At 44.6% G+C, this 71,606-nt stretch overlaps 3 protein-coding genes, 1 long non-coding RNA gene and 1 pseudogene across 5 annotated transcripts in view; 1 reads left to right on the top strand and 4 right to left on the bottom strand.

Moving 5' to 3' along the window:
• The window catches only part of LOC115119022 (transmembrane emp24 domain-containing protein 9-like), a 5,599-nt gene extending 3,432 nt beyond the window's left edge, over positions 1–2,167 (bottom strand). The window contains exons 1-4 of the mRNA XM_029647756.2: positions 1,984–2,167; positions 1,309–1,409; positions 1,027–1,152; positions 710–856 (exon numbers count right to left, since the gene is read on the bottom strand). Of these exons, the coding sequence (XP_029503616.1) occupies positions 710–856; positions 1,027–1,152; positions 1,309–1,409; positions 1,984–2,131 (522 nt within the window). The 5' untranslated portion in view covers positions 2,132–2,167. The remainder of the gene's footprint in view (positions 1–709; positions 857–1,026; positions 1,153–1,308; positions 1,410–1,983) is intronic.
• A 315-nt stretch (positions 2,168–2,482) lies between these two features.
• LOC115119017 (vesicular integral-membrane protein VIP36-like) lies at positions 2,483–9,688 on the bottom strand. 2 transcript variants are annotated; one of them, XM_029647749.2, is made up of 8 exons: positions 9,353–9,688; positions 6,232–6,350; positions 5,936–6,053; positions 5,535–5,614; positions 4,613–4,774; positions 4,192–4,306; positions 3,607–3,726; positions 2,483–3,422 (listed from the first exon to the last, which is right to left on the bottom strand). In XM_029647749.2, exons 1-8 carry the CDS (start codon positions 9,510–9,512, stop codon positions 3,262–3,264), a joined length of 1,035 nt encoding a protein of 344 aa, XP_029503609.1. In that variant the 5' UTR covers positions 9,513–9,688; the 3' UTR covers positions 2,483–3,261. The 2 variants fall into 2 exon arrangements, with proteins under 2 accessions (XP_029503609.1, XP_029503608.1); XM_029647748.2 differs by lacking the exon at positions 5,535–5,614 and adding an exon at positions 5,666–5,748 and having other exon boundaries at positions 9,353–9,682.
• A 14,377-nt stretch (positions 9,689–24,065) lies between these two features.
• LOC115119019 (cyclin-J-like) lies at positions 24,066–57,664 on the bottom strand. Its single transcript, XM_029647752.2, has 6 exons — positions 57,397–57,664; positions 55,266–55,374; positions 48,802–49,012; positions 29,121–29,420; positions 27,819–27,978; positions 24,066–27,405 (listed from the first exon to the last, which is right to left on the bottom strand). Exons 2-6 carry the CDS (start codon positions 55,341–55,343, stop codon positions 26,868–26,870), a joined length of 1,287 nt encoding a protein of 428 aa, XP_029503612.1. The 5' UTR covers positions 55,344–55,374; positions 57,397–57,664; the 3' UTR covers positions 24,066–26,867.
• Positions 57,665–60,083: 2,419 nt separating this feature from the next.
• Positions 60,084–61,582, bottom strand: LOC135572122 (complement C1q tumor necrosis factor-related protein 2-like; annotated as a pseudogene).
• Positions 61,583–70,738: 9,156 nt separating this feature from the next.
• LOC135572258 (uncharacterized) overlaps positions 70,739–71,606 on the top strand; it is a 2,775-nt gene continuing 1,907 nt past the window's right edge. The window contains exons 1-2 of the long non-coding RNA XR_010464168.1: positions 70,739–71,188; positions 71,377–71,606. The exon at positions 71,377–71,606 is cut by the window's right edge and continues 611 nt beyond it. This is a non-coding gene — a long non-coding RNA (uncharacterized LOC135572258). The remainder of the gene's footprint in view (positions 71,189–71,376) is intronic.

Below are 71,606 nucleotides of genomic sequence, written 5' to 3'. Positions count from 1 at the left end.
CCTGCCCTCCAGGACACCTACACCACCTGATGTCACAGCAAGGCCATAAAGATCATCAAGGACAACAACCACCCAAGCCACTGCCTGTTCACCCCGCTATCATCCAGAAGGCGAGGTCAGTACAGATGCATCAAAGCTGGGACCGAGACACTGAAAAACAGCTTCTATCTCAAGGCCATCAGACTGTTAAACAGCCACCACTAACATTGAGTGGCTGCTGCCAACATAATGACTCAACTCCAGCCACTTTAATAATGGAAATTGATGTAAAAAATGTATCACTAGCCACTTTAAACAATGCCACTTAATATAATGTTTACATACCCTACATTACTCATCTCATATGTATATACTGTACTCCATACCATCTACTGCATCTTGCCTATGCCGTTCTATACCATCACTCATTCATATATCTTTATGTACATATTCTTTATCCCTTTACACTTGTGTGTATAAGGTAGTAGTTGTGGAATTGTTAGGTTAGATTACTCGTTGGTTATTACTGCATTGTCGGAACTAGAAGCACAAGCATTTCGCTACACTCGCATTAATATCTGCTAACCATGTGTATGTGACAAATACAATTTGATTTGTGTTAGGGTTTGGCCGGAGTAGGCTGCCATGGTAAAGAAGAATTTGTTCTTAACTGACTTGCCTAGTTAAATAAAGGTTAAATAAATAAAAAAACATTTAAAAATGTACTCACCCTCTGATAGTTCTGCTCCTTCTGGATCTGGTCCACCTGCTCCACCAGCTGTCTCACTCTCAGCTGCAGCTCTGTCAGCTTGTCTTTGGCTGCAATCTCTGCATAGTTATTGGTGTGCTCTCCCACTTGGATGTCCAGGTGAACTCTCTGAGGGTGGTTCACAGCAATTCAGAGGAGCATAAACATAGGTATTTTCAAAACACTTACATCCCCCCCGCCCCCATCCCATATTGTATCCTGCCATCAGCTTTTCTTATTGACCCACATTGTGAGTGCAATAGCCTTTTCCTCCACATTTGTCCCACTAATGTACTTACAAGCATTCCTCCAGCGAAGAGGGCAAACTTGGAGGAGTTGGAGTGAAGGCAGATCTGATGTTCTCCTGGGGTGTGAGAGGTGAAGGTGAATCTTCCCTCCGAGCCGTATTGACGAGACAGGATCACCTAGAGTCCAGATAAGAAAACACACAGAAAGCAACACTTTCTCAGTATAATTACTATTCAATTCAATGTAGCTTGGTTTTTAATTATTCTCACAGGCTTCTCTCAGAGAATAACATATGATGTGAATGATACTGGTTGCATAGTGTAGCATCCTACCTTCTCATCAGGGTCTTTCACCTCAACAAACATCCCCAGACCCTGTGTGGCAGGAAGGTACTCTTCTTTCTGTTTGTCGTACAATTGTGTACGATAGTTTCCTTAAAAAAGAGACAAAAATGTAATTGTTTACACATGCCAGCCAATGACTGCTTCTACCGGTCTTATCCTTACAAGTGCCTAGCTAGAGGGTAAACTGATAGGGTCAGGGTCGTTTCAGGACCTACAATATGGATGGTACGACAGTAAAATGTAGTTACACTAGATATGGTTTATATTTATTAAAAGTATCCACATCATGATAGTTGTAGCTAGTTGAGAACATCAATATGACAAGTGTCAGGTTTTTATTGTTAGATATAACTGCACTGTTGGAGCTAGAAACATGAGCATTTCGCACCTGCGATAACATCTGCAAATGTGTACGCCACTAATAAAATTGTATTTGATTTGTATAGCTAACGTTAGCTAGCTGGTTAACTTAGTTAGCTAACCTGCTCATGAATTTGAGAAGCTAGCTAGCCAAGTCTGTCAACAAGTCAACTGAAAAGTAAGTTTACAGACACATTTAATGTTGACTGGCTAGATTTCTAGCTAACTAACTAGGTTGCTGGTTAACGTTAGCTGACTTCCCGAGGCTAAATAGCATAGCAATCCCAAGATAACGTTACTGACCGATGATCATGGTTTCATCCGGAATTTCCTCTATGAAGCATTTCTTCTCAGTCTCCCCGATGTGAAAATACAGCGAGGAGACAAAGGTGTAATAAACGTTCAAAAGCAAAACTAACAACACACAAGACTGCATTTTGACTGCCACCATCTTCCAGGCGATGATAGACGAAGGATGTTGTGATCTGAGTCTGCGCGGACACCAATGCCACGTAACCTATCGCTTATCATCGTCCAATCAACACTCGAGTTAGACTTGTGGTTATGGTAGTTCTAAGTAATGTTCTTCCGGTTTCATGTTTATGCATATATTATTATTATTTTTTAAATCCGACACTAACAATGCGAATGAAAATAATTGACTGACTATGGTCTTCAATTTAGACATCATTTAGTTTAATCAGTAGTAGAGCTTCACTAGAAAAAGTGCAGGGCTAACGGGTACTGTCTGTCACACAAAATGATATGAAAGCTTTAGGACTACACATTAGAAGACACTGAGTTTAATCATTTGGGGAGACCAGTTTTATTGAGTCTTACAGGATAACGCAACACGGCCTTGTTCAGTTTGAATCATTCAATCACGGTAAAGGGACATTTCTACTCAAATAATCCATGTTTAAGCAGCCACCTCAAAAGGAAAGAAACACTTTATGCAGAATTGTTAAAAACACAATTCCCATGGATCTAATGTCAAATGTGATGCAATCTCACATGAGAGATTTGTAAAGCCCCCAAGGTAGGCCTTACCGAATGTAAATGTGCCCAAAATCCTTACCAACACCCATATTGAATTCAAAGTCAAAAGCAGTTAGAGATCAATGTAAAAAACTAAATGAAATCCTAAACATATTTAAAATCAGTCCAATCACTCAGAATCCAATGGTATAAAAAGATGAGGTGAAAATAAATCAACTTATACAGAAAATGTTGTGAAAGTAAATCTCATTTGAAAGTTATTTAACAAATCAGTGTTTTTACAGGTTGATCCAAATTCACAAGTATCCCCTGTACTGTGAAAACAAAAATAACAGGGGAAAGGGTGTGAATAAAAACAAAAACAAACTGCCTCCATCAAAAGGTCACTCATATACGTGGTAGTCATGGTTATTTCACAAACATTGGACGATACCATAAGTGACTAATCATCGCGGTGCTTCAGCAGATATAAACATTTGTACAATCTTTAGAAAATTCACTTTGGATGTGTTAATGAATCTGTATTTTTCACAACAGTTCATTTTCAAAATACCTCTCACATACAGAAATATGTTTTTCCTCTCAATAAAACCTCCTGTTTCGTTCCTGGCGCTTCTGAAAGACTACAGCCCCTACAACACCACAAACTACAATTCCCAGTAGAGCACATAGCAGAAGCAGGAAGACCTTCCAGCCAGTAAGAGGTGTGCTTCGGAAGTTACCAGTAGGATCATCAATGTTGTCTTTGAAAGAGAAAATTTAAAGAAGAATGATCATGGTTAACTCTTAATCTAACAAGTCTACTCACCTACCGTAGATGATTTATAGTAAGATGACAAATACTTAACGGTGGTCAAATGGAATACCATCTTTGTCTATTTGGTTAGAACAGAAATGGGTTTTCTTTATCGAATAAAATCTACCTACCTTTGGGGGACTTCAGCAGGCTGACGCTTGGCTCAATCTTGGTCCAGTCCAGACTGTCCTCATCAGGTGCGTGTTCCACCATCAGTTGATACATCTTCATAGAGATGATGTCATGGTTATCTGCAACATGAGAGTTGTGTTAGCATGAATCACCATAGACTTCAAATGTACAACGCCAGACTGTGAAATGACAAACAAATAATTGGTTCAATCTGTGTGTACTCTTCTGCACAGCAAGGTTTTTTTTTTTATAAGAATTTAATCAAGGTCAGGCATTATCTTTCTCAGCGTGCAGTTTTTAAATTTGTGTTCGAGACCTAAAAAGAAATGTGATCTACATCTTGAAAGAATCAGTCTCTATTTAATCCACCCTGACCCAACCTACCAGAGATCCACTGTAGCAATAATCAGTCTCCACAACCTGATCCAACCTACCAGAGATCCACTGTAGCAATAATCAGTCTCCACAACCTGACCCAACCTACCAGAGATCCACTGTAGCAATAATCAGTCTCCACAACCTGATCAAACCTACCAGAGATCCACTGTAGCAATAATCAGTCTCCACAACCTGACCCAACCTACCAGAGAGATCTCCTGTAGCAGCAGAAGCCCCAAAGTAGTACCCCGTGGGGAGGCGGACACCCCCGATGTCAATGCACTCTTTCCATTCATTCTTATCATCAATGTCAATCATCACCTGTAGAGATCAGAATGGCACAATTCAGCAATTGACATTATTTGAATAAAAATGTATCATGTCAATTACATAACTTATACTCTATAACATAAAAGAAGAAGAAAAAATGAAATTTATATAACACAAGAGGCCAGGTTCCCAGACAAAGATGAAGCGTAGTCCTGGACCAAAAAGCATGCTCCAAGAAGCATCTCTATTATGCATGCCGTTTAATACAGGACTAGGTTAAGCCTCATCTGTGTTTAGGATACCAGTCCAAGATGTCTAGACTATAGTAATTTATATCACTTAAAAAGGGATTCCTACCGTGAGTCTGCCCTTGGAGTAGCGAATGGCGAGGTAGGTGTCATGGTCTTTGTTCCTGATCTCAGAAGAGCAGCCTCCCAGTTCAGAGGTACGTCCATCATTCCCATGGTCATAGGGCAGAGAACCATTATTCACCATGGCAGAGATGTAGGGAAAGGAACGCTAGTGTAAAGCACAAGGGATGTCACAGAAAACAACAACAAAAAATATTCAATAAAGATAAGACATTGTGAATCAAATATTTGATCCTAGTGCTGACTCAGTTACCAATCAATCCATCTTACACTGTGATGCAAAAAAAAAATATATATTTTAAATTTGACCCCTTTTTCTCTCCAATTTCATGGTATCCAATTGTTTTTAGTAGCTACTATCTTGTCTCATCGCTTCAACTCCCGTACGGGCTCGGGAGAGACGAAGGTTGAAAGTCATGCGTCCTCCGATACACAACCCAAGCAAGCCGCACTGCTTCTTAACACAGCGCGCATCCAACCCGGAAGCCAGCCGCACCAATGTGTCGGAGGAAACACTGTGCACCTGGCAACCTTGGTTAGCGCGCACTGCGCCCGGCCCGCCACAGGAGTCGCTGGTGCGTGATGAGACACGGACATCCCTACCGACCAAGCCCTCCCTAACCCGGACGACGCTAGGCCAATTGTGCGTCGCCCCACGGACCTCCCGGTCGCGGCCGGACGCAAAATTATTTGTACATGTATTTCAAAATGTTTAATAAGCCGAATGCAGCATATTAAAGGAGATGATGATGATGCTACAAAAAGGTCCTTCTCGGAAAGAAACTAAAAAGCTTCATATGAAAAAAATAACAAAGAAACTCAAAAGAAAATACATCACATTAAAATCCTTCCATCACATTGACATGAAACGCAAGAGAATAATGATAAATGTAGCTGCGTCAACTCACGTCAGCCGCCTCATCGTTATGGTACGTGTCTATAAAAAGGGCGAGGCCGTGGAACTTAGCATTGCTGCCAAACACAGACCCTGCAAAGGGAAGAATCACGTCAAGTCAACCAGCCAGATCGCTGCACTTACATCCATCCCATGAAGATCATTGCGGAAGGTATCCACAAATAAAGCCAGGCCAACAAAATGATCTTGGTTTCCAAAGACTGGGCCTGAATGGAAGGCAAAGAGTTCGAGATATGATGAGCACATGACTGAGATTTAAAGTGATTACGGCAAATGCAACCCAGTGCTACCACATCACATAGACTAGTCTACCGATTTGATTGCCAAAGCTTTGTACTGGAATGAGGAAGTGATTGATGACAAAGATTCTATTTTGGCAAGATGATGTATTACCTGGATGAAGTCTCTCCTTCGTGTACCAGATGGCAATGCCGTCTCCATGGAGATTTTTCTTCCCCGACCCGTGGATCTTGTACTGCACGTGCATCTCCCAGTCTTTCAGATGAACAGGCTGCACAGAGAAAACACAATGACATTGGATCATCAATTCAACCATGAATTGGACCCATCTATTTAGTTTAAAATGTAGATATTCTCCAATCAAGCTATAATGGATTTGAGAGTGGACTGTATTTTCGGTGTGTAATGCCTAACAGAATACATTTCATAGAAGTTAGTTCCTTACTCACCACTGTGTTCCATATGGATCCCTGTTTACTTCTCTCATCAGGTGTCAGGCGCACATACGAGCTGGTGACTAGCGTGCTCCCCCAGAAGTCCCACTGACTGGATGGGCTGCTTCCAACACCTGTACAACATTTTGGTGAAGAATCAAGCAGGATTTTAGGGACACATGGGAGAAGAATGTGAAGAATTCCGTTGTTCATCAATTACTCATTGCCACCCCTTGCCCAGCTCTTAAGAACCCAAGGGGGCCCACAGCCGGTCCCATTCTTGGGTTCTCAGTTGATGGTATGGAGGACAGCTGGCTCCATGTGAACTACAACCCCGACGCTCTGTTTTAACATTTAGAAACATTATTAATCCTCACTAGTAATATAGTTTTGGAAACCTTTGAAACTTAACTTTCATATAAACAAGAAAAAATCTTTCAAATACAAAATTACTGTGCGCAGTTTAGCAAAAGACCATTCCCCTCACAAGTGGAATGGTCATTTGGCTCAATGTAATGGTCAATGGCTCAATGTAATGGTCAATGGCTCAATGTAATTAAGAGTTATGAATTAGCCAAGCAGACTAAACAGAGTTGAGTGGAGTTGGCTACCCCAAGCCTGGCCCAAGATGTACTGTTAAGGAGGAGCCTACCGTTACTCCTCAAGGTCCAAGGACCTTATCATTTATTTTACCTTTATTTAACTAGGCAAGTCAGTTAAGAACAAATTCTTATTTTCAATGACGGACTAGGAACGGTGGGTTAACTGCCCGTTCAGGGGCAGAACAACAGATTTGTACCTCGTCAGCTCGGGGATTCCATCTTGCAACCTTCCGGTTACTAGACCAACGCTCGAACCACTAGGCTACCCTGCCGCCCCATAAGACATCCTAATAGCAATATATAATATCCTAATAGTAATATATAATATCCTAATAGTAATATATGATATCCTAATAGTAATATATGATATCCCAATAGTAATATATGATATCCCAATAGTAATATATGATATCCTAATAGTAATATATAATCTCATCCTAATAGTAATATATAATATCCTAATAGTAATATATGATCTCATCCTAATAGTAATATATAATATCCTAATAGTAATATATGATCTCATCCTAATCGTAATATATGATCTCATCCTAATCGTAATATCCTAATAGTAATATATAATCTCATCCTAATAGTAATATATAATATCCTAATAGTAATATATACAATATCTCATCCTAATAGTAATATATAATATCCTAATAGTAATATATGATCTCATCCTAATAGTAATATATAATATCCTAATAGTAATATATAATATCCTAATAGTAATATATGATCTCATCCTAATAGTAATAATGACATCCTAAAGGTAATATATTCTATCCCATCCTAAAGGTAATATATTCTATCCCATCCTAAAGGTAATATATTCTATCCCATCCTAAAGGTAATATATTCTATCCCATCCTAAATGTAATATATTCTATCCCATCCTAAATGTAATATATTCTATCCCATCCTAAAGGTAATATATTCTATCCCATCCTAAAGGTAATATATTCTATCCCATCCTAAAGGTAATATATTCTATCCCATCCTAAAGGTAATATATTCTATCCCATCCTAAAGGTAATATATTCTATCCCATCCTAAATGTAATATATTCTATCCCATCCTAAAGGTAATATATGCTATCCCATCCTAATAGTAAAATATGATATTTTTGACCTGCAATAGATGCAAAGGCTTTGGCAGGGGGGGAAACAACTCAGTAGTGAGAGTAACCGTTTCAAGACGTGGACACAACGTTGTATGAATGCCACCAGGGCACAGACAAACAAAGCCAAAGACAAATATGCTGCTGAAAGGGATAAGAAGAAGGCAGTTCAAAGACAAATCAATGTCATTTATACTATACACTTTTATAACATTCATTTAATTTGAATAATGTTGAAGTACTAATTAACAATGGAATGTTTATCAATCAAATTGAAAGTGGGACTTTAAAACGGGTGTTCCAACTCTTTGGTCAGTAAAGATCCCATTAGGAAATAATCTATATGTAACAAAATATCTGTAAAAACAAAAATGTAAAACAAAAGTATTTTTGTCCTCCAAATAGAGGGGTGTATGGGCCAATAAAATACATACAAATAAAGAGTATTTAAGTGGAGTCAGGTTGGTGGGTTTCCCCTGTATAGAGTGGTGTCAGGGTGGTGAGATACCCCTGTATAGAGTGGTGTTAGGGTCGTGAGTTTCCCCTGTATAGAGTGGTGAGTCTCCCCTGTATAGAGTGGTGAGTTTCCCCTGTATAGAGTGGTGAGTTTCTACTGTATAGAGTGGTGTTAGGGTGGTGAGTTTCCCCTGTATAGAGTGGTGAGTTTCCCCTGCATAGAGTGGTGTTAGGTTGGTGAGTTTCCCCTGTATAGGGTGGTGAGTTTCCCCTGCATAGAGTGGTGAGTTTCCCCTGCATAGAGTGGTGAGTTTCCCCTGAATAGAGTGGTGTTAGGTTGGTGAGTTTCCCCTGCATAGAGTGGTGTTAGGGTGGTGAGTTTCCTCTGTATAGAGTGGGGTTAGGGTGGTGAGTTTCCCCGGGTATAGAGTGGTGAGTTTCCCCTGAATAGAGTGGTGTTAGGGTGGTGAGTTTCCCCTGCATAGAGTGGTGAGTTTCCCCTGTATAGAGTGGTGTTAGGGTGGTGAGTTTCCTCTGTATAGAGTGGGGTTAGGGAGGTGAGTTTCCCCGGTATAGAGTGGTAAGTTTCCCCTGTATAGAGTGGGTTTAGGGTGGTGAAAACTAGTTAGCTACAGCAAGCTAGTTAGCTAAATTGACATATGTTTAATGCTTTTCGACCTGTCCCTAAATTAATTTAGTTTGGTTCAAAGTTCGTTTTGATATTTCAACCTGTGTGTCCTGATCGCGTCAAAATCAACTTGCGCGAGCGGTCTGGTCAGCATGTTATGACGGAACCAATGGGATGCAGGAACGCCCCGAATTGCGGGCTGCAGTTACACACTATTTGGCTAGTTAGCGAACTATCTAGTTAATTAGTTTAACTGGCTCCTTGCAGCTAAAGTTATTGAAAATATAAAAGTTAGCTATCATTATCACATGCCGTTAGCGTACTTACCCTGGTACGGTTTCATGAGCGAATGCTCCCGCTTTAAGTGCTCTACATTGCCGTCTGTTATATCGCATTTCAATAGAGTAAAGTGAAGTAATAGGAAAGGCAGTGGTCTGCTGATAAATGTACCAACACCTCTCATTTTGCTGCCTGGGAAAGACACCATGGATCCTGGATAACCATCTTCCTGATCCGGGTAGGACACAGCAACTCCCACTAAAATAGTTCCTATGTTACTTTTCAGTTCAGGAACTTTAACCGTGTCCTATTTTTGTTGTTGTTGAAATAACCGTCTATATGAAAGTAATATTTTCATTGTTACCTTTCAAAGTTCAAACAGCGTTTTTTTAAATTATCGCTTTGAACTTGTAGTTGTAAATAATGTTTTCATAGTTGGTAAAAATTACTATAGCCAATCATGGACGACCACATAGTTAAAGACAACAAAAACGACCAATCAGGGGCTTGGTTGTAGTTGGAACGTTCGAAGTATGCAAATGTTCACAACTTTGCAAATAGCACGACTGACGTGTCTTTTTCTCCACTAGATGGTGCCACTACATCAGTTTGTTAATTTGAAGAGTTCGTAACTTCCTACTGTGTCGGCCCACAAGGTCGCAAATAAAAACTATGAAAATAAAGCTGAAATATTGACTTCACAACAAAAATAAGTATAAAAAAAAGAAATTACAAAAACGGAACAATTAAAAAGCACCCTAAGGAAAAGCAAAGCTAAAAATATGTTTTAAGCTCTCTTTTCAATTTGTCCACAGATCAAATCAAACTTTAATTGTCACATTCGCAGAATACAACAAGTGTAGACCTTACCGTGAAATACTTACTTACAAGCAGCAGCAGTGCTGCTCTTCCAGAGGCTGGGGGTGTAATAACTAAAGGCTGCCTCCATGCCTCTTGGTTCTAGGCTTTGGGATACTTAAGGCCAGAGGACCTGAGGGGCCTAGTGTGTACATAACTTAAAAGCATGTCTGGCATGTATTGGGATGCATATTTGTGGATTGATTTAAAAACCAATAGAATAATCTTAATGAATTCTAAAACTCACAGGCACCCAGTGCAGAGACCTCAAAACCGATGTAATGTGTCCTCTCCATCTGGTCTTGGACAGTACCCGTGCTGCAGCATTCTGTAGGGTTTGAAGTTGACCAATGGCTTTCTTGGGTAGACCAGACAGAGCATTACAGTAGTCAAGCCTGCTTGTATTTTTTTATGATTTAACATATATTTAACTAGGCAAGTCAGTTAAGAACAAATTCTTATTTTCAATGACGGCCCAACGCTCTAACCATTAGGCTGATACAGAGAGACTCATCCATGCATAGGAGAGAAAAGGTCGCACCTTGACGAAATTACTCAGGTGGTAAAAAGCCATTTTGGTCACATTCCTAATGTGTGATTTGAAATTTTGTTCAAAATCTAAAATAACACCTAGTGTTACAGCATGTAACAATTTTACAGTTCGTAAAAGGACATCAGTCAATTGAAAATAAATTCTTGAGGCTCTAATCTATGGATTTCACATGACGGCAGGTGCACAGCCATGGGTGGGCCTGAGAGGGCATAGGCCCAGTCACGGAGGAGCCAGGCCCAGCCGTTCCTGCAGTCAGCATCCCAATTGCAGCATCCCAATTGCACATTTTAGTGTCCTTTTATTGTCCCCCAGCACAAGGTTCACCTATATAATGATCATGCTGTTTTAATCAGCTTCTTGATATGCCACACCTGTCAGGTAGATGGATTATCTTGGCAAAGGAGAAATGCTCACTAACAGGGATGTAAACAAATTTGTGCACAACATTTGAGAGGTATAAGCTTTTTGTGCGTATGGAACATATCTAGGATCTTTTGTTTCAGCTCATGAAACATGGGACCAACATTTTACATGTTTTGTTTATATTTTTGTTCAGTATAATTCCTGTTATAATGAAGCTTTGTATGTTTGCTCTCTAGACACAGTGACTTACTTTTCTACTTTGTCTTCAGATTTAACATCAAAACAATAAAGAAGGGGTCCTACCACTGTACCCGGGGGGGCCCCCAGGACCGACAACATTTATCAAGGATCCCCAGATGTTCCTGCCAAGGCAGCAGCTACTCTTCATGTTTTTTTAAAATAGAATTTGGGAGTACATCCAACCGGCCTCACTACCGCACACCACCTGTAACCACGCCAGCCCAGGACCTCCACATCCACAGACCACCTGTAACCACGCCAGCCCAGGACCTCCACATCCACAGACCACCTGTAACCACGCCAGCCCAGGACCTCCACATCCACAGACCACATGTAACCAAGCCAGCCCAGGACCTCCACATCCACAGACCACATGTAACCAAGCCAGCCCAGGACCTCCACATCCACAGACCACATGTAACCAAGCCAGCCCAGGACCTCCACATCCACAGACCACATGTAACCACGCCAGCCCAGGACCTCCACATCCACAGACCACCTGTAACCACGCCAGCCCAGGACCTCCACATCCACAGACCACATGTAACCACACCAGCCCAGGACCTCCACATCCACAGACCACCTGTAACCACACCAGCCCAGGACCTCCACATCCAGCTTCTTCCCCTGCGGGATCATCTGAGACCAGCCACTCGGAGGGCTGATGAAACTGTGGGTTTTCATAACCGAAGAATTTCTGCACAAACTGTCGGGAAACATCTCAGGAAGACTAATCTGTGTACTCTTCATCCTCACCAGGGTCTTGACCTGACTGCAGTTCGGAGTCGTAACCGACCTCGGTGGGCAAATGCTCCCCTTCGATGGCCACTAGCATGCTGGAGAAGTGTGCTCTTCACGGATTAATCGAGGTTTCAACTGTTCCTGGCAGATAGTGAGCGTATATGGCATCGTGTGGGCGAGTGGTTTTCTGATGTCAACGTTGTGAAAAGCGTTCCCCATGGTAAAGGTGGGGTTGTGGTATGGGCATGCATAAGCTACGGACAATGTACACAATTTCATTTTTGTCAATTTGAATAAACAGAGATATCGTGCCCTTTATCTGCCAGCATCACCTCATATTTCAGCATGAATGCACAGCCCCATGTCGCAAGGATCTGTACACAATACCTGGAAGCTGAAAACATCCGGGTTCTTCCTTGGCCTGCATACTCACCAGACATGTCACCCATTGAGCATGTTCGGGATGCTCTGGATCAACGCGTACGTCTGCGTGTTCCAGTTCCAGCCAATATCCAGCAACTTCGCACAGCCATTGACGAGGAGTGGGACAACATTCCACAGTCCAAAATCAACAGCCTGATCAACTCTATGTGAAGGAGATGTGTCGAGCTGCATGAGGCAAATGGAGGTCACCAGGTACTGACTGGTTTTCTGATGCACGCCCCTACTTTTAATTTTTTTTAAATTTCAATTAATTTTTTATTCCCAGTGACTTGAAATCTGTAAATTAGGGCCTAATTAATCTATTTAAATTGACTGATTTCCTTATATGAGCTGTACCTCAGTAAATATATTTTCTATTTTTGTTCAGCGTAGTGATCATATCATTCAGCAACATCAATAACAAAACCATAACTATCCTGTTATGTTTTTTAAAACTTCGATTATAAAGGCCTACCGTCCATGAGGGCGTAATAACGTTTGACATCAGATAGGACTCCAGCTTTATCTTATGTCCAGTCTGAAAATAGAATTAATCAGTTAAGCACTCGGTCTGTTCTTATGGGAAGAAACAAACATTGCATGTGTTACATTATTTTTTGCAACGCAGTGATCTGCTTCTCGCTGTTTATTATCTATGCATAGTTACTTTACCCCTACCTACTTTACATATTACCCCCCCCCCCTCCCCGCACATTGACTCAACACCGGCACCCCCTGTATATAGCATATTTTATTGCGATTTTTTTTTTCTTAACTCTATTTTTATTTATTTTTTAGACTACATTGTTTGTTAAGGGCTTGTAAGTAAACATTTTCACGATGAGATCTACACCTGTTGTTTTCGGCACATGTGACAAATATCATTTGATTTATTTGCTAGTTGACAGCTTACCTTGAGTTGCTGATGTCTTCCATCCTCGTATCCTGACTAAAGAGAAACAGGCCGCGTTCATTACACAATAACTATCAAACCACATGTAAAAATGTAAATCAATGAATCTAAATCAATCCCATCTACTCTGCATTATCTAGGGTTGGTTGATTCCTGATCAATAAGTCATCCATAAATGCACCAGACATTTGCACCAGACAATCATTTGTCAGCGATTTATTTGACATAACATGTAGATGTATTCTCTATTTTAAAATAATGGAACAAAATAGCCCAGAATTGCAGTCTCAACTGTTAAGCAAGAGTAGATAAACTTGATGTCTTGAGGCATGAAGTTAAAGGTCCTGGACAGTCATTCTAATTCCCATGTAAAATAGCCTTTTGATTGACTCCAATATCACCCATAATATTTTTTGGGGGGATAGAAATGGTACATTTGACTAAGTACTTTTTATCTCACGACTAACTACTAGGAAGTTTGAAAAGGCAGGCTCTTTATTTTTTTTATATATATATATATACACACATCTCCCGTTTGGTATGTCTCTTGTGATGCGGTTCACAGCAGCACTGACTGATGTGTTGGCATGACAACTGGGTCAGAGTTTTGAACGAACCCCACACCATTTTGTTCCATGCTGGATGAAGACCTAGCTAGCCAGTAAACTAACTAACACCAGATGAAGACCTAGCTAACACCAGACACAGATGAAGACCTAGCTAACACCAGACACAGATGAAGACCTAGCTAACACCAGACACAGATGAAGACCTAGCTAACACCAGACACAGATGAAGACCTAGCTAACGCCAGACATGGATGAAGACCTAGCTAACACCAGACACGGATGAAGACCTAGCTAACACAAAACACAGATGAAGACCTAGCTAGCCGGTAACTGGCTAACACCAGACACAGATGAAGACCTAGCTAGCCAGTAACTAACACCAGACCCAGATGAAGACCTAGCTAGCCAGTAACTAACACCAGACACAGATGAAGACCTAGCTAACACCAGACACAGATGAAGACCTAGCTAACACCAGACACAGATGAAGACCTAGCTAGCCGGTAACTGGCTAACACCAGACACAGATGAAGACCTAGCTAACACCAGACACAGATGAAGACCTAGCTAGCCGGTAACTGGCTAACACCAGACACAGATGAAGACCTAGCTAACACCAGACACAGATGAAGACCTAGCTAACACAAGACACAGATGAAGACCTAGCTAGCCGGTAACTGGCTAACACCAGACACGGATGAAGACCTAGCTAACATCAGACACAGATGAAGACCTAGCTAGCCGGTAACTGGCTAACACCAGACACGGATGAAGACCTAGCTAACACCAGACACAGATGTAGACATAGCTAACACCAGACACAGCTGAAGACCTAGCTAGCCGGTAACTGGCTAACACCAGACACAGATGAAGACCTAGCTAACACCAGACACAGATGAAGACCTAGCTAACACCAGACACGGATGAAGACCTAGCTAACAGCAGACACAGATGAAGACCAAGCTAGCCGGTAACTGGCTAACACCAGACACAGATGAAGACCTAGCTAGCCGGTAACTGGCTAACTCCAGACACAGATGAAGACCTAACTAGCCGGTAACTGGCTAACACCAGACACAGATGAATACCGATTCTTGGAGGACCAAAAAAAGCTGTTACCGATTTAATCGTCTGATTTAAAAATATATATATACAGTGGGGCAAAAAAGTATTTAGTCAGCCACCAATTGTGCAAGTTCTCCCACTTAAAAAGATGATAGAGACCTGTAATTTTAGAGGTACACTTCAACTATGACAGACAAAATAAGAAAAAAAATCCAGAAAATCACATTGTAGGATTTTTAATTTATTTATTTGCAAATTATGGTGGAAAATAAGTATTTGGTCAATAACAAAAGTTTATCTCATTATCAGTACTGGGATCAGTACTTTGTTATATACCCTTTGTTGGCAATGACAGTCTTCACAAGGTTTTCACACACTGTTGCTGGTATTTTTGCCCATTCCTCCATGCAGATCTCCTCTAGAGCAGTGATGTTTTGGGGCTGTTGCTGGGCAACACGGACTTCCAACTTCCTCCAAAGATTTTCTATGGGGTTGAGATCTGGAGACTGGCTAGGCCACCCCAGGACCTTGAAATGCGTCTTACGAAGCCACTCCTTTGTTGCCCGGGCGGTGTGTTTGGGATCATTGTCATGCTGAAAGACCCAGCCACGTTTCATCTTCAATGCCCTTGCTGATGGAAGTAGGTTTTCACTCAAAATCTCACGATACATGGCCCCATTCATTATTTCCTTTACACGGATCAGTCGTCCTGGTCCCTTTGCAGAAAAACAGCCCCAAAGCATGATGTTTCCACCCCCATGATTCACAGTAGGTATGGTGTTCTTTGGATGCAACTCAGCATTCTTTGTCCTCCAAACACGACGTGTTGAGTTTTTACCAAAAAGTTATATTTTGGTTTCATCTGACCATATGACATTCTCCCAATCTTCTTCTGGATCATCCAAATGCTCTCTAGCAAACTTCAGACGGGCCTGGACATGTATTGGCTTAAGCCTCTCTCTCGGAGGACCTGAGCCCTAGGACCATGCCCCAGGACTACCTGACATGATGACTCCTTGCTGTCCCCAGTCCACCTGGCCATGCTGCTGCTCCAGTTTCAACTGTTCTGCCTTACTATTATTCGACCATGCTGGTCATTTATGAACATTTGAACATCTTGGCCACGTTCTGTTATAATCTCCACCCGGCACAGCCAGAAGAGGACTGGCCACCCCACATATGCTCTCTCTAATTCTCTCTCGGAGGACCTGAGCCCTAGGACCGTGCCCCAGGACTACCTGACATGATGACTCCTTGCTGTCCCTAGTCCACCTGACTGTGCTGCTGCTCCAGTTTCAACTGTTCTGCCTTATTATTATTCGACCATGCTGGTCATTTATGAACATTTGAACATCTTGGCCATGTTCTGTTATAATATCTACCCGGCACAGCCAGAAGAGGACTGGCCACCCCACATAGCCTGGTTCCTCTCTAGGTTTCTTCCTAGGTTTTGGCCTTTCTAGGGAGTTTTTCCTAGCCACCGTGCTTTTACACCTGCATTGCTTGCTGTTTGGGGTTTTAGGCTGGGTTTCTGTACAGCACTTTGAGATATCAGCTGATGTACGAAGGGCTATATAAATAAATTTGATTTGATTTTGAAGCAGGGGGACACGTCTGGCACTGCAGGATTTGAATCCCTGGCGGCGTAGTGTGTTACTGATGGTAGGCTTTGTTACTTTGGTCCCAGCTCTCTGCAGGTCATTCACTAGGTCCCCCCGTGTGGTTCTGGGATTTTTGCTCCTCGTTCTTGTGATCATTTTGACCCCACTGGGTGAGATCTTGCCCCAGATCGAGGGAGATTATCAGTGGTCTTGTATGTCTTCCATTTCCTAATAATTGCTCCCACAGTTGATTTCTTCAAACCAAGCTGCTTACCTATTGCAGATTCAGTCTTCCCAGCCTGGTGCAGGTCTACAATTTTGTTTCTGGTGTCCTTTGACAGCTCTTTGGTCTTGGCCATAGTGGAGTTTGGAGTGTGACTGTTTGAGGTTGTGGACAGGTGTCTTTTATACTGATAACAATTTCAAACAGGTGCCATTAATACAGGTAACGAGTGGAGGACAGAGGAGCCTCTTAAAGAAGAAGTTACAGGTCTGTGAGAGCCAGAAATCTTGCTTGTTTGTAGGTGACCAAATACTTATTTTCCACCATAATTTGCAAATCAATTCATTAAAAATCCTACAATGTGATTTTCTGGATTTTTCCCCCCCCTCATTTTGTCTGTCATAGTTGAAGTGTACCTATGATGATAATTACAGGCCTCTCTCATATTTTTAAGTGGGAGAACCTGCACAATTGGTGGCTGACTAAATACTTTTATGCCCCACTGTATGTATGTATGTATATTGTAATAAAGACAATTACAACAATACTGAATTAACACTTATTTTAACTTAATATAATACATCAATAAAATCAATTTAGTCTCAAATAAATAATGAAACATGCTCAATTTGGTTAAAATAATACAAAAACAAAGTGTTGGAGAAGAAAGTAAAAGTGCAATATGTGCCATGTAAAAATGCTAATGTTTAAATTCCTTGCTCAGAACATATGAAAGCTGGTGGTTCCTTTTATCATGAGTCTTCAATATTCCCAGTTAAGAAGTTTTAGGTTGTAGTTATAATAGGACTATTTCTCTCTCTACCATTTGTATTTCATATACCTTTGACTATTGGATGTTTTAATAGGTACTTTAGTCATTGCCAGCCTAATCTCGGGAGTTGATAGGCTTGAAGTCATAAACAGCGCAATGCTTGAAGCACAGCGAAGAGCTGTTGGCAAATGCAGGAAAGTGCTGTTTGAATGAATGCTTTCGAGCTTGCTGCGGCCTACCACCGCTCAGGCAGACTGCTCTATCAAATCATACACTTAATTATAATATAATAACACACAGAAGTACGAGCCTTAGGTCATTAATAATATGGTCAAATCCGGAAACAATCATTTTGAAAACAAAACCTTTATTCTTTCAGTGAAATACGGAACCGTTCTGTATTTTATCTAACAGATGGCATCCCTAAGTCTAAATATTGCCCAACCTTCAATGTTATGTCATAATTATGTACAATTCTGGCAAATTAATTATGGTCTTTGTTAGGAAGAAATGGTCTTCACACAGTCCGCAACGAGCCAGGCGGCCCCAACTGCTGCATATACCCTGACTCCGCTTGCAAAGAACGCAAGAGAAGTGACACAATTTCCCTAGTTAAAATTAAATTCTTGTTAGCAGGCAATATTAACTAAATATGCAGGTTTAAAAATACATACTTGTGTATTGATTTTAAGAAAGGCATTGATGTTTATAGTTAGGTACACATTGGTGCAACGTTAGTGCTTTTTTTCGTGAATGCGCTTGTTAAATCACCCTTTTGGCGAAGTAGCCTGTGATTCAATGATAAATTAACAGGCACCGCATCGATTATATGCAACGCAGGACAAGCTAGATAAACTAGTAATATCATCAACCATGTGTAGTTAACTAGTGATTATGTTAAGATAAGTTTAATGCTAGCTAGCACCTTACCTTGGCTCCTTGCTGCACTCGCATAACAGGTAGTCAGCCTGCCACGCAGTCTCCTCATGGAGTGCAATGTAATCGGCCATTGTTATGAAAACTTGAAATCGGCCCTAATTAATCGGCCATTCCGATTTAATCGGTCGACCTCTAGATGGAACCAGTAACTTTATGATCAAACTTTATCAATGTAGAAGCAACAGTCATTATTCATACTTTGGTCATCATACTTTGATCTGGTTTCATCCAAATATCATCTAATTTAATTTAACATTATTTTGACTGTTCATGACCTTTAAGATTGAAGGTGGTGATAAGGCTGAGATATCATTGAAGTTGACAAATTTGACATGATCCCTTCCTCTCTCTCTGATCTCCCATGGACTCCATAGGCAAATGAAACAAGGTATCAACCTGGAATTAGAGATGTTGTGTTTATTTAGCTAAGCTAATGACAGTTGTTAGCTAAACAGAGTCTTCAATATAAATCGTGGCATTGCTAAAACAAGATGTTAACAACATAATTCTTAATATTGACAAAATATTATTCTGGAGTAACATATACTGAACACTGAAGTACAAACGCAACATGTAAAGCTTTGATTTCATGAGCTGAAATAAAAGATCCCAGAAATGTTCCATACGCACAAAAAGCTTATTTCTCACAACACAATGCCACAGATGTCTCAAGTTTTGAGGGAGCGTGCACTTGGTATGCTGACTACAGGAATGTCCACCAGAACTGTTGCCAGGTAACTTAATGTTAATTTCTCTAACAATGTAGTTTTTTCCCCAACCGGCCTCACAACCGCAGACCACGTGTAACCACACCAGCCCAGGACCTCCACATCCTTTTTTTAACCTGCAGAATCACCTAAGTACAGCTGATGAAACTGAGTATTTCTGTCTGTAATAAATCCCTTTTGTGGGGAAAAACTCATTCTGATTGGCTGGGCCTATGTCCTCCCAGGCCCACTCATGGCTTCGCCCCTGCCCAGTCATGTGAAATCCATAGATTAGGGTATAATTAATTTATTTCAATTCACTGATTTCCTTATATGAACTGTAACTCAGTAAAATTGTTGAATGTTGTTTTTTTTTGTTCAGTATACATTCAAATGCTTTGCTTGCTTACCTCAAGTTGAAAATCTGATTGTCAATCCTCCAGGTTTGCCAGACTGTTTGGAGACTTGCAACAACTGTCAGCTGACTAAAGAATGTTCCGTGAATTTAATATGTTGAACAATCCTAAATTCCAAACATTATGAACAGAAGTATGAGTGCAGGCCAGAGTGATCCTCACATGTATTTGAAGTATGTTTTGTTTGCCTTTTGTGATAATGTTTTGAATTCAAATGTGAAAGGGTGTCCTTGACCCTGAGAAGGCTCCACATGAGGCTGTCCAACCAGAGAGAGAGTCTCTCTAGGCACCCTTCTCTGGAGTATTCTCTGTCTCTCTGTCAGTGGGTTTCATCATTTTCTTTATTTTTATCTTATGTTTCCTTAATATTTTCTACTTTTTCAATTATATAGACATGCATAAAATGTGTTTTTATTTTATTTAACATTTATTTATCTAGGCAAGTCAGTTAAAAACAAATTCCTATTTACAATGACGGCCTACCCCGGACGACGCTGGGCCGCCCTATGGGACTCCCAATCATGGCCAGTTGTGATACAGCCTGGAATCGAACCAGGGTGTCTGTAGTGACGCCCCTAGCACCGAGGTGCAGTGCCTTAGACCGCTGCGCCACTCGGGAGCCCAATATATAGACCTAAATAACAACAGTGTCTTGAGACGTCCTATAGAATTGCATGTCTTCAAGACATGGCACAAAATGGCATGGGCTGTCTCGAGACACGTCTTCAAAACAGCAAATGTCTCCAAGCGTCTTGAAATGTCTCGAGACAGCTGAAGGCTGGCTCGGCATGAAAGTAATGAGATTACGATACTAATTTTGGGTAATCCAAAACAACTACACTATCGATTACAATTTTGGACAGGTAGGCCTAACTAGTAAGTGTTATGGATTACATTTAAAAAGTAACTTACCCAACCCTGGTCCCACCAGAGGCTTGGCCACTGGTTTTATGAACTGGACAGTCACAGAATTATCAACAAAACTGTTTACATTTATGTTAGTAGTCAATGTTGGTTTAACTTTTAAATACATCTAATCCCTGGGACAATACATTCATCTGATCCTGCCCAGCGTGTCTTCAAGAAGCCCCAGTAAATTCCTCAGAAGCATGTGGACACAGACACCAACCACTCAATGAAGACAATTACAGGGTGAGGAATCTCCACCATGAATTTGATATATATATATATATATATATATATATATATATATATATATATACTGTATATATATATATATATACATTGGGGAGAACAAGTATTTGATACACTGCCGATTTTGCAGGTTTTCCTACTTACAAAGCATGTAGAGGTCTGTAATTTTTTATCATAGGTACACTTCAACTGTGAGAGACGGAATCTAAAACAAAAATCCAGAAAATCACATTGTATGAGGAGGAGCCACAAGGAGCCATTGAGGTCATTTGGATTGTTTAAATAAAAAATAAAAAATGTGCACAATTTTTCACATCCCACCCTGCTTCTCCAATCGCCACTGTACTAGTCTCCACAGATGGGTGGTGGGGCTGGTCTCTTCACTAGTCTCTACAGATGGGCTGTGTGGCTGGTCTCTTCACTAGTCTCTACAGATGGGCTGTGTGGCTGGTCTCTTCACTAGTCTCTACAGATGGGCTGTGTGGCTGGTCTCTTCACTAGTCTCTACAGATGGCCTGTGTGGCTGGTCTCTTCACTAGTCTCTACAGATGGGCTGTGTGGCTGGTCTCTTCACTAGTCTCTACAGATGGCCTGTGTGGCTGGTCTCTTCGCTAGTCTCTACAGATGGGCTGTGTGGCTGGTCTCTACACTAGTCTCTACAGATGGCCTGTGTGGCTGGTCTCTTCACTAGTCTCTACAGATGGGCTGTGTGGCTGGTCTCTTCACTAGTCTCTACAGATGGGCTGTGTGGCTGGTCTCTTCACTAGTCTCTACAGATGGCCTGTGTGGCCGGTGTTTTCACTAGTCTCTACAGATGGGCTGTGTGGCTGGTCTCTTCACTAGTCTCTACAGATGGGATGTGTGGCTGGTCTCTTCACTAATCTCTACAGATGGCCTGTGTGGCCGGTGTCTTCACTAGTCTCTACAGATGGGCTGTGTGGCTGGTCTCTTCACTAGTCTCTACAGATGGCCTGTGTGGCCGGTGTCTTCACTAGTCTCTACAGATGGGCTGTGTGGCTGGTGTCTTCACTAGTCTCTACAGATGGGCTGTGTGGCTGGTGTCTTCACTAGTCTCTACAGATGGGCTGTGTGGCTGGTGTCTTCACTAGTCTACAGATGGACTGTGTGGCTGGTCTCTTCACTAGTCTACAGATGGACTGTGTGGCCGGTGTCTTCACTAGTCTCCACAGATGGGCTGTGTGGCCGGTGTCTTCACTAGTTTTCACAGAAGGACTGTGTGGCTGGTCTCTTCACTAGTCTACAGATGGACTGTGTGGCTGGTCTCTTCACTAGTCTCTACAGATGGGCTGTGTGGCTGGTCTCTTCACTAGTCTCCACAGATGGGCTGTGTGGCTGGTCTCTTCACTAGTCTCTACAGATGGCCTGTGTGGCTGGTCTCTTCACTAGTCTCCACAGATGGGCTGTGTGGCTGGTCTCTTCACTAGTCTCTACAGATGGGCTGTGTGGCTGGTGTTTTCACTAGTCTCTACAGATGGCCTGTGTGGCTGGTCTCTTCACTAGTCTCTACAGATGGGCTGTGTGGCTCGTCTCTTCACTAGTCTCTACAGATGGGCTGTGTGGCTGGTGTCTTCACTAGTCTCTACAGATGGGCTGTGTGGCTGGTCTCTTCACTACTCTCTACAGATGGCCTGTGTGGCCGGTGTCTTCACTAGTCTCTACAGATGGGCTGTGTGGCTGGTGTTTTCACTAGTCTCTACAGATGGCCTGTGTGGCTGGTCTCTTCACTAGTCTCTACAGATGGCCTGTGTGGCTGGTCTCTTCACTAGTCTCCACAGATGGGCTGTGTGGCCGGTGTCTTCACTAGTCTCTACAGATGGCCTGTGTGGCTGGTCTCTTCACTAGTCTCTACAGATGGCCTGTGTGGCCGGTGTCTTCACTAGTCTCTACAGATGGGCTGTGTGGCTGGTGTCTTCACTAGTCTCTACAGATGGGCTGTGTGGCTGGTCTCTTCACTAGTCTCTACAGATGGGCTGTGTGGCTGGTGTCTTCACTAGTCTCTACAGATGGGCTGTGTGGCCGGTCTCTTCACTAGTCTCCACAGATGGGCTGTGTGGCCGGTGTCTTCACTAGTCTCTACAGATGGCCTGTGTGGCTGGTCTCTTCACTAGTCTCTACAGATGGCCTGTGTGGCCGGTGTCTTCACTAGTCTCCATAGATGGGCTGTGTGGCTGGTGTTTTCACTAGTCTCTACAGATGGGCTGCGTGGCTGGTCTCTTCACTAGTCTCTACAGATGGGCTGTGTGGCTGGTCTCTTCACTAGTCTACAGATGGCCTGTGTGGCTGGTCTCTTCACTAGTCTCCACAGATGGGCTGTGTGGCTGGTCTCTTCACTAGTCTCTACAGATGGGCTGTGTGGCTGGTGTTTTCACTAGTCTCTACAGATGGCCTGTGTGGCTGGTCTCTTCACTAGTCTCTACAGATGGGCTGTGTGGCTGGTCTCTTCACTAGTCTCTACAGATGGCCTGTGTGGCTGGTCTCTTCACTAGTCTCCACAGATGGGCTGTGTGGCTGGTCTCTTCACTAGTCTCCACAGATGGGCTGTGTGGCCGGTGTCTTCACTAGTCTCTACAGATGGGCTGTGTGGCTGGTCTCTTCACTAGTCTACAGATGGACTGTGTGGTTGGTCTCTTCACTAGTCTACAGATGGACTGTGTGGCTGGTCTCTTCACTAGTCTACAGATGGACTGTGTGGCTGGTGTCTTCACTAGTCTACAGATGGACTGTGTGGCTGGTGTCTTCACTAGTCTACAGATGGAGTGTGGCTCGTGTCTCCACTAGTCTACAGATGGACTGTGTGGCTGGTGTCTCCTGCTACTTGATCTCACTATATCCTCCTCCAGTGATCCCATCAGAAGCTATAGTATATGTGAAAAAATATAAATAATGGACAATTATTTTGGAAGGAATTAATTGAATGGTAATGTTTCACTGTGTGACGTCTGTGCATTCATATTCATAATACTCTTGTCTGACAGTGTGTGATGAATAGGCCTCTGACAGAATGTCGTAGAACACAGACCACGCTGAATGATGAATGAGACGAGGGGTGGAGTGTGAGGACTGAAGAGAAGAGTTGATTTGTAGAAAAATGTCTGAGGGACACTTCATATTCCTCCCCCTCAGTTTAAGTCAGCTAGACCAGGGTTTCTGCCCCTCCTCCCCCCCCCCCCTTGGGTGCACAAAAACCAACTCAGTGAAGATATTCAGTTTGTTGTTTATTTCAATGGCTCATCTGATAAAAGCCCCTTTATCAACAAAAAATACTGGGACATTTTTCATGTCCAATGAAATGACAAGTAGTGTGGTTGTTTGGTATCAGCACAGTTCTGTGTACATAGAAAAATGCACAGTATCGCTATAGCAACATGTGCAGTACACCAGTCAAGGCTGCAATATGCAACATAGTTATGTGTTCAGAGCTCTCTGCTTTCTGGCAGCAAGGAGCAACATGGAGTCAAATCACAAAATAATGTCAAAGAATAAGTCCTAAAAGATGAACCAGTAGTGAGGGCTGTGAGAAGAGTTCTAGCCATAAACAGAATGAATTATTCTGATGCTATGGTTCTATCAACAAAACTACCTTGAGACCTCAGTGAGAGAAGTAGCTTTTTAGTGAGGGAAGAGAGTACTTTCACTTAAAACAGGGTCTTATTCAATAGGTCATACCGTAGCCAAAGCGAACTTGTCCAATAAAGAAAAATCTGATTTAGTCCCTCCCTGCGTGTCTTCTTCCGTTTGGTGCCTAATGAATATGACCTAGTACTCCACACCGACCGCATCAATCTTTATTAACACAGGAAGAACAAGACTAAATCAAATGCACTTTAAAAAAAACTATACAAAAGTTAAAAGGAAGAATCCTTTTGTCTATAAAAGTAGTGATGACCATACAGTGAGTGGGATTGACAGTTCAGAAGAGGTCAGTCAGGAAGATGCATTTGGTTCCTACTAAGCCCTTCATTCCATTTGTAGTAAAATACTAATCTAGACTACAGTAAGGTATGTTTATGCTATATAAAGTTGACACATTTCAGATGCTTGCCAGATATCTTGCTAAAGCCAGGCTTCACAGTGTTCAATGAAAGTGTCTCGATATCTAAGCCCAGAACATTGAGAATCAGGACACAGCCGTAGTAGTATCAGCATAGCACATGTATGACAACTGTTGGGGACAAGGTACAACCATAGTAAAAATGTACACATTCAAAGCATACCGACAGAAAAGGACCAGAAGTTAACACTGTTGCAAATAGAAATGTGATTTCTAGAGCTTCCATCATTCCCTGCTCTACACAACAGATAGAAACGTGCCGTTTAGATCAGTTATGGGCATCTAAACATTCTGTAACCTTCCAACTGTCCTTCTGAGTGAGCCCCCTGATTTAGATTGTTGGCCATCGCCACGGTAACCAGCGAGACCGCCTGTGACGCAGAAGGGGAATCTGGATGTGTTTACGTTCCAGCAGGAAGTGGAAGTTTTGGAAATGTGGGAAGCAATTAGTGATCAGCTGCAGATGGGCTTGTGTGTTTCATCGACCGCGAGGTCACGGATTCCATCAGGATGCAAACAGTGTGTTTTATATATCTTTGTCATTTAAAAAGGCAGCTCCTCTTCCTCTGGGAGAGAAGTGAGAAACCCTCTTGGGTGCCATGCTAGCATCTACTTAAAGCACACGAACTAGTAAGAAAACAGCTGATTGGGTAACCTCCTCAATAAGGAGATGGCTGATTGGATATCCTCAGCCTAACAACCTGAGCCTGAATATTCAGTTGCTATACAATGGCTTTTTACATTTAAAATAAAAAATAAAAACATAAGTGTGTTTCACACCGGTATAAAAAAAAAAAAAAACAACAACCAAGAAATACAAAATAAAGCAACAACTTAAATTAAAAGTTACGTCACGTTTCAATGGCATCGTATTCAAGTAATCTATTACATCAAGTCCCTGATACACGCTGTGGTTCATGGAAACAAGTCTTCAGCTCACACAGAACCATCAGTTCATATAGAAGGCAGCAGCATGTCATTATGTACACATCAACAAAGTTCCAAGCATAGAATTAGAATGCTACATTTAATACACTCTCTCGCTCAGAAAGGAAGGAGGATGAGAAGAGAACCAAAACATGACAGGTGTGTTAACTGTGGAATTCCTCTGCAGTGACAGAACAATGAACTCTGACCTCCCCATCCATCCATTGAGGATTATGGGTAGGAATTCTCAGAGGGCTCCCTGTAGCACTTAGTGACATAATCAAGTTATTCACTGTCATAAGAGTGATATAAAGCCAATACACACACACACACTGACATAGCAATGACATAGCATCTTCAACTCACTGGTATGTCTGCTTATAACAAGTCATACCACTGTTCCCAATTCAGCAGCTCAAAACTAATTTACTGGCCTATTTCTCATCTTCAGTGGAGTTGATTACAGTGAGAGAGAGAGAGAGTGAGAGAGAGAGAGAGAGAGAGAGATCGAGAGAGAGAGAGAGAGAGAGATCGAGCAGCACTTAATCTTCAGCTGAATTCACAGACAGAAGTCACTCTGATCAAAACCCAGGAGGCACTGAGGAGGAATCATGCTGCATAGCCTCTGGTTCACAGTGATAACAGCATCTTAACCAGGGACATACGGTGACCATTCTACAGTGTTTTAATGCTTCTGCCTTTTGGCTTCACGTTCCTGTGACGTGATTAGAACACCGTGTTTAACATCAGTCAGTGGCGTCATGTCAGTGTGATGACATCCACGGGGTCATCGGTGCCCTTCGACCTTTGCTTGCGTTTGAGCAGTCTTTCTTTCCGTCTCTGTCTGAAGGTGGGGGCCGCAGGGCAAGGGGCGGCCGAGGAGGGGGGCGGGGTGCTGATGGAGAGAGTGAGGAGGTCTGCCAGGGACCGGAGAGGAGGAGGAAGTAGTGATGGGAGAGGATTGTAGCGCTCCCTGTCCCTGGCTCGGGGTGGTTTGCTGTTCATCCTCTCCTCTGTCTCCTGGCGTCATCTGTCGAAGCAGCCCGCTGCCGTGAAGGTGTGGTGGGGGCCCACGCCCCCCAGGTACCCCCGGCTGTAGGCCATGCTGAGGCAGTGTCTCGGCTCCGCAGCCAAGGCTAACTGCATGGAGATGGGGCCCTGCAAGGCCAGCGGTGCCACCCGAGCCCCAGGCTGCAGCCCCGAAGTCAGGCTAGGATAGGAGGGGAAGGCCCCTGCTGTGGAGGTCATGGTGTTGGCCCCGGTGAGCAGCCCCATCCTGTGGCTCTGGAGGAAGTCCTGGGACATGTTGACTCCAGCAGGCTCCAAAGCCTGGGAGTCGGCTAGCGCGTGGAGCTGGGACAGGGAGGGGGAGAGGTGTGGGAAGCCCACTGGGCTGGGCTGGAAGAAGAGCTGCTGGGGGGTGGAGGAGGAGGTAGCTGGTCTCTGGATGGCTGGGACCGGTGAGAGGTGGGAGAGAGGAGGGTGAGACTGGAGAGCGGCGGATCGAGACAACAGAGGGGTGGATTTGGGTTTGCTGGCCTCCTTCACGTCGCTGTCATGTGCACTGTGGAAGAGAGACAAGAGTGTGCAATGCTGTCATCAAGGCAAAGGATGGCTACTTTGAAGAATCTCAAATATAAAATACATTTTTATTTGTTGAACACTTTTTTGGTTGCTACATAATTCTGTGTGTTAGTTCATATTTTTGATGTCTTCACTGTTATTCTACAATGTAGAAAATAGTTACAAATAAAGAAAACCCTGTGCATACAAGCATTCAATTAGTCTCAGATGTGTGTGTGAGAGACTTACAGCAGCATGAGTTTGATGCAGTGTGTGAGGTGGCCCCAGGTGTGTGTGTGTGAGGTGGCCCCAGGTGTGTGTGAGAGACTTACAGCAGCATGAGTTTGATGCAGTGTGTGAGGTGGCCCCAGGTGTGTGTGTGTGTGTGTGTGTGTGTGTGTGTGAGAGACTTACAGCAGCATGAGTTTGATGCAGTGTGTGAGGTGGCCCCAGGTGTAGCCAGTCAGTAGGTGTAGAGACGTGGTCCAGCTAGGAGAAATCTGGAGACAGATACGAGACGCCGCTACGCACGCTGCCGCCACCTGAGACGGCCGGAAACTCAGGAACGCATGGTCTAGAGGAACACACTGTTAGAAATGGTCTAGTCTCTAGAGGAACACAGAGACTGTTAGAAATGGTCTAGTCTCTAGAGGAACACAGAGACTGTTAGAAATGGTCTAGTCTCTAGAGGAACACAGAGACTGTTAGAAATGGTCTAGTCTCTAGAGGAACACAGAGACGGTTAGAAATGGTCTAGTCTCTAGAGGAACACAGAGACGGTTAGAAATGGTCTAGTCTCTAGAGGAACACAGAGACGGTTAGAAATGGTCTAGTCTCTAGAGGAACACAGAGACGGTTAGAAATGGTCTAGTCTCTAGAGGACCACAGAGACGGTTAGAAATGGTCTAGTCTCTAGAGGAACACAGAGACGGTTAGAAATGGTCTAGTCTCTAGAGGACCACAGAGACGGTTAGAAATGGTCTAGTCTCTAGAGGAACACAGAGACGGTTAGAAATGGTCTAGTCTCTAGAGGACCACAGAGACGGTTAGAAATGGTCTAGTCTCTAGAGGACCACAGAGACTGTTAGAAATGGTCTAGTCTCTAGAGGACCACAGAGACTGTTAGAAATGGTCTAGTCTCTAGAGGAACACAGAGACTGTTAGAAATGGTCTAGTCTCTAGAGGAACACAGAGACTGTTAGAAATGGTCTAGTCTCTAGAGGACCACAGAGACGGTTAGAAATGTTAGAAATGGTCTAGTCTCTGAGAGGACCACAGAGACGGTTAGAAATGGTCTAGTCTCTAGAGGAACACAGAGACGGTTAGAAATGGTCTAGTCTCTAGAGGAACACAGAGACGGTTAGAAATGGTCTAGTCTCTAGAGGACCACAGAGACGGTTAGAAATGGTCTAGTCTCTAGAGGAACACAGAGACGGTTAGAAATGGTCTAGTCTCTAGAGGAACACAGAGACGGTTAGAAATGGTCTAGTCTCTAGAGGAACACAGAGACTGTTAGAAATGGTCTAGTCTCTAGAGGAACACAGAGACGGTTAGAAATGGTCTAGTCTCTAGAGGAACACAGAGACGGTTAGAAATGGTCTAGTCTCTAGAGCAACATTATGATTCATTATATTAAATTGTGATAAGCACAAGAGACTGCACTGATATTCCTAAGTCCCTCTGTTTTTTTCATTCCCTCCCTCCATCACCCCTCACCTTGCAGTGACACCTCCAGGAAGTAGTGTGTGTACTTGTCCATAAAGGTTTTGGTCTTGGAGAGGGAGGAGAGAGGCCAGCCGTTGTACAGGTCTCCCTCCTGCACCGAGGCCTGGAGGTAGTAGTCTATGAAGTGGGCCGGGGTGGGCATACACAGGTTCCAGCTGAACGTCTCCAACAGCAGCAGCTCCATCTTGATGAGGTCTCTCTTGTTGAGAACAAGGTTCAGAGAACACATGAAGCCCAGGGAGTTGAGCTGCTCCAACTTAGGTACCCGGTCCTCCCTCTCCTCAAACTTACCTACAGGAGAGTGAGACGGACAGAGAGAGAGGGACAGAGAGAGAGAGGTTAGAAGGCAGGCTATAGAAAAGCCTTTTAGGGCTGACCCCATTTAGTGGACTGGTCCATTGTTTGGTCGACAGATATTTCTTTAGTCGAGCAGTAGCAACAAAGAATATCATGATGCTCCTTTCTGATTGGCTCCTGTCTGAGTGGACTGATTCATTGTGGAGGCCGTGGGGATGGAACAGTCCATCAGTCTAAGACATGTGGTAATGAAATTGTATAAGGTTATTACTTAAGAACAATGGTGTAACACTAATAAAAATAATATTTTATAACAAATGCACCTAATCCCGCTTTGGATTGTGGTCGCAGTCCCTGTTTGTAAAACACATCAGGTCGCTGTTGAATTGGTGCTTTTTCCTAGACCATGTTGCGAAGTGCATAGTAGCAAAGTTAACCAGCATATTGGTGTTGAGAACAATTCAGTGGAGGCAGCAGCAGAATGAATGAGATGAGAAAACAGCCCCTGTCCTATGGTCTAAGAAAAGTGAGAACTGAAGAAACCAACTTTATTCTAGAATCAATAGCCTAAAATGTTCCTGGCATTATTAAATCATCCATATCTCCAGAAATAAGACAGATCCTGATCCTGTTGCCTGTTTGATTAACAGTCTACTGATTCTGTGAGCACCAAGTCTCACGTAACCACATGTCGGATAAACAATTTCACAAATTCCTCTGTAAATCCTTGTTACGCTGTAATAAAGGCTTCTCGTTCGACCATCTGGTATTATTTATATTATTTATATTATTTATATTATTTATATTATTTATATTATTTATATTATTTATATTATTTATATTATTTATATTATTTATATTATTTATATTATTTATATTATTCATCAGTTGATGAAGTGCCTCTACAGTATTATTCATCAGTTGATGAAGTGCCTCTACAGTATTATTGATGATGAAGTGCTCTCGGTATTATTCATCAGTTGATATTATTCATCAGTTGATGAAGTGCCGGTATTATTCATACGGTATTATTCATCAGTTGATGAAGTGCAGTATTATTCATCAGTTGATGAAGTGCCTCTACGGTATTATTTATCAGTTGATGAAGTGCAGTATTATTTATCAGTTGATGAAGTGCCTCTACGGTATTATTCATCAGTTGATGAAGTGCAGTATTATTCATCTACGGTATTATTCATCAGTTGATGAAGTGCCTCTACGGTATTATTCATCAGTTGATGAATGAACACGGTATTATTCATCAGTTGATGAAGTGCCTCTACGGTATTATTCATCAGTTGATGAAGTGCCTCTACGGTATTATTCATCAGTTGATGAAGTGCCTCTACGGTATTATTCATCAGTTGATGAAGTGCCTCTACGGTATTATTCATCAGTTGATGAAGTGTATTATTCATCAGTTGATGAAGTGCCTCACGGTATTATTCATCAGTTGATATTATTCATCAGTTGATGAAGTGCCGGTATTATTCATCAGTTGATGAAGTGGTATTATTCATCAGTTGATGAAGTGCCTCTACGGTATTATTCATCAGTTGATGAAGTGTCTCTACGGTATTATTCATCAGTTATTCATCAGTTGATGAAGTGTGTATTATTCATCAGTTGATGAAGTGCCTCTACGGTATTATTCATCAGTTGATGAAGTATTATTCATCAGTTGATGAAGTGCCTCTACGGTATTATTCATCAGTTGATGAAGTGCCTCTACGGTATTATTCATCAGTTGATGAAGTGCCTCTACGGTATTATTCATCAGTTGATGAAGTGTCTCTACGGTATTATTCATCAGTTGATGAAGTGCCTCTACGGTATTATTCATCAGTTGTATTATTTATCAGTTGATGAAGTGCCTCTACGGTATTATTCATCAGTTGATGAAGTGCCTCTACGGTATTATTCATCAGTTGATGAAGTGCCTCTACGGTATTATTTATCAGTTGATGAAGTGCCTCTACGGTATTATTTATCAGTTGATGAAGTGCCTCTACGGTATTATTCATCAGTTGATGAAGTGTTGTTTACACGGTTCCAAATATTCAGATTTGATTTATTTATAATAATAATCCTCTGTTTTCCTTGATCTCATCATCATCATCATTATTGTCAGTCTTTTTAGGATGTGGGGGACTTGATTGGGCGTTGTAGTAGAATAACAAAAATACTGATTTATTTGAAAACAAAGCCTTTAAACCCCCCTCCCTGCGTCTGATCACTCATCCCCTCTAGAAGCCAGTAGCTACAGCAATATCTTTATCACCACTACCAGCAGCAACCTACTTACCAGAACCCTCACTACTAGCAGCAACCTACTTACCAGGACCCTCACTACCAGCAGCAACCTACTTACCAGGACCCTCACTACCAGCAGCAACCTACTGACCAGAACCCTCACTACCAGCAGCAACCTACTGACCAGAACCCTCACTACAAGCAGCAACCTACTGACCAGAACCCTCACTACCAGCAGCAACCTACTGACCAGAACCCTCACTACCAGCAGCAACCTACTTACCAGAACCCTCACTACCAGCAGCAACCTACTGACCAGAACCCTCACTACCAGCAGCAACCTACTGACCAGAACCCTCACTACCAGCAGCAACCTACTGACCAGAACCCTCACTACCAGCAGCAACCTACTGACCAGAACCCTCACTACCAGCAGCAACCTACTGACCAGAACCCTCACTACCAGCAGCAACCTACTGACCAGAACCCTCACTACCAGCAGCAACCTACTGACCAGAACCCTCACTACCAGCAGCAACCTACTGACCAGAACCCTCACTACCAGCAGCAACCTACTGACCAGAACCCTCACTACCAGTGTGTCCACTACCATTCTAGACATTCTCCTCTGAACTTTCCATAGCAACAGCCCTTAGGCCACAGTCTCACGAGTCTAAGTGGCCAATGAGCACCAATGATTTTGCCTTTAATCCACAAACAGTCCTTCACTTCCTTTCTCACCCCCACTCACAGTGAAAAGGGGGCAGGGAAGGGGAGGAGTCAGGTTACTCTGGCATATTTCCCTAAAACACCTAATAAACCTCCGGGTTCTTCTATAAACCCGTTTCAGCAGGAAAACTGTGGGGGGGCACGGCATCCTCAGGGCAGAGAAAACTGACATGAGGGAGATGACAACTAGGCCTAACCTCCACAGAAGTATGACTAAATGTATGTTGAGGAAATGTGTACAATGTCCATTCATAGACAACTGACACACAATGGAACATTGTTCAAAACAAAGAATGGACAAGGTTACCAACACAACCACAGAAGACGACGCTCAAACACAGTCACCCTCCCCAGGGTTTGGAAGGACCGTGCCACAGTCAAGACTAGAGTATTATTGAAGAAGTCCTAAAACCCAACAACTTGGGTGTGTCCATAGACTGTTAATCCTTCTGGATCTCAAAATATCACAGAGGTCGTTGGTCAAAAACAACACTGGCTTTGACCGCAGCACTATCATCATGGCAACGAAGACAGGCAGGAGAGTTGAAGGGGAAGGAGGTTTGGTGTAATCCACCTTGAAGAGTGTTTAGTCCTTACGCCATCAAACTGGCTCGGTCTCTTTACTCCTAGGTCTCTCCCCCTCCTCTCTTTACTCCTAGGTCTCTCCCCCTCCTCTCTTTACTCCTAGGTCTCTCCCCCTCCTCTCTTTACTCCTAGGTCTCTCCCCCTCCTCTCTTTACTCCTAGGTCTCTCCCCCTCCTCTCTTTACTCCTAGGTCTCTCCCCCTCCTCGCTTTACTCCTAGGTCTCTCCCCCTCCTCGCTTTACTCCTAGGTCTCTCCCCCTCCTCGCTTTACTCCTAGGTCTCTCCCCCTCCTCTCTTTACTCCTAGGTCTCTCCCCCTCCTCTCTTTACTCCTAGGTCTCTCCCCCTCCTCTCTTTACTCCTAGGTCTCTCACACGCTTCTCTTTCTCCCTCCCCGCTCTCTCAATTCAATTTAAATGTAAGGGCTTTATTAGCATAGGAAACATGTTAACATTGCCAAAGCAAGTGAACTAATAAACAAAAGTAAAACAAATTTACAGTAAACATTACACTCAGAAGCCTCACTGAGTCTGTACATAGTCAAAGCTTTATTTTATTTTGGGTCAGTCACAGTGGACAGGTATTCTGCCACTGTGTACTCTCCGTTTAGGGACAAATAGCATTCTAGTTTGCTCAGTTTTTTTGTTAATCAATTGACACATTGGAAATAATGATCTTATTGTTTTCTCATGATTTGATTGGGTCTAATTGTGCTGCTGTCCTGGGACTCTGTTTGTGAACAGAGCCTCAGGACCAGCTTGCTTAGGGGGGACTTCTCCAAGTTCATCTCTCTGTAGTTGATGGCCTAGTTATGGAAGGTTATGGAATTTAACAGCTCTTTTAAGGAATATGATAATTAGCGGGCATCGGCCTAATTCTGCTCTGCATGCATTATTTGGTGTTCTATGTTGTTTAAGTCTCAATTTAATGTTTGTCCCATTTTGTGAATTCCTGGTTAGTGAGCAGACCCCAGACCTCACAACCATAAAGGGCAATGGGCTCTATGACTGATTCAAGTATTTTTAGCCAGATCCTAATTGGTATGTTGAATATTATGTTCATTCTGATGGCATAGAAGGCCCTTCTTGCCTTGTCTCTCAGCTCGTTCACAGCTTTGTGGAAGTTATCTGTGGCGCTGATGTTTAGGCCAAGGTATGTTTTGTTTGTGTGCTCTATGGCAACAGTGTCTAGATGGAATTTGTATTTGTTGTTTTGGCAACTGGACCTTTTTTGGAATGCCATTATGGTTGCGGACAGATCTAGGTGCTGCTGTAGGCCCTCCTTGGTTGGGGACAGATCTAGGTGTTGTTGTAGGCCCTCCTTGGTTGGGGACAGAAGCACCAGTTCATCAGCAAACAGCAGACATTTGACTTCAGATTCTCTCCCCTCTTTCCCCATTCTCCAACTCCCCCCTACTCTCTAACTCCCTTCCTCCCCTTTGTCTCAAGGCCAGCCACACACACACACACACACAGTGTGAGTTTTACTGCTGATGCTGGAGCCTGCCATTAACCCTGTAAAGGAGAAACAGAGAACCCAGCCAGCAGCCAATCACCCCAGCAGACAATAGCAGGTCTCAGGAGGCAGTTAACACATAGGCTGTAATGGAATCTCACAACCAGAACAGGAAACAATAACTGCTGTTCTGTTCACTCCCACCCAGCCCAGACCCAGTGTCAGTCTACACTTTCCCATTCACCATCATATCCTATAGGCTAGTAGCCTAGTCTGTCTGCTGGACTCCTGTGTCCACAGGCGCAGCCATGAACAGCCATCAGCAGCCCTTCAAAACCCTCTTTTCATCCTGGTAGGGTTAGGGTTAGGGGATGGGTAGGGACATTGTGTTGTCAGTCTTCTCATCGTCTTCAACGATGGCTCATTGATTTACTACTTGTATTAGCTGTTGATTGTGTGTGTTATTAAAAACAAGTGATGCACAAAACCTATTCAAGCTGAACCTACATTTCTGAAAGGAGGTAGAACTCATAGGGACAATGTGAGAACCTGCTGGGGGTTAACTACTGCTGAAGGAGTTTAGAAACCTGAGAACCAAGCTGCTGAAGGAGTTTAGAAACCAGCTGCTATTAACTACTGGGGTATTAGATCTTCTACACAGCTTGTCCCATTTCATGTCAACAAGATTAACACAGTGACTAACCTACGAGCTGTATGCATGTGTGAGAGATAAAGAGTTCATTCCTCAGCTTACGGTTGGAGTCAATGCTTCCTTTGATGAGCCAAGTGCCTGTCCACTTCTGAAACTATAGGTCTCCTCTCCTTTACCGTCCCATCCAGATCGCTACAGCCCTCATGAGCACTGCCTTGCAGAGGGCTGAGAGTCAGCCCTGTGGATGTGTGTGATGAGGCAGTAGAGCGCACCCAGAGAGGGGTCAAAAGGTACAAACAGCAGGATGTAGCATGTCCCCCCTCTTCTCAGGTGTGCTGCTGAAGGAGTTTAGAACCCTGAGAACCTGCTGGGGGTATTAGACTACTGCTGAAGGAGTTTAGAAACACGAGAACCTGCTGGGGGGGGTTAGACTACTGCTGAAGGAGTTTAGAAACACGAGAACCTGCTGGAGGGGGTTAGACTACTGCTGAAGGAGTTTAGAAACATGAGAACCTGCTGGGGGGGGTGAAGGAGTTTAGACTACTGCTGAAGCTGAAGGAGTTTAGAAACATGAGAACCTGCTGGGGGGGTTAGACTACTGCTGAAGGAGTTTAGAAACATGAGAACCTGGGGGGGGGTTAGACTACTGCTGAAGGAGTTTAGAAACATGAGAACCTGCTGGGGGTATTAGACTACTGCTGAAGGAGTTTTGAGAACCTGCTGGGGGGGGTTAGACTACTGCTGAAGGAGTTTAGAAACCCTGCTGCTGAAGGAGTTTAGAAACATGAGAACCTGCTGGGGGGGGGGTTAGACTACTGCTGAAGGAGTTTAGAAACCCGCTGCTGGGGGTATTAGACTACTGCTGAAGGAGTTTAGAAACATGAGAACCTGCTGGGGGGGGGGGGTTAGACTACTGCTGAAGGAGTTTAGAAACCTGCTGAAGGAGTTTAGCTGAGCTGGGGGTATTAGACTACTGCTGAAGGAGTTTAGAAACATGAGAACCTGCTGGGGGGTTAGACTACTGCTGAAGGAGTTTAGAAACCCGCTGCTGGGGGTACTGCTGAAGGAGTTTAGACTACTGCTGAAGCTGAAGTTTAGAAACATGAGAACCTGCTGGGGGGTTAGACTACTGCTGAAGGAGTTTAGAAACCTGAAGGAGTTTAGAGAACCTGCTGGGGGGGGTTAGACTACTGCTGAAGGAGTTTAGAAACCAGCTGCTGGGGGTATTGGGGGTTAACTACTGCTGAAGGAGTTTAGAAACATGAGAACCTGCTGGGGGGGGGTTGAAGCTGAAGTTTAGAAACCTGAGAACCTGCTGGGGGCTGAAGGAGTTTTAGACTGGGGGGGGTTAGACTACTGCTGAAGGAGTTTAGAAAGAAACTGCTGAGAACTGCTGAAGGAGTTTAGAAACATGAGAACCTGCTGGGGGGTTAGACTACTGCTGAAGGAGTTTAGAAACCTGAGAACCTGCTGGGGGGTTAGACTACTGCTGAAGGAGTTTAGAAACACTGCTGAAGGAGTTTAGAACCTGCTGGGGGGTTAGACTACTGCTGAAGGAGTTTGAAGGAGTTTAGAAACAGGAGTTTGAGAACCTGCTGGGGGGTTAGACTACTGCTGAAGGAGTTTATGAGAAACAGTTTGAGAACCTGCTGGGGGGGGAGGGGTTAGACTACTGCTGAAGGAGTTTAGAAACATGAGAACCTGCTGGGGGGTTAGACTACTGCTGAAGGAGTTTAGAAACATGAGAACCTGCTGACTACTGCTGAAGGGTTTAGAAACATGAGAACCTGCTGGGGGGAGGGGGGGGGTTAGACTACTGCTGAAGGAGTTTAGAAACATGAGAACCTGCTGGGGGGGTTAGACTACTGCTGAAGGAGTTTAGAAACATGAGAATGCTCTTCACTAGAGTTCGAGGGACGAAGAAAAAACATAACTGCTGTTGCAGCCATCACTTATGTTCCACTAAGAGGAAAGGAGACGGCCATTACACAGTGTTCCTCTCTACCTCACCCACAGAGACAGACTGTATTGATTTCTATCAATGACCACACTGCTCCATCCAGTCACTGCAGTCTTCATTAAAACAATCCCCTCAGTCTTCTGAAGGAGTTCATGTGAAGGGGAAAGAGTATGTCAGCACTGCTAGCCTATAAACTAGACATAGATGATTCAATATTATTTATTTTATTTATTTTTTATTTTTAAAGAGCTCACTTCTACAGCCAGAAACAGTAACAATAAATCAAAACTAAACATCCACCAACCCCCTTTCACAAGCCTAATAGATTCACTGCCTTCAAAAAATAATTCACACCCCTTGATTTATTCCACATTTTGTTGTGTTACAGCCAGAATTCAAAATGGATAAATATATTTTTCCCTCTCACCCATCTACATACAATACCCCATAATGACAAAGTGAAAACGTATATTTTATTTTTGGGGGGTCAAAATGACAGAAATATCTAATTTATGTAAGTATTCACACACCTGAGTGAATACTTTGTAGAAACAGCTGTAATCGCTGCCAGAGGTGTGAGTCTTTCTGGGTCTCAGAGCTTTCCACACCTGGATTGTGTAACATTTACCCATTATTATTTTCTAAATTCTTCAATCTTTGTCAAATTGGTTGTTAATCATTACTAAAAAAAACAATTTCAGGTCTTACCATAGTTTTTACTTAAATCTACTTGGAAATGTAACTCGGCCACTCAGGAACATTCACCCTCTTCGTAAGCAACTCCAGTGTAGATTTGGCCTTGTGATTCAGGTTATTGTCCTGCTGAACAGTGAATGAATCTCCCAGTGTCTGGTAGAAGGCAGATTGGACCAGGTTTTCCTCTAGGAGTTCACCTGTGCTTAGCTCCATTCAGTTTCTTTATATCCTGAAAAACTCCCCAGTAAATTTTTACAAGCATACCAATAACATGATGCAGCCACGAAGGCATTGGAAAACATCCCTGGTCTTTGTGGTTGAATCGGTGTTTGATATTCACTGCTCGACTGAGGGACCTGACAGATAACTAAATATGTGGGGTACAGAGATGAGGTAGTCACTCAAAAATCATTAAAAACACTAACACTATTACACACAGGGTGAGTCCATGCAACTTGTGTGACTTGAGTAAATGTTTACTCCTGAACTTATTTAGGCTTTCCATGTTTAATACTTATTAACTCAAGACATTTCAGCTTTTCATTTTTTAAATTTAAATTAGTAAAAAGTTCAAGTGAAAGAAAAAAATCTTTCCACTTTGACATTATGGGGTATTAGGTGTAGGCCAGTGGAAAACAATTGCAATTTAAATTCAGGCTTTAACAACAAATTTGAAAGAAGTCAAGGGGTGTGAATACTTTGAAGGCTCTGTATAACTCTCTCTAGGTCTGTGTCAGTCTCTCTCTCGGTCAACGGCTCTGGAGGAATTCTGTCCTCTCTTTAAAACTCCTTTCATTTGCCGGCCGGTTCACACAATGTAGACCCATTCTGACCTCTAGAGCCTAACGCTTGGGTGACCAGGAAGAGTCCTGGGGGGGAATCTCATCTCTTCCTGCCTATCTTGGCGAGGATGTGTGTGTGTGTGTGTGTGTGTGTGTGGGGGGGTGATGGTGACTCCCCCCCCCCCTCCCTACAGCAAAACACTAATCAATAACTAAAATGGCATTATATTTCAGTCCTACCCTGGTATTTGTGTAAGAAACTAAATACATCTATAGAACCAGAACGATAGTCTCCTGGGGCATCAGGGAGCCTAGTGGTTAGAACATTGGGCCAGTAACCCAAAAGTTGCTAGATCGAATTCCCGAGCTGACAAGGTACAAATCTGTGGTTCTGCCCCTGAACAGGGCAGTTAACCCCACTGTTCCTAAGCTGTCATTGAAAATAAGAATTTGTTAACAGACTTTCCTAGTTAAATAAAAGTTTAAATAAAAAAAGTCATTAAATAATTCATCAGTGGCATTAAAATATTGCTATTCATTCAGTCAATGCTGTTCATGGACTACGGCTCAGTGTTCAACACCATAGTGTCCTCAAAGCTCATCACTAAGCTAAGGACCCTGGGACTAAACACCTCCCTCTGCAACTGGATCCTGTACTTCCTGACGGGTCGCCCCCAGGTGGTAACACACCTGCCACGCTGATCTTCAACACGGGGGCCCCTCTGGGGTGCGTGCTCAGTCCCCTCCTGTATTCCCTGTTCAGCCATGAGTGCATGGCCAAGCACGACTCCAACACCATCATTAAGTTTGCAGACGACACAACAGTGATCTGATCACCGACAGATGAGACAGCCTATAAGGAGGAGGTCAGAGAACTGGCAGTGTGGTGTCAGGATAACAACCTCTCCCTCAACGTGATCAAGACAAAAGGAGATGATTGTGGACTATAGGAAAAGGAGGACCGAGCACACCCCCGTTCTCATCGACTGGGCTGTAGTGGAGCAGGTTGAGAGCTTCAAGTTCCTTGGTGTCCCCATCACCAACAAACTATCATGGTCCAAACACACCAAGACAGTCATGAAGAGGGCACGACAAAGCCTATTCCCCCTCAGAAGGCTGAAAAGATTTGGCATGGGTCCTCAGATCCTCAAAAAAATTCCACAGCTGCACCATCGAGAGCATGACTGGTTGCATCATCGCCTGGTATGGCAACTACTCGGCCTCCGACCGCAAGGTACTACAGAGGGTCGTGCATGCGGCCCAGTACATCACTGGGGCCAATCTTGCTGCCACCCAGGACATCTAAACCAGGCGGTGTCAGAAGAAGGCCCTAAAATAAGTCAAAGACTCCAGCCACCCTAGTCATAGACTGTTCTCTCTGCTACCGCGCGGCAAGCAGTCCCGGAGCGCTAAGTCTAGGTCCAAAAGCATTAACAGCTTCTACCCCCAAGACATAAGACTCCTGAACAGCTAATCAAATGGCTACCCAGACTATTTGCATTGACCCCCCCACCCCCATTTTTACACTGCTGCTACTCTGTTTATTATCTATGCATAGTCACTTTACCTACATATTACCTCAATTACCTCGACTAACCAGTACTTTAACACTTTAACAATTCGGCATATGTGACAAATCGAATTTGAACTAACTTACACTTTAAAAAACTTTTTTTTCTCTGTATGGAATAAAGCATCATTTGACGAAATCACTGTCCTAGATCAGAACAATTTCCCCATAGACTTAGAATTCCTTTATTTATCAGAACATGATTGTAATTATAAGAAAATTCAATCCAAGCATCAGAGAGACAGACCGAGAGAGGTATAGGGAGAGAGGGGAGGAGATGGGGTACTGTGGGATCCCCTGTTAATCTACATATCGAGTGGTTCAGTTCAAACATGGAGCCCCCCCTTCCTCCCTGCTTAACATCAGCGGTCAACATCTCTTTGAAGCACCGCTCAGCTCGTTTCCGAACCCCCCAGCGGTCGAGGTGGAAGGGGGTAGAGGTGCTTTAGGGGCCCCAGCCCAGTCTCAGACTGGTTGTGCTTGCCTGGGTCCTGACAAGGCGAGTGAGACAGAGGAAACACTCCTAGCAGTGGGGCTATGGAGGAGGATAAGGCCATCTGAAACATTCCTAGCAGTGGGGCTATGGAGGAGGATAAGGCCATCTGAAACACTCCTAGCAGTGGGGCTACGGTGGAGGATAAGGCCATCTGAAACACTCCTAGCAGTGGGGCTATGGTGGAGGATAAGGCCATCTGAAACACTCCTAGCAGTGGGGCTATGGTGGAGGATAAGGCCATCTGAAACACTCCTAGCAGTGGGGCTATGGTGGAGGATAAGGCCATCTGAAACACTCCTAGCAGTGGGGCTATGGTGGAGGATAAGGCCATCTGAAACACTCCTAGCAGTGGGGCTATGGTGGAGGATAAGGCCATCTGAAACACTCCTAGCAGTGGGGCTACGGTGGAGGATAAGGCCATCTGAAACACTCCTAGCAGTGATAAGGCCATCTGAAACACTCCTAGCAGTGGGGCTATAAGGCCATCTGAAACACTCCTAGCAGTGGGGCTATGGAGGAGGATAAGGTGGAGTGGGGATAAGGCCATCTGAAACACTCCTAGCAGTGGGGCTATGGTGGAGGATAAGGCCATCTGAAACACTCCTAGCAGTGGGGCTATGGAGGAGGATAAGGCCATCTGAAACACTCCTAGCAGTGGGGCTACGGAGGAGGATAAGGCCATCTGAAACACTCCTAGCAGTGGGGCTACGGAGGAGGATAAGGCCATCTGAAACACTCCTAGCAGTGGGGCTATGGAGGAGGATAAGGCCATCTGAAACACTGGGGCCTAGGCAGAAACACTCCTAGCAGTGGGGCTATGGAGGAGGATAAGGCCATCTGAAACACTCCTAGCAGTGGGGCTATGGAGGAGGATAGGGGCTAGCATCTGAAACACTGAAACACTAGCAGTGGGGCTATGGAGGAGTGGGGATAGGGCCATCTGAAACACTCCTAGTGGGGCAGTGAAACACTCCTAGCATTGGGGCTACGGTGGAGGATAAGGCCATCTGAAACACTCCTCTGAAACACTATAGGCCCTAGCAGTGGGGCTACGGAGGAGGATAAGGCCATCTGAAACACTCCTAGCAGTGGGGCTATGGAGGAGGATAAGGCCATCTGAAACACTCCTAGCAGTGGGGCTATGGAGGAGGATAAGGCCATCTGAAACACTCCTAGCAGTAACACAATAACGGCTAATGATTTAGTGATGTGTTATGATCTCATGTCTGGTTTATCTGATAAACTAAAATACCCCTGGAAATTGAGTTCTAGACAGATAAGATACTAAGCGGAAGCCTCTACACAACAACCTCTGTTGCGGTCAGTCACAAAAACACAAATGCACAGACAAAAACACGACAACCTACACCCGTGTCTCTGCACCCCTCCCCCAGCCTGGCTGCTCCTGTTGACAGGCTTTTGTTTGGGCCTGACTCAGGGAGCATATGGCAGGTGGCCCTCTCCCTCCCCACCCTCTAAACCCCGGGCCTCCAGGCAGGCCTGCCGCAGTGTGTGTGGGGTGAATTGGGGGTGTGGGGGAGTTGCTCTTTTTAAAACCCCTTCTCTCTAACACAAATCGTTAGCCACACTATTGCAGGTCATCCACAGCCGTAAATGTAAATGTACACACAATGTAACACACACACAACCATTACAAAACATTCAAACCCACCCACTGAACTCATTCAACAAATGCCCCAGCATTGTGGTTACTGCTACTAGGCTCCATGCAGCAGGACAGCAGCATGGGAGACAGAATAAAACACAGCACAGAACTAACTGTCAGCAGCCAGCTGAGCTCATTGAGAGGGAATAAATACTACAATGAGTTTACATGAACATAGTGTTGCAGTGCCTCAGACAGCTATACATCTCAGTGCAAGAGGGAGGCGTCACTACAGTACCTGGTTCGAATCCAGGTTGTATCACGTCAGGGCCGTGATGGGGAGTCCCATAGGGCAGCACACAACTGGCCCAGGGCAGTCCGGATTAGGAAGTCATTGTAAATAAGAATTTATTCTTCACTTACTTGCCTAGTTAAATAAAGGTTAAATTTAAGATATCACCTCTGACCTCATGAACATAGTGCTGTATGTCTATTGGAAAGATATCACACTTCTGACCTCATGAACACAGAGCCAAACTCACAGACTGCAGACAGACAGTAATGGTACAGGGCAACACCAAACAGTTTCAGCTGGACTTTCACATGAACAAATAGATAGCTCAGCAGGATAAACTGTGGAGAAAGATAAACCACCCCGAACGTGTCAAACCAGACCTCTTCATTACACAGCCCCACAGACGAGCAAACCAAAGCGAAAAGTCAACATCCCAGCACAGAGTACTACTCCCTCAGTGAAATGGATACATTCACCCAGCTGGAGGTAAGGCAGGTGGAGCTGGAACAGCAGGTGAACACACTCCAGTCTGCACAATAAATAAAACATTTAAAAAGCATCCCCTCAACCAGACCCAGAGAGCTGGAGAGAGACCTATCTGCACTCTGGACTGTGGTGAGACAACAAGAGAAAGAGCAGGAGAAGAACAGAGCACTAGAGGATCAGACTGCAGGAGGAGAGGGTGAGGGGGATGGCGTATGACAGAGAACAACCTACTAGAGAGGAGACCACCCCCACAGAGAAGCCAGCAGAACCCCCCACCTCAACACCCCTACCATAGCCTCAATATCACAGCAGAACAGTCCACCCCAGACCATAGCCTCAATATCACAGCAGAACAGTCCACCCCAGACCATAGCCTCAATATCATAGCAGAACAGTCCACCCCAGACAATAGCCTCAATATCACAGCAGAACAGTCCACCCCAGACCATAGCCTCAATATCATAGCAGAACAGTCCACCCCAGACAATAGCCTCAATATCACAGCAGAACAGTCCACCCCAGACCATAGCCTCAATATCATAGCAGAACAGTCCACCCCAGACCATAGCCTCAATATCATAGCAGAACAGTCCACCCCAGACAATAGCCTCAATATCACAGCAGAACAGTCCACCCCAGACCAATAGCAGAACAGTCCACCCCAGACAATAGCCTCAATATCACAGCAGAACAGTCCACCCCAGACCATAGCCTCAATATCATAGCAGAACAGTCCACCCCAGACCATAGCCTCAATATCACAGCAGAACAGTCCACCCCAGACCATAGCCTCAATATCACAGCAGAACAGTCCACACCAGACCATAGCCTCAATATCATAGCACGACAGATAAAGAACCCCACACCCAGGGGATCCTACCCGCATCAGAGCACATCAGAAATCAGCTAATTGGAAACCACTAAAACAAACACAAAATAGTTATTTTTCCAAAAACAGATTTATGGGTAAACCACTTCTCCAATCTTTTTGGCTCTATAAACAAACAGCAAAAAGCATATACATGATCAAATACAAATCTCAGAATCAACTATTACATTTATTTTTATTTTTTAAATAGAACACACTGGATTCTCCAATTACATTGAATGAACTAAAGGACAAAATACAAACCCTCCAACCCAAAAAGGCCTGTGGGGTTGATGGTATCCTCAATGAAATGATAAAATATACAGACCACAAATTGCAATTGGCTATACTAAAACTATTTAACATCATCCTTAGCTCTGCATCTTCCCCAATATTTGGAACCAAGGACTGATCACCCCAATCCACAAAAGTGGAGACAAATTTGACCCCAATAACTACCGTGGGGATATGAGTCAACAGCAACCTTGGGAAAATCCTCTGCATTATCATTAACAGCAGACTAGTTCAATTCCTCAGTGAAAACAATTGTACTGAGCAAAAGACAAAATTTAGCCTTTTTAACCAAATTACCATACGACAGACCACACATTCACCCTGCACACCATAACTGACAAACAAACCAAACGGCAAAGTCTTCTCATGCTTTGTTGATATATCACGAGGGTCTGATATACAAATTGATGGAAAGTGGTTTTAGAGGAACAAACATAGAACATAAAATCCATGTAAACAAACAAGTCTGCAGATAAAATTGGCAAAACACACATTTCTTTCCACAGGGCCATGAGGTGAGACTGGGATGCAGCTTAAGCCCCACCCTCTTCAACATACAAAGTGTATCAACGAATTGGCGCGGGCACTAGAACTGTCTACAGCACCCCGGCCTCAACCTACTAGAATCTGAAGTCAAAATGTCTGTTTGCTGATAATCTGGTGCTTCGGTCACCAACCAAGGAGGACCTACAGCAGAACCTAGATCTTCTGCACAGATTCTGTCAGACCTGGGCCCTGACAGTGAATCTCAGTAAGACAAAAATAATGGTGTTCCAAAAAAGGTCCAGTTGCCAGGACCACAAATACAAATTCCATCTAGACACTGTTGCCCTAGAGCACACAAAAACATACCTCGGCCTAAACATCAGCGCCACAGGTAACTTCCACAAAGCTGTGAACGAGCTGAGAAACAAAGCAAGTGCCTTCTAAGCCATCAAACGGAACATAAATTTCAACATACCAATTAGGATCTGGCTAGAAATACTCTAATCAGTTATAAAATCCATTTCCCTTTATGATTGTGAGGCCTGGGGTCCGCTCACCAACCAAAGATTCCACAAAATGGCAAAAGCACCAAATAATGCAGAGCAGAATTAGGCCGATACCCACTAATTATCAAAATCAAGAAAAGAGTCGTTAAATTCTACAACCACCTAAAAGGAAGCGATTCCCAAACCTTCCATAACTAGGCCATCAACTACAGAGAGATGAACCTGGAGAAGAGTCCCCTAAGCAAGCTGGTCCTGGGGCTCTTTTCACAAACACACCCCACAGAGCCCCAGGAAAGCAACACAATTAGACCCAACCAAATCATGAGGAAACAAAACGACAATTTCTTGGCACAATGGAAAGGATTTACAAAAAAGCAGAGCAAACTAGAATGCTATTTGGCCCTAAACAGAGAGTACACAGTGGCAGAATATCTGACCACTGTGACAGACCCAAAAGTAAGGAAATCTTTGACTATGTACAGACTCAGTGAGCATAGTCTTGCTATTGAGAAAGGCCGCCGTAGGCAGACATAGCCTGTCTTCTCTTGAGAGCCATGTGCACACTGCCCACAAAATGAGGTGGAAACTGAGCTGCACTTCCTAACCTCCTGTCCAATGTATGACCATATTAGAGAGACATATTTCCCTCAGATTACACAGATCCACAAAGAATTTGAAAACAAACCCGATTTTGATAAACTCCCATATCTACTGGGTGAAATTCCACAGTGTGCCATCACAACAGCCAGATTTGTGACCTGTTGCCACAAGAAAAGGTCAACCAGTGAAGAACAAACACCATTATAAATACAACCCATATTTATGTTTATTTATTTTACCTTTTGTACTTTAACCATTTGCACATCGTTACAACACAGTATATATACATAATGACGTTTGTAATGTCTATTCTTTTGGAACTTTTGTGAGTAATGTTTACTGTTCATTTTTATTCCACTTTTGTTTATTATCTACTACACTTGCTTAGGCAATGTTAACATGTGTTTCCCATGCCAATAAAGCCCTTAAATTGAATTGAGAGAGACACACAATGAGTCTGTCATTAGTGATGCGAAATACCTGCTATGCAGAGCAGTGTCCTGACTTCAGAGTGGGATGCCAGGGGAATGTTGAAGTCACTGGGTATGGGACTATCGTCCATGTGTGTATATCCTAAAATTGCACCTTATACAATGCACTACTTTTGAACCCTAGTCCGAATACAGTGCACTACTTTTGAACTCTAGTCCGAATACAGTGCACTACTTTTGAACCCTAGTCCATATACAGTGCACTACTTTTGAACCCTAGTCTGAATACAGTGCACTACTTTTGAACCCTAGTCCATATACAGTGCACTACTTTTGAACCCTAGTCCGAATACAGTGCACTACTTTTGAACCCTAGTCCGAATACAGTGCACTACTTTTGAACCCTAGTCCGAATACAGTGCACTACTTTTGAACCCTAGTCCATATACAGTGCACTACTTTTGAACCCTAGTCCATATACAGTGCACTACTTTTGACCAGAGCTCATGGGGCAGCAGGGTAGCCTAGTGGTTAGAGCGTTGGACTAGTAACCGGAAGGTTGCAAGTTCAAACACCCGAGCTGACAAGGTACAAATCTGTCGTTCTGCCCCTGAACAGGCAGTTAACCCACTGTTCCTAGGCAGTCATTGAAAATAAGAATTTGTTCTTAACGGACTTGCCAAGTTAAGGTTTAAATTTTTTTTTTTAAATGGGGTGTCTGGAGTCTTGGTATATATGAGCACCATTGAAATGATGGGACCATTGGAAGGGTATGGATTCCTTTAGGAAAAACGCTTTGATGAAAGGATGCTAAATGTGTAGACAGACTTTGAACAATTCGTCTCATGTCCCTGTGACTGCCTGGGAAGAAGACGTTCTGAGAATCCATTTCCCTCCTCTCACAAATAGACTATGGACCAATACACAAATACCACAGAACCACAATTTACCTTGCTGTGAATGTCTATGAAAAACACTCACACATAGTTCAAACACAGGGAGAGAAAAAGTTTGAAGAGAGAGAGCCCCCCAGAAAGCAGAGAGAGAGCCCCCCCAGAGAGCCAGAGAGCCCCCAGAGAGCAGAGAGAGAGCCCCCCAGAAAGCAGAGAGAGAGCCCCCAGAGAGCAGAGAGAGAAGCCCCCCAGAGAGCAGAGAGAGAACCCCCAGAGAGCAGAGAGAGAACCCCCCCAGAGAGCAGAGAGAGAGCAGAGATATTACCAATAGGCTAACAGGATTAAGTTCTGACTGTTGATTAACCCAGCGCGGAAGCCCGTAGAATTTTAACAAAGACAATGTGTGCCTGTCAAAGTCTGAGTACCAAACGGCAACCCTATTCCCTAGTTAGTGCACTACTTTTAGCAAGTAGTGCACTATATAGTGAATAGGGTGCCATTTGTGGGACACAGAACGAGCGCAGAGCAGAGTGGGCATCAGACCTGAAACTCAGGGGAACCCGAGTACTGAACAACCAACCAGACAGAGAAGTCCAGTTCAAGAACTAGGCCAGATTCCAGCATCTCGGGGAGATTAAACAGCAAACCCAACCAGGACAACCTTGAATCAAAACAGCCCTTTCAAAGTCTTCATCAAATCACACAGAGCTGATCACTAGAGGAACCTAGCAGGTGGGAGGGAGGCAGCTAAGAGAAGGGTCTGACTGTTCTCTCACTGAAAGACACACTCAAAAGACTCCTTAATTAGTCAAGTCAGAGAATCTTCTATCGGGGTTTTTGGCCGATACGTTTTCATCTTTTCATTTAGTGTTCCAGTGAACTGTACGAGCGCCACCTAACAAAAGCCTTTGCGTACGTCTCCCCAGTGAGCGGACCCCATCCCAGACTCCCAGTTTGACAGCATCATTTGTGTAATTACCCATGATGCTGTGTTGAAGTACAGACAAGCCATTAATCACCACACAGACCCACTTATAGAAACTACTCCTACACAAACTAGGCTACATGTAGTAAAATCAGCACAACTCCAAGATCACAATCAGCCATCTGACAAAACCCAGTTCCAAGGTTCCTTTGTGTCTTTACTCCTGCTCTAATGACTTTCATACGCTGTGCAGGACATTCATTTAGATCTTGACAGATGCCACCAGGAACGAATAAAAGACCCAGAGGCAAAACCCGCAGACGCGTGATCAAAGCTGTGCACGTGAAGACGTACAGACACAGGCTAATCTTCACAAAGTCACAGAGACTGGGTTTCTACCTAAACGATGTGAAAAGCCACAGCAACACAAATTATATAGGGCTTTCCAGCCAACAAATTATATAGGGCTTTCCAGCCAACAAATTATATAGGGCTTTCCAGACAACAAATTATATAGGGCTTTCCAGCCAGCAAATTATATAGGGCTTTCCAGCCAACAAATTATATAGGGCTTTCCAGCCAACAAATTATATAGGGCTTTCCAGCCAGCCATCATCTGGACACTGGAGTAAATTATCATTACAAAAGGTAATGGATGGGAACAGAGAGAGGGTTAGGCTATAACACAGTTATACCATATCTTATAACCCTTCATGAGGGTTTTTGGAACACGTGCTGTGTAATTCCACTGTGTCAGCTGCAGGAAGCTGACAACAGCCTTCATTCTGTAAAGACTCACTGTACTTACTGGCGAGGAGCAGGCAGGACAGAGCGATGACGTAGAGCTGTTTGACGGCCACATCGTAGCAATCCATGAACAGGTCCAGCAGGTAGACAGACAGGTGTCTGGCTGTAGGACACAGCTGGTAGCGGTTCGACAGTATGGCCAGCAGGTCCGCAAAGTACCGACGCATCCCTATCTGAGGGGAGTGGGCCCGGTACACAGGCAGCTTCAACTCCTAGAGGATGAGGAAGATGGAGGGAAGGAAAGGAGAAGGTAGAGGGAAGAGAAACAATATGGAGAGTAAGAATAAATATAATATAGGTTAACGCACAAACATACAGTGCATTTGAAAAGTGTTTCACATTTGGTCAAGTTACAACCTTGACCTTGATCTAAAATTGATTCAATCGTCCCCCCCCCCCCCCCCATCTCAATACCCCATAATGACAAAAACAAAAAATAAATATCACATAAGTATTCAGACCCTTTACTCAGTACTCTGCTGATGCACCTTTGGAAGCTTTTACAGCCTCGAGTCTTCTTGGGTTTGACGCTACAAGCTTGGCAACACCTGCATTTGGGGAGTTTCTTCCATTCTTCTCTGCAGATCCTCTCAAGGTCTGTCAGGTTGGAAGGGGAGTGTCGCTGCAAAGCTATTTTCAGGTCTCTCCAGAGATGTTCGGTCAGGTTCAAATCAGGGCTCTGGCTGGGCCACTCAAGGACATTCAGAGACTTGTCCCGAAGACACTTCTGCATTATCTTGGCTGTGTGCTTAGGGTCTTTGTCCTGTTGGAAGGTGAATCGTCGCCACAGGCTGAGTTCCTGAGAGCTCTGGAGCAGGTTTTCATCGAAGATCTCTGTACTTTGCTCAGTTCATCTTTGCCTCGATCCTGACTAGTCTCCCAGTCTCTGCCGCTGAAAAACATCCCAACGGCATGATGCTGCCACCACCATGCTTCACCGTAGGGATGGTGCCAGGATTCCTCCAGGCGTGACACTTGGCATTCAGACCAAAGACTTCAATCTTGGTTTCATCAGACCAGAGAATCTTGTTTCTCATAGTCTGAGAATACTTTAGGTGCATTTTTCTTCCATCTCCACAGAGGAACTCCAGAGCTCTAGCAGAGTGACCATTGGGTTCTTGGTCACCTCCCTGGCCAAGGCCCTTCTCCCCTGATTGGTCAGTTTGGCCGGGAGGCCAGCTCCAGGAAGAGTTTTGGGGGTTCCAAACATGTTCCATTTAATGATGGAGGCCATTGTGTTCTTGGGGAACTTCAATGCTGCAGAAATGTTTTGGTACCCTTCCCCAGATCTGTGCCTCGACATAATCCCGTCTCAGAACTCTACAGACATTTCCTTTGACCACAGGGCTTGGTTTTTGCGCCGACATGCACTGTCAACTGTGGGGCTTTATATAGAAAGGTGTGTGCCTTTCCAAATCATGTACAATCAATTGAATTTAACACAGGTGGACTCCAATCAAGTTGTAGAAACATATCAAGGATGACTTATGAAAGCAGGATGCAACGGATGTCAATTTCGAGTCTCATAGCAAATTTTCCAAAGGCACTGTAGATAGGCATGGATGGTAGTTTTGTCAGACATGGCTACACACTACATGTCCATATAGAACCCAATACTACATTTCAATTTAGGTCAGGAAGGGGAGTGAGAGGGGTACAGGGTTACCCATGGTGAGTAAAGGGAAGGGGACAGTAAGTAGCGGTGGCTATTCAGCATGATAAATATCCATTAGGATGGGGGCAGGGTTGAAGTCTGTTTGGGAAAGGGGGGGGAGATCCAAAGGAGGCTGGTAGCTGAGAAGTGGTGGCTATTCAGCAGCCTGACCCTCTGGTCGAAACTGGTTTTATTTTTATTTTTTTTAAACCTTTAACTAGGCAAGTCAGTTAAGAACAAATTCTTATTTACAATGACTGCCTGCACCGGCCAAGCCTGGACAACGCTGAGCCAATTGTGCGCCACACTATTGGACTCCCAATCACGGCCGGTTGTGATACAGCAGGATTCAAACCAGGGTGTCTGTAGTGACGCTTCAAGCACTGAGATGCAGTGCCTTAGACCGCTGTGCCACTCTGGAGCCCAGTGTTCTATTGGCCAGTCAGTTTTAGCCATGATGCTCCTGTACTGCATGTGCGAGTGATGGATGCGGGAAGAACAGGCCGTGGCTCAGGTCCATGATGATCTTCTTGGCCTTCCTGCAACACCTGGTGTTGTAAGTGTCCTGAAGGGCAGGCGGTGTGCATCCAATGGTGCAGTCGGCTGAGCGCGCCTCCCTCTGTAGTGCCTTGGTCAGTGGCGGTGCCATACCAGGCTGTGATGCAGCACAACAGTATGCTCTCAAGGGTGCTCCTGTAGAACACTGAGGGCCTTCGGGGACAGGCCAATTCAATCACTGCCTCAGGACAACCTCCTGAGGTTAAAGAGTCGCTTTCGTGCCTTCACCACTGTGTCCGTGTGGTTTGACCATTTCACCTCCTCGGAGATGTGTAAGCCGAGGAACTTGACATTTTTGACCGTCTCCACGGGAGCCACTCCTAAAGTCCACAATCAGCTCCTTTGTTTTGCTGACGTTGAGGAAGAGGTTTGTTTACCTGGCACCACACCGTCAGAGTGCCTAGCTCCTCCCTGTAGGCAGTCTCGTCGCTGTTGGTAATTAGACCTACTGCGGTTGTCGTGTCGTCAGCAAACTTGGAGTTGAAACTGAGGCAGTCGTGGATATACAGAGTTCAGGAGGGGACTGAGGACGTATCCTTGTGGGGTCCCCATGTTGAGGAGCAGTGTGGAAGAGGTAATGCTTCCTACATTCAACACCTGGGGGGCAGCCTGTCAAAAAAAAGTCTAGGGCCCAGTTACATAGAGAGGAGTTCAGTCCCAGGGCCATGCTCTTCGCAGTGAACTTTGAGCCAAGCTGTAGTGGATAAACAGCATCCTCAGATTGACATTCCTCTTGTCCAGCTGGGTGAGGGCAGTGTGCAGTGCCATGGCGATTGTGTCGTCAATGTATCAATCGGGGCGATAGGCAAATTTGAGAGGGTTGAGTGTCAGGGAGGGAAGTGGTGATGTGGTCTTTGACAAGCCTCTCAAAGCGAGTGCTACAGGCTGGTAGTCATTCATTTCAGTTACTTTCCCTTTCTTGGGCACAGAGATGATAGTTGACATCTTGAAGAAAGTGAGAATAAAAGGCCTGAGCTAGAGCGAGATTGAAAATGTCCAAAAACACAACAGCTAGCGGGTCTGCACATGCTCTGAGAGCACTGCTAGGGATGCTCCCTGGGACCGCATCCTCGCGAAGGTTAACACGTTTGAATGACTTCCATACATCCTCTGTGGAGACCGTAAACACGTAGCCCTCGTTGTCTTCAGGGGCTCTCCTCAGCAGCGAATAGTTGTTATGCTCGAAGCGTGAGAAAAAAGGTGTTTCGCTTGTCCGGTAGCGCGCTGTTGGTGTCGCGCCGGGATAGCGGCGCTGTTGGTGTCGCGACGGCTTTCTTTTTGAAATCCGTGATCGTTAGAAGCCCCTGCCACATACGCCTCGTATCTGACCCACTGAATTACTCTTCCACTTTGTCCTTATACTTGCGTCTCGCCATCTTGAGCGATCTGCATAGGTCGTTTTTGTATCGTTTAACCATACAATTGTCCCTGGTCACCTTGCCCCGTTTATAAGCAGAATCTGTCTCCTTCAGTTTCCCCCGACAAGGCTGCCATCAATCCATGGTTTTCGAAAGACACCATCGGTATCGCAACATTTATGCATTCTTTTTATGAATCCGGTGACTGAGTCGGTGTATTAATTGATCTTATCCCCAGAGGAAACCTGTAACATATTCCAGTCCACGTGATCAAAACAGTCTTGGAGCATGGATTCTGATTAGTCAGACAAGTGTTGTACAGATGTGAACACCAGGACTTTCCTTGAGTCTTTGTTTGTAGGCGGGGAGGAACAAAATGGAGTCCTGGTCTGATTTGCCGAAAGGAGGGCGAGAGATTGCCTTATACCGGTGTCGGAAAAGCATGTAGCGTTGGTCCATTGAGAATCTCTGCGAGTTGGACTGCCAACGTGTTGATAGTAATTCTGGAACATGGTTCTCAAATGTACTTTTGTTAAAGTCCCCAGTGACAATGAACACTGCCTCCGGGTACACGGTCTGCAGTTTGTTCAGGGTGAGAATGAAGATCTTTGAAAGCATTTTTGGTGTCCGTTTGGGGCGGGATGTGGTAGTGCACAGGTGCAATTTTTGACACTCCCCCTAGGACACACCCAGTCTCCTCCTAGTCAACCACATAGAATAGAGGAGTGTCACGTGAGCCTTCAGCTTAAAGACGCATTTGACAATGGGCGCAATATTAAAACAAACACTTTCTCCCATATGTATAGCCTTTAATGCTTCACGAGTCTGTCTCTATCCTAATACAGGCTTAGAAAAACGAGTTATGGTTTTTCAATAAATGCTTTGTTTCGTCATACATAGATGAATATTTGATCTAAAAAAAAACAAGGGCTTTATAATGTGGATTTATTTCATATCAGACTGAGTCGGGGTGGATTAATCTCTTTAAGTAGTGCTGTTCCAGTTTGTGGTTTGCTGCTAGAGGCACACCAAAAACATCCACCCATACTAAAAATACAGGTTACTATTATTTGTCAGAGACAGCGGGCCTACTGCCCCTTCCCGAAGGGTTGTCCAAATAACAAAACACTGGCCACGTGTAAAGCTAATCTTCACGGGATACTGACTTGCTGTAGATCGGTGAAGAATAACCCTGTGGTGCCTGTCAGCATGACCAACGTACTGATGACCACAATCTATGGCACACACGTGCCTCACATATTTAATCTGTGAGTTACATCAATTGTCTGTTGAGTTTGTTGTATGTAGGCAATACCTTAACAACGGTGATCACTAAGGTGATCGGCAGCTGAAGGACAATATAAACAGTGCATACAGACACCCCCATAAACACTACCCTCGACTTGAGTTCTCCCGCCCCCACCATGCATGCCTTGCCTCTGGTCAATCGGTCTGTCTGAGGGTTCAGTGTGGTGCAGGGCATTGTGGGGAACCGCAGCATAATTAATGCAGTGGAAGGCAGGGGACTCGATGCAGAGAGGTGGGGGGGTGGAGGGGGGGCAGACTAGCCTGCTGATGGGCTACAATTATTTAGAGATCGGGTTTATGTCTGGGGTGTCGTTTGGCTTTCAAAGACCTTACATCAGCATCCATGTTGTTTTACAGGGATGTTTTGTCTTTGGTCTGCAGATTAGTTAAAGGGTTGGGGTCAGAATAGAATCAGAAGGGAGGCCCTAATCTACACGCCCCCTGGTTACAGACGTCCAACTCAGTGATTTAGACACGAGTAAATCAAATGACTGTTAGGCTTAGTGAATAACTTGTAAGGAGACTGCCCGATTGTAACAGAGTGGGGGCAGCTGCCTGCAACAATTCCATCTATCCAAATACTCCCCCTACATGTGACGTGTGCGTAGACACACACACTCCATATTGTTCTTTCTAAGTAAAATCAAATTAGCTATGATATTCTTGCTCCCTTTATGAGGATGGCAGTCCAGTGACAGATGCTGCCATTAAAATGGCCAAACAGTAAAAATATCATCAAGCCGGAGGTTAGCCTAATTACTGCATCAGCCAATTAATGAGCCTCAACCCTTCTGTGTAATCTAAATTAGACCACGCTCACAAAGATGACAGTCATGTAATTATATCCATCTGCCAACATTAACTACACTATATAGAAGCTATAAATAGAAGGTGAGGAGTTGCTATCATGTCCCTCTACTGGCTTGGATCTTCATTTTCATCAAAGCACTACAGTATGTGAACAAGAAAACATACATTTTACATTTTTTTTTACCTTTATTTAACTAGGCGAGTCAGTGAAGAACAAATTCTGATTTTCAATGATGGCCTAGGAACAGTGGGTTAACTGCCTGTTCAGGGGCAGAACGACAGATTTGTACCTTGTCAGCTCAGGGATTTGAACTTGCAACCTTCCAGTTACTAGTCCAACGCTCTAACCACTAGGCTTCCCTGCCAACCCCCTTTAAGCCATTGAGCAGAAGCGCTTATCCAGTGTGACATACAGGAACAATTCAAGTTAACTGCCTTGCTCAAGGGAACATGAGATTTTTCACCTCGTCATCTTGGTTACTTTTTTGGTTACTGGCCCAAAGCGCTGAACCGCTAGGTTACCTAGATTAGTTGTCTTTTTCAGGTTAAGATGCATTTAAGCACAGGTGAACTGCATGCCACCAGACTCAAAGCGTTCTCCCTGGCATTGAGAACATCCCCATAATACACATTTCACCATGCAGTTGAGATTCTTATCAAGTGGTGATGAGGAAAATGGAACTCCAAGGAATGACCCAAGGAGACCCAGAGAACTGCATTCATAGAATGAAAATTCAGAATTCTATTTATTCTGATTCTATGACTGGCTGGTCTTACCTTGATGCGGAGGGACTGATGGATATCCCCTGCTAGCTGTCCTTTCCACCATTGTAACTCCCTTTCCATCTTTCCCATTCAGAGAAGGCCACACGGATGAAGTTCAACCCTGCAGACACACAGCAATGTGGGCCAAGTCAAGAGACATCCTGGCTGAACGCAGCATGTTATGGTGTCTTATCACAACTTTAGGTATTTGATATCAAAGGGACAAGGATTTATAGAATAAGTTGTAATATCCTATATTCATACTGGTGAATAAAAATCTATTTTATAAGAGAGATGAAGTCCCAGCAAATAAAAAAATAAGTGTTTATTTCAAGGGGAATAAAACATTGTATCCTTTCTATTAATTTGCACAATGAATTTATGTTTATTTATTTTTTAATATATATTTCTAAATCGCATTGTGGAGAATTTTTCACCTTTATTTAACCATGTAGGCTAGTTGAGAACAAGTTCTCATTTGCAACTGCGACCTGGCCAAGATAAAGCGTAGCAATTCAACACAGAGTTACACATGGAATAAACAAAACAGTCAATAATACAGTAGAAAAAAATAAAACAAAAATGTTATATACAGTGAGTGCAAATGAGGTAAGATAAGGGAGTTAAGGCAATAAATAGGCCATGGTGGCAAAGTAATTACATTATTGCAATTAAACACTGGAATGGTAGATGTGCAGAAGATGAATGTGCAAGTAGAGATACTGGCATGCAAAGGAGCAAGATAAATAAATATATAAATACTGTATGGGGATGAGGTAGGTAGATAGCCCATCTGTAAACAGCCCATCTATGTACAGGTGCAGTGATCTGTGAGCTGCTCTGACAGCTGGTGCTTAAAGCTAGTGAGGGAGATATGAGTCTCCAGCTTCAGTGATTTTTAATGGGTTATGGGGGCAAAGTGAAACATGCCTTTGATATTAATGAAAGCAATCAGTTGAAATCGATTGTTAAAGATCAGCCTTTGATTTTTTAAATAAATTTTAAAAACACATCCAATAGCCTTTCGAAATATTTCAAATGCAAATTTGTGAGCTGCTCTTTTGTAAGCTTAAAAATGTGATTGAGTTCATTTCCTCCATGACCATGTGTACAGTAAACATTGGTCACTGGCACTGCATCGCCCTTCATCGTTCATGACTCAGTTCCATTACATTCCAGCCAATAGCCATTTATCAGAGGTTGTATGTTAAGAGCGGTGACGCTCGGTCTGAACAGTAACACGTTTTGGAAGCATAAGGACTTTAAAATATTTCATATTTGCGAGAAATAATCAAAATTAATTCATTTAAAAAAAAATTTTTTTAAATGGATACACTTTTATAGGGTAAGGGTTCCCACACAGCAATATGTCCACAGCGCGTGTTCACGGAAACCAGACGGATGACTGCCGGTGCTAAATAAAATCGCTATCCGAGTCTCCTAACCTGTGTGTAACTGGAAGACAGACGTCACAAACCTGCCACTGAAAAATAATGTTGGCTGTAACAACGGTGTTTAAAACCGGTTAAAAACTGTGTATTTTGCATTTGTTAAATTATTTTGGATGTTTTTCTAGAACCGTACCTCAACTGAAAATCGCTTCACGTTTAGAAGGGAGTATTTGCCGGTTTAGTCTTTCAGAGCCAATTCGCCCTTTAAAACAGAGTATGTAAAGTCCTTGAACTAAGGAGTAACGTTAGTCTCCTTTGGTCCAACACTGGGCTATGGTACTGAACTGCAATTACATTCCCCATGCAAGTGGGTGTGATTTAAAATGCCTTAAAGTGGGGAGAAAAAATAACTAAATGGCAATTGTAGCGCTGGGGTAACAAAATAACTTTTTTTGTAGGCCTAACAATAACATTGCTACTGTGTCACAAATTTGCTATGAGAAAAAAAAAGTACGTTGATAATGGAAACATTTCTCATGACTTTCTCGCTCATTTAGCGGTGTCAACACCACGAGTGTTTTTTAAAACAGAAACGTAGACCACTCATGCGGTTATAATACTATTATGTATAGGCCTATACCTTAAACTTAGACAAAGATCACACCTGACTGTTGACAGCATTACATCATTGATACACACATTTAGTCAACTTTTAGATTCTCTAAATGTCCAAGATCGCATGTGCCGCTCACCCTATCTGACAGGAATGCCCCCAGACCTCTTTGTTTCACTCCGACATCCTGAATGAAGAATTCCTCTTTGGGAAGTTTTGTATTATCCTCGGTACCGGCGAAAAGCGACGACTGTTTCCGTTATTCAGTTGACAAAGTAACAATGCTTCAGAGCAGTTTAATTCAGATGTTATCTCGTCTGTTTACACTTTCACAAAGATTTTCCACGGATCCTCGTTCAACGAAGTGGTTTGCTTCCCCAGCTGCTGTTGCGGTCGGTGAGGAGCTAGTGAATTTGCGTACGCGAAAGACCGAGTGTGAGATGGGAAATGTAGTCCAAAAACACGTGACCAAAATGGGCTAATTACGACAATAACTCATTCTCTAATTGATTTCAAATAAACTAAACGTGTCTCTCAAACACTGGCATTTTGAAAACGGATAGAGCTGTTGAGGTGATTAAATCAAGTTTTTATTGCAAGTCACTTCGTTAACTTTCTCAAGTGGCATGTGTGTAAAAACGTTTTCCTTTAGCACATTGTAAAATGTACTATAATAAGATTTATAACACAAAATAAACAATTTTAATGACATGTAAAACGGTTAGTGCATTCTCGTTTAATTTAGACAGAGAGGGATAGTTGCAAATAGGAAAAAAAATAAAAGTTGCATGTAGGAACATCTTATTGCTGAATATAAACAGCACTCCAGAAAATGTAACGTGAAAATAAAATCCTTTCCCTCATTTTCCCTCCAATCAGCTATAACAAAATAAAATAAAATGTTATTTGTCACATGCACTGAATACAACAGGTGTAATACTTACTTACAAGCCCTTAACTGTCAACACAGTTTTAAGAAAAAATAGAATGCAATGTTATTCTGTTATTACACTGAGCAAAAATAAATGCAACATGAAACAAAGATTTTACTGAGTTACACTTCATATAATGAAATCAGTGAATTGAAATACATTTATTAGACCCTAATCTATGGATTTCACATGACTGGAAATACAGATAGGCATCTGTTTGTCACAGATACCTTAAAAAAAAAGGGGGGGGCCATGGTTCAGAAAATGAGTCAGTATCTGGTGTGACCACCATTTGCCTCATGCACATTCTCCTTTCGAGTCTATCAGGCTGTTGATTGTGGCCTGTGGAATGTTGTCTGACTCCTCGTCAATGGCTGTGGGAAGTTGCTGGATATTGGCGGGAACTGGAACACGTTGTTGTACACGTCGATCCAGAGCATCCCAAACATGCTCATTGGATGATATGTCTGGTGAGTATACAGGCCATAGAAGAACTGGGCCATTTTCAGCTTCCAGGATTTGTGTACAGATCCTTGCGACATGGGGCCGTGCATCATCATGCTAAAACATGAGGTGATGGTAGAGGATGAATGGCACGACAATGTGCCTCAGGATCTCATCATGGTATCTCTGTGCATTCAAATCGCCATCAATAAAATGCAACTGTGTTCGTTGTACGTAGCTTATGCATGCCTATTCCATAACGCCACCTCCGCCATGGGGCGCTCTGCTCACAACGTTGACATCATCAAACCGCTCGCCCACACGACACCATACACGTTGTCTGCCATCTGCTCGGTACAGTTGAAACCGGGATTTATCCGTGAAGAGCACACTTCTCCAGCGTGCCAGTGGCCATTGAAGGTGAGCATCTGGTCACTGAAGTTGGTTAAGACGCCGAACTGCTGTCAGATCAAGACCCTGGTGAGGAAGACTTAGCACGTAGATTAGCTTCCCTGAGACAGTTTCTGACAGTTTTTGCAGAAATTCTTTGGTTGTGCAAACCCACACTTTCATCAGTTGTCCGGGTGGCTGGTCTCAGACGATCCCGCAGTTGAAGAAGATGGATGTGGAGGTCCTGGGCTGGCTTGGTTACAGGTGGTGTATGGTAGTGAAGCTGGTTGGACGTACTGCCAAATTCTATGAAATGACATTGGAGGAGGCTGATGGTTGGGAAATGAACATAACATTCTCTGGCAACAGCTCTGGTGGACATGCCTGCAGTTAGCATGCCAATTGCATGCTTAATGTCTGCTAAATGACTTAAATGTAAACGTAAATGTAATCAAAACTTAAGACATCTGGGGCCTTGTGTTGTGTGACAAAACATAACATTTTAAAGTGGCTTTTTTATTGTCCCTAGCACAAGGTGCACCTGTGAAACAATCATACTGTTTAATCAGCTTCTTGATATGCCACACCTGTCAGGTGGATGGATTATCTTGGCAAAGTATAAATGCTCACTAACAGGGATGTAAACAAATTTGTGCACAAGATTTGAGAGAAATAAGCTTTTTTTTGTGTGTATGGAAAATTTCTGGGATCTTTTATTTCAGCTCATGAAATATGGGACCAACACTTTACATTTGTTCCGTATAAATACTAAGCAATGAGTACTAGCTGGGCAACAGACAACTCAGTGTCACTTGGTGTCAATATAGGGCATAGCTTTTTCAATAATGTGCAACGATAATACAGTAGGCCTATTACAATTCACTTTTTTAAAGAACATTTTTATTATTGACCAAAACGGAGTATAAATAGGCTGAACTATAATTGCAATGATGACAGGCAGAATTTTCTTCCCAAATGGACAAGGAAGCAAAAGCAGGTGCCATTGTAGTTCAACCCATCAGGATGAAGGTGATGAATCCTCATTGGTCTTCTTGTCCATCTAGTTCAGATACTCCTGGTCTGCATAGATCAGGAACCCAGTAAACAGACTATCTGTCCAGAACGGGTCATAGAATTGCCCATTCTGTTCAGAGTAGAAGAACTGCAGCCAAACGTGGTCCTGACGCTCTAACCAGAGAACCGTGGAACCGGACACTGGATCCCAGTTTTGGCATCAAACGTCTTGATCTTATACTGCCCGTTGTGCACCAGCCCGATCGCCAAGTGTGACGTCATAAGTGAAGTAGTAGACTCCAGGGACAGAGCAGACAAACTTCCCAGTTGTGGCGTTGTAGTTGTTTCCCCTCGTTCAGTAGAATCCGTTTGAACCGGATCGAGAGACGCTTTTTGGGAGAAGGCAGAGCGGGCTGAGTTGGTGCCGCAGTTACATCCCCCAGGAGCCCGTCTCACCCGTGTCCCCCTTGGTGCCCCCCAGTCCGGCCAAACTTGGGGCCATGCTTGCCTACCACGCCCTCACGACCTTTAACCAGAGTTTAAATTGTTTCCCGGGCCTGCCCTGTTCACCTGAAGATCAGACAGAGACAGGGACTGGCTCATTCACATTCATATAGTCACACCAGACAGCTCACAATACAGTGTACTGCATAGGAACACAACATTAAAGCTAACACAGGAATCAATATCAAGGACTACAAGAGTGGTAGTGGACTAACAGGTAATACCTATATTGTAGACTTCTACTCAGTGGACTAACTAACAGGTAATACCTCTACTGTAGACTTCTACTCAGTGGACTAACTAACAGGTAATACCTATACTGTAGGCTTCAGCTCAGTGGGCTAACTAACAGGTAATACCTATACTGTAGGCTTCTACTCAGTGGACTAACTAACAGGTAATACCTATACTGTAGGCTTCAGTTCAGTGGACTAACAGGTATTACCTATACTGTAGGCTTCTACTCAGTGGGCTAACTAACAGGTAATACCTTTACTGTAGGCTTCAGCTCAGTGGGCTAACTAACTCAGCCTTGAGTTGTACTACAGTACTCGGTTTCAGACCCAGTCCAGGCTACTACCTGGATGCATCCATTAGGCTTCTTACCTCTGTCACCTCTCCCCCTTCTCTCCTTACCTATCTCTGCTTTCCTCAGTCACCCCTCTCCCCCTTCTCCCCATCTCTGCCTACATCTGCCACCCTTCTCCCTCTTCTCTCCGTCCCTGCGAACCTCAGTCACCCCTCTCCCCCTTCTCTCCATCTCTGCCACCCTTCTCCCCCTTGTCTCCATTCCCCCATCCAGGCCATCCTTCCCTGGGGTAACCATGGGACCCATAGTCCCTTGAGATCCAGGGGCCCCTGGGTTCCACCGGGCCTGATGTCCGGGTAGACTACACACCAGCCGGGAGGAATGGATGGTGATGTTGTGGCCCTTCTTGTACAAGGGGTGTGTAGTCTGGATCTGGGACTTGGAGGTAGTGATGGTGATGGAAAGCAAGCACACCATGAGAGACAGCTGGAGCATGATGGTAGCTGAAAAGATAAGGGAGGCATTTAGAAATTATCAGTTGGAAAGCTGTGGTTGTAGAGATCATCAGCACCGATGCATTACACTGCTGTCATCAGCCAGAGGTTCGCTGACCAAAACAGAGGTTTCACAAATATTTAAGAGACAGTGTATGGCTAATTTACTCAGCTGCACAATAAAAATAAAAATAAAGTTTTTAAATTTTTATTTCACCTTTATTTAACCAGGTAGGCTAGTTGAGAACATGTTCTCATTTACAACTGCGACCTGACCAAGAATAAAGCAAAGCAGTTCGACACAAACAACACAGAGTTACAAATGGAATAAACAAAACATGCAGTCAATAACACAGTTGCAGATGCTGGCACTAAGACCGTTCTCAGTCAGCTGTATAAGGAAATAAGTAAACAGGAAACCACTCACCCAGAAGCGGCGCTCCTAGTGGCCGGAGACTTTAATGCAGGAAATCAGTTCTACCAAATTTCCATCAACATGTTAAATGTGCAACCAGAGGGGAAAAAAGCTTTCCTTCGCCCTCCATTTGGTAAATCCGACCACAACTCTATCCTCCTGATTCCTGCTTAAAAGCAAAAATTAAAGCAGGAAGCACCAGTGACTCGGTTTATAAAAAAGTGGTCAGATGAAGCAGATGCTAGACTACAGGGCTGTTTTGCTAGCACAGACTGGAACATGTTCTGGGATTCTTCCGATGGCATTGAGGAGTTCACTACATCAGTCACTGGCTTTGTCAATAAGTGCATCGAGGACGTTGTCCCCACAGTGACTGTACGTACACACCCCAACCAGAAGCCATGGATTACAGGCAAAATTCGCACTGAGCTAAAGGGCATAGCTGCCGCTTTCAAGGTGCGGGACTCTTACCCGGAAGCTTACAAGAAATCCTGCTATGCCCTGCGACGAACCATCAAACAGGCAAAGCGTCAATACAGGGCTAAGATTGAATCATACTACATCGGCTCCGACGCTCGTCTGATGTGGCATGGCTTGCAAACTATTACAGATTACAAAGGGAAGCAGAGCCGCGAGCTGCCCAGTGACACGAGCCTACCAGATGAGCTAAATCACTTCTTTGCTCGCTTCGAGGCAAGCAACACTGAGGCATGCATGAGAGCATCAGCTGTTCCGGATGACTGTGTGATCACGCTCTCTGTAGCCGACGTGAGTAAGACCTTTAAACAGGTCAACATACACAAGTCTGGGGGCCAGACGGATTACCAGGATGTGGGCTCTGGGCATGTGCTGACCAACTGGCAGGTGTCTTCACTAACATTTTCAACATGTCACTAATTGAGTCTGTAAAACAAACATGTTTCAAGCAGACCACCATAGTCCCTGTGCCCAAGAACACAAAGGCAACCTGCCTAAATACCTAAATGACTACAGACCCGTAGCACTCATGTCCGTAGCCATATTTCTTACATTAGTACCCCAGGTCATCTTAGGTTTCATGACATACAGTCGAGAAGAACTACTGAATATAAGATCAGCGTCAACTCACCATCAGTACGACCAAGAATATGTTTTTCGCGATGCGGATCCTGTGTTCTGCCTTTCAAACAGGACAACGGAATGGATCCCATGCAGCGACCCAAAAAAACGACTCCGAAAAAGAGGGAAACGAGGCGGTCTTCTGGTCAGACTCCGGAGACGGGCACACCGTGCACCACTCCCTAGCATTCTTCTCACCAATGTCCAGTCTCTTGACAACAAGGTTGATGAAATCCGAGCAAGGGACATCAGAGACTGTAACGTTCTTTGCTTCACGGAAACATGGCTCACTGGAGAGACGCTATCCGAGGCGGTGCAGCCAGCAGGTTTCTCCACGCATCGCACTGACAGAAACAAACATCTTTCTGGTAAGAAGAGGGGCGGGGGCGTATGCCTTATGGCTAACGAGACATAGTGTGATGAAAGAAACATACAGGAACTCAAATCCTTCTGTTCACCTGATTTAGAATTCCTCACAATCAAATGTAGACCGCATTATCTACCTAGAGAATTCTCTTCGATTATAATCACAGCCGTATATATCCCCCCCCAAGCAGACACATCGATGGCTCTGAACGAACTTTATTTGACTCTTTGCAAACTGGAAACCATTTATCCGGAGGCTGCATTCATTGTAGCTGGGGATTTTAACAAGGCTAATCTGAAAACAAGACTCCCTAAATTTTATCAGCATATCGATTGCGCAACCAGGGGTGGAAAAACCTTGGATCATTGTTACTCTAACTTCCGCGACGCATATAAGGCCCCCCTTTCGGAAAAGCTGACCACGACTCCATTTTGTTGATCCCTGCCTACAGACAGAAACTAAAACAAGAGGCTCCCACGCTGAGGTCTGTCCAACGCTGGTCCGACCAAGCTGACTCCACACTCCAAGATTGCTTCCATCACGTGGACTGGGATATGTTTCGTATTGCGTCAGATAACAATATTGACGAATACGCTGATTCGGTGTGCGAGTTCATTAGAACGTGCGTTGAAGATGTCGTTCCCATAGCAACGATTAAAACATTCCCTAACCAGAAACCGTGGATTGATGGCAGCATTCGCGTGAAACTGAAAGCGCAAACCACTGCTTTTAATCAGGGCAAGGTGACTGGTAACATGACCGAATACAATCAGTGCAGCTATTCCCTCCGCAAGGCTATCAAACAAGCTAAGCGTCAGTACAGAGACAAAGTAGAATCTCAATTCAACGGCTCAGACACAAGAGGCATGTGGCAGGGTCTGCAGTCAATCACGGACTACAAGAAGAAATCCAGCCCAGTCACGGACCAGGATGTCTTGCTCCCAGGCAGACTAAATAACTTTTTTGCCCGCTTTGAGGACAATACAGTGCCACTGACACGGCCTGCAACGAAAACATGCGGTCTCTCCTTCACTGCAGCCGAGGTGAGTAAGACATTTAAACGTGTTAACCCTCGCAAGGCTGCAGGCCCAGACGGCATCCCCAGCCGCGCCCTCAGAGCATGCGCAGACCAGCTGGCCAGTGTGTTTACGGACATATTCAATCAATCCCTATACCAGTCTGCTGTTCCCACATGCTTCAAGAGGGCCACCATTGTTCCTGTTCCCAAGAAAGCTAAGGTAACTGAGCTAAACGACTACCGCCCCGTAGCACTCACTTCCGTCATCATGAAGTGCTTTGGGAGACTAGTCAAGGACCATATCACCTCCACCCTACCTGACACCCTAGACCCACTCCAATTTGCTTTACCGCCCAAATAGGTCCACAGACGATGCAATCTCAACCACACTGCACACTGCCCTAACCCATCTGGACAAGAGGAATACCTATGTGAGAATGCTGTTCATCGACTACAGCTCGGCATTCAACACCATAGTACCCTCCAAGCTCGTCATCAAGCTCGAGACCCTGGGTCTCGACCCCGCCCTGTGCAACTGGGTACTGGACTTCCTGACGGGCCGCCCCCAGGTGGTGAGGGTAGGCAACAACATCTCCTCCCCGCTGATCCTCAACACTGGGGCCCCACAAGGGTGCGTTCTGAGCCCTCTCCTGTACTCCCTGTTCAACCACGACTACATGGCCAGGCACGACTCCAACACCATCATTAAGTTTGCAGACGACACAACAGTGGTAGGTCTGATCACCGACAACGACGAGACATCCTATAGGGAGGAGGTCAGAGACCTGCCCGGGTGGTGCCAGAATAACAACCTCTCCCTCAACGTAACCAAGACTAAGGAGATGCTTGTGGACTACAGGAAAATGAGGACTGAGCACCTCCCCATTCTCATCGACGGGGCTGTAGTGGAGCAGGTTGAGAGCTTCAAGTTCCTTGGTGTCCACATCAACAACAAACTAGAATGGTCCAAACACACCAAGACAGCCGTGAAGAGGGTATGACAAAGCCTATTTCCTCTCAGGAAAATAAAAAGATTCGGCATGGGTCCTGAGATCCTCAAAAGGTTCTACAGCTGCAACATCGATATTACTATTGAAATATGTACCCATTTAATAACCAGACATTCATACAAACTTGCTATGCTGAATTCTTGACACAATCGAACATGCTGCTATATGCTGTGATATGCTGCCAGCACGCGAGTCTCACCTAGGCGGCACGCGGCAATTTACTGCTATCTAGTGTACATTCACTGTTAGTGACAATTGGGGGAATAAATACACTGCAGACAAATAGTTGCTGCAAAAATACTTAGCTTGGTCCATGTCTGGTATGGGTTTGTGCTTGTCTCATCACTGGAACCTGAAACAGGACGGGGGAGAGAGACAACAGGACAGGGGGAGAGACAACAGGACAGGGGGAGAGACAACAGGACAGGGGGAGAGACAACAGGACAGGGAGAGAGACAACAGGACAGGGAGAGAGACAACAGGACGTGGGAGAGAGACAACAGGACGTGGGAGAGAGACAACAGGACAGGGAGAGAGACAACAGGACGTGGGAGAGAGACAACAGGACGTGGGAGAGAGACAACAGGATGTGGGAGAGAGACAACAGGACGTGGGAGAGAGACAACAGGACGTGGGAGAGAGACAACAGGACGTGGGAGAGAGACAACAGGACGTGGGAGAGAGACAACAGGACGTGGGAGAGAGACAACAGGACAGGGAGAGACAACAGGACAGGGAGAGAGACAACAGGACAGGGAGAGAGACAACAGGATGTGGGAGAGACAACAGGACAGGGGGAGAGACAACAGGACAGGGGGAGAGACAACAGGACAGGGAGAGACAACAGGATGTGGGAGAGACAACAGGACAGGGAGAGAGACAACAGGACAGGGAGAGACAACAGGACAGGGGGAGAGACAACAGGACAGGGAGAGAGACAACAGGATGTGGGAGAGACAACAGGACAGGGGGAGAGACAACAGGACAGGGGGAGAGACAACAGGACAGGGGGAGAGACAACAGGACAGGGAGAGAGACAACAGGATGTGGGAGAGACAACAGGACAGGGGGAGAGACAACAGGACAGGGGGAGAGACAACAGGACAGGGAGAGACAACAGGATGTGGGAGAGACAACAGGACAGGGAGAGAGACAACAGGACAGGGAGAGACAACAGGACAGGGGGAGAGACAACAGGACAGGGAGAGAGACAACAGGATGTGGGAGAGACAACAGGACAGGGGGAGAGACAACAGGACAGGGGGAGAGACAACAGGACAGGGGGAGAGACAACAGGACAGGGGGAGAGACAACAGGACAGGGGGAGAGACAACAGGACAGGGAGAGAGACAACAGGACAGGGGGAGAGACAACAGGACGTGGGAGAGAGACAACAGGACGTGGGAGAGAGACAACGGGACAGGGGGAGACAACAGGACAGAGACAATTGATCGTGATTGATTGACAGCTTTGGCCAGTTGTGCCAAGGGGCCAAATTTCATTTAGGGGATGTTTTGATAGGCACTATACCGTCAACTTCTCAGGTTATCACCATAACAATGAGAAATATGAAAAACAAACATCATACAAGGCGGACCCATGGAAAATCTCTGAGGATTACCAGATGTGTCCAGACACAAGAACCAGAGAAAACCCATCAAAATCTCCCCGCTAGAAGAAGAGGGTGAAGCACTGTGTTGGCAATGCTTCACAGAATAAAACCACAATGTCAACTAAATAAAACACATGATAAAATTGTGCTTAAACCCTCAAACTAATTGACATGCAAAGAAACGGCTAACGTAAAACTGTTCCAGAGATGGGGACAATTGAACAATGACATTTGTGGTTTGTGAATCAGAAGGTCAAATCAAATCAAATCAAATTTTATTTGTCACATACACATGGTTAGCAGATGTTAATGCGAGTGTAGCGAAATGCTTGTGCTTCTAGTTCCGACAATGCAGTGATAACCAACAAGTAATCTAACTAACAATTCCAAAACTACTGTCTTATACACAGTGTAAGGGGATAAGGAATATGTACATAAGGATATATGAATGAGTGATGGTACAGAGCAGCATACAGTAGATGGTATCGACTACAGTATATACATATGAGATGAGTATGTAGACAAAGTAAACAAAGTGGCATAGTTAAAGTGGCTAGTGACATAAGAATGCAGTCGATGATCTAGAGTACAGTATATACATATGCATATGAGATGAATAATGTAGGGTAAGTAACATTATATAAGGTAGCATTGTTTAAAGTGGCTAGTGATATATTTACATCATTTCCCATCAATTCCCATTATTAAAGTGGCTGGAGTTGGGTCAGTGTCAATGACAGTGTGTTGGCAGCAGCCACTCAATGTTAGTGATTGCTGTTTAACAGTCTGATGGCCTTGAGATAGAAGCTGTTTTTCAGTCTCTCGGTCCCAGCTTTGATGCACCTGTACTGACCTCGCCTTCTGGATGATAGCGGGGTGAACAGGCAGTGGTTCTGGTGGTTGATGTCCTTGATGATCTTTATGGCCTTCCTGTAACATCGGGTGGTGTAGGTGTCCTGGAGGGCAGGTAGTTTGCCCCCGGTGATGCGTTGTGCAGACCTCACTACCCTCTGGAGAGCCTTACGGTTGAGGGCGGAGCAGTTGCCGTACCAGGCGGTGATACAGCCCGCCAGGATGCTCTCGATTGTGCATCTGTAGAAGTTTGTGAGTGCTTTTGGTGACAAGCCGAATTTCTTCAGCCTCCTGAGGTTGAAGAGGCGCTGCTGCGCCTTCTTCGACGCTGTCAGTGGACGCTGTCAGTGTGAGTGGACCAATTCAGTTTGTCTGTGATGTGTATGCCGAGGAACTTAAAACTTGCTACCCTCTCCACTACTGATCCATCGTAATGTAACGGATAGCTAACGTCCACCGGGGTGTTCCCTCTGCTGTTTCCTGAAGTCCACAATCATCTCCTTAGTTTTGTTGACGTTGAGTGTGAAGATGATGCATGTAGAGGTGTCTCTCTCCCTGTCCTGTTGTCTCTCTCCCACGTCCTGTTGTCTCTCTCCCACATCCTGTCGTCTCTCTCCCTGTCCTGTTGTCTCTCCCACGTCCTGTTGTCTCTTTTGACAACTCAGCCTCTCACCTTCCTGTCTAGCCTCCCTGTTTTAATCATTTTCTCTCTCCACGTCCTGTTGTCTCTCTCCCACATCCTGTTGTCTCTCTCCCACGTCCTGTTGTCTCTCTCCCACGTCCTGTTGTCTCTCTCCCTGTCCTGTTGTCTCTCCCCCTGTCCTGTTGTCTCTCTCCCTGTCCTGTTGTCTCTCCCCCTGTCCTGTTGTCTCTCCCCCTGTCCTGTTGTCTCTCCCCCCTGTCCTGTTGAAATCTCTCTCCCTGTCCTGCTTGTCTCTCTCAAGCCTGTCCTGTTGTCTCTCCCCCTGTCCTGTCAACCATTTTATCTCTCCTCCCAACGACACCGCTGGTTCTGCTCACCTGTTGTCTCTGACCTCTCTCTCCCTGTCCTGTTGTCTCTACAACCCCCTGTCCTGTTGTCTCTCTCCCTGTGCTGTTGTCGAGAGTTGCACCCCTTCTCCCTGTCCTGTCAACAACTGTCTTTTCTCTCCCTGTCCTGTTGTCTCTCTCAGAATGACCCTGTCCTGTTGTCATTCTCTCTCCCTGTCCTGTCTGCTCTCATCCCTAGACCTGTCCTGTTGTGAACCATCTCTCCCTGTCCTGTTGTCTCTCTCCCACGTCCTGTTGTCTCTCTCCCTGTCCTGTTGTCTCTCCCACGTCCTGTTGTCTCGCTCCCTGTCCTGTTTTCTCTCTCCCATGTCCTGTTGTCTCCCCCTGTCCTGTTGTCTCTCTCCCACATCCTGTTGTCTCAGGGTTCTGTTCTAGGCCCTCTCCTATTCTCGCTATACACCAAGTCACTTGGCTCTGTCATAACCTCACATGGTCTCTCTATCATTGGCACACACACTGGATGACCAGGTGAATCGCATCTCTCCCACATCCTGTTGTCTCTCTCCCTGTCCTGTTGTCTCTTCCCCCTGTCCTGGTGTCTCTCTCCCACATCCTGTTGTCTCTCCCTCCTGTCCTGGTGTCTCTCTCCCACATCCTGTTGTCTCTCCCCCCTGTCCTGGTGTCTCTCTCCGGAGACACCTGAAACATCCTGATTGTCTCACCCCCTCCCCCCCTGTTCCTGCACCAATTTTGTCTAAGAGCTCTCCCACATCCTGTTGTCTCTCTCCCTGTCCTGTTGTCTCTCCCCGTCCTGTCGTCTCTCTCCCTTTCCTGTCGTCTCTCTCCCTGTCCGGTTGTCTCTCCCCCTGTCCTGTTGTCTCTCTCCCACGTCCTGTTGTCTCTCTCCCACATCCTGTCGTCTCTCTCCCTGTCCTGTTGTCTCTCCCTGTCCTGTTGTCTCTCTCCCACATCCTGTCGTCTCTCTCCCTGTCCTGTTGTCTCTCCCTGTCCTGTTGTCTCTCCCCCTGTCCTGTTCTCTCTCCCACATCCTGTTGTCTCTCTCCCTGTCCTGTTGTCTCTCCCCCCTGTCCTGGTGTCTCTCTCCCACATCCTGTTGTCTCTCCCTCCTGTCCTGGTGTCTCTCTCCCACATCCTGTTGTCTCTCCCTCCTGTCCTGGTGTCTCTCCCCCACATCCTGTTGTCTCTCCCCCCTGTCCTGGTGTCTCTCTCCCACATCCTGTTGTCTCTCCCCCTGTCCTGTTGTCTTTCTCCCACATCCTGTTGTCTCTCTCCCTGTCCTGTTGTCTCTCCCTGTCCTGTCGTCTCTCTCCCTTTCCTGTCGTCTCTCTCCCTGTCCTGTTGTCTCTCCCTGTCCTGTTGTCTCTCTCCCACATCCTGTCGTGTCTCTCCCTGTCCTGTTGTCTCTCCCTGTCCTGTTGTCTCTCCCCCTGTCCTGTTGTCTCTCTCCCACATCCTGTTGTCTCTCTCCCTGTCCTGTTGTCTCTCCCCCTGTCCTGTCGTCTCTCTCCCTGTCCTGTTGTCGCTCTCCCTGTCCTGTTGTCTCTCTCCCTGTCCTGTTGTCTCTCCCCCCTGTCCTGGTCTCTCTCCCACGTCCTGTTGTCTCTCTCCCTGTCCTGTTGTCTCCCCCTGTCCTGTTGTCTCTCCCTGTCCTGTTGTCTCTCCCCCTGTCCTGTTGTCTCTCCCCTGTCCTGTCCTTGTCTCTCTCCCTGTCCTGTTGTCTCTCCCCTGTCCTGTTGTCTCTCCCCCTGTCCTGTTGTCTCTCCCCCTGTCCTGTTGTCTCTCCCCCTGTCCTGTTGTCTCTCCCCCTGTCCTGTTGTCTCTCCCTGTCCTGTTGTCTCTCCCCCTGTCCTGTTGTCTCTCTCCCCCGTCCTGTTTCAGGTTCCAGTGATGAGACAAGCACAAACCCATACCAGACATGGACCAAGCTAAGTATTTTTGGAACAACTATTTGTCTGCAGTGCATTTATTCCCCCAATTGTCACTAACAGTGAATGTACACTAGATAGCAGTAAATTGCAGCGTGCCGCTCAGGCCGCCCATTGTGACTCGCTGGTGGGCGTGCTGGCAGTATATTGCAGCATGTTTGATTGTGTCAAGAATTCAGCATAGCAAGTTTGTATGAAGGTCTGGTTATTAAATGGGTACATAGTTCAATAGCAATATCCTCTAAAACGTTCTGGTGACAAACAAACCTTGCTGCCCTGTTTCCAATTGTCCACATGGCTGGGAGAACCTATTCAAGTAAGTAAATCCATCTTGAAATTTTTTTTTTAAAAACTATGTATTATTATCTAACTACCTACAGTGCAGGCTAACTCAAATGAGCTGCTAAATGTGCTAGCTAGTTGGCTAGCTAGCAATCTAGCAAACTCCACATACTGTATAGATAGCTAGCTAAGTGAATGAAATATCAGTCTGCTGCTCTGCAGGATGTTTCAAGAATGGGGTCCAACAACGCAGCAAGAGGCAATCGTGGTGCAGGAGATCTTCACCTCCTACTTCCTCGAAGAGGGTGCTGTTCCCTGGCAACACCATAGGCTACACTATGCACAACCAAAGGCTCTTTTAAGAGGGTGCTGTTCCCTGGCAACAACATAGGCTACACTATGCACAACCAAAGGCTCTTTTAAGAGGGTGCTGTTCCCTGGCAACACCATAG

The sequence above is a fragment of the Oncorhynchus nerka genome, linkage group LG6 (genome assembly GCF_034236695.1).
Source record: "Oncorhynchus nerka isolate Pitt River linkage group LG6, Oner_Uvic_2.0, whole genome shotgun sequence".
Classification (NCBI taxonomy): Eukaryota; Metazoa; Chordata; class Actinopteri; order Salmoniformes; family Salmonidae; genus Oncorhynchus; species Oncorhynchus nerka.
Note: the sequence above shows the minus strand (reverse complement) of the source record. Positions and strands in the feature narration are given on the sequence as shown.

Bases quoted from the DNA above. Each gene is read 5' to 3' on its own strand.
- LOC115119017 (XM_029647748.2), bottom strand. From the start codon at position 9,512: ATGGTGTCTTTCCCAGGCAGCAAAATGAGAGGTGTTGGTACATTTATC. The intron at 6,351-9,352 runs GTAAGTACGCTA...AATGTTGTACAG, and splicing joins GCTCATGAAACCGTACCAGG to GTGTTGGAAGCAGCCCATCC. The intron at 3,423-3,606 runs GTAGGTAGATTT...TCTCTTTCAAAG, and splicing joins CCTGCTGAAGTCCCCCAAAG to ACAACATTGATGATCCTACT.
- LOC115119019 (XM_029647752.2), bottom strand. From the start codon at position 55,343: ATGGGAAAGATGGAAAGGGAGTTACAATGGTGGAAAGGACAGCTAGCA. The intron at 49,013-55,265 runs GTAAGACCAGCC...CTCATCCTCTAG, and splicing joins ATCAGTCCCTCCGCATCAAG to GAGTTGAAGCTGCCTGTGTA. The intron at 29,421-48,801 runs GTAAGTACAGTG...ACTCTCCTGTAG, and splicing joins GTCCTGCCTGCTCCTCGCCA to GTAAGTTTGAGGAGAGGGAG.